The sequence below is a fragment of the Eurosta solidaginis genome, chromosome 3, assembly GCF_040869045.1.
Source record: "Eurosta solidaginis isolate ZX-2024a chromosome 3, ASM4086904v1, whole genome shotgun sequence".
Lineage (NCBI taxonomy): Eukaryota > Metazoa > Arthropoda > Insecta > Diptera > Tephritidae > Eurosta > Eurosta solidaginis.
In genome coordinates, this window is record NC_090321.1 from 238,248,275 (window position 1) to 238,320,363 (window position 72,089).

The 72,089-nt window shown below is 38.2% G+C and overlaps 1 protein-coding gene across 1 annotated transcript; it reads left to right on the forward strand.

The window, feature by feature from the left end:
• Positions 1 to 19,246: 19,246 nt before the first annotated feature.
• Positions 19,247 to 26,806, forward strand: LOC137246111 (odorant receptor 59a-like). Its single transcript, XM_067777205.1, has 2 exons — positions 19,247 to 20,007; positions 26,392 to 26,806. Exons 1-2 carry the CDS (start codon positions 19,247 to 19,249, stop codon positions 26,804 to 26,806), a joined length of 1,176 nt encoding a protein of 391 aa, XP_067633306.1.
• Positions 26,807 to 72,089: the final 45,283 nt, after the last annotated feature.

Below are 72,089 nucleotides of genomic sequence, written 5' to 3' on the forward strand. Positions count from 1 at the left end.
AAATGTGTTAGTGAGTATTTTAAAAGGGGGGGGGGGGGGGGGGGGGGGGGGGCATAGTTCTATAGGTGGACGCCATTTCGGGATATAGACATAAAGGTGGACCAGGGGTGACTCTAGAATGCGTTTGTACCATGTGGGTGTCAAATGAAAGGTGTTAATGAGTATTTTAAGAGAGAGTGGGCCTTAGTTCTATACGTGGACGCCTTTTCGAGATAACGCCATAAAGTTTGACCAGGGGTAACTATAGAATGCGTTTGTACGATATGGGTATCAGATTAAAGGTATTAATGCGGGCTTTAAAAGGGAGTAGTTGTATATGTGAAGGCGTTTTCGAGATATCGACCAAAATGTGGACCAGGGTGACCCAGAATATCATCTGTCGGGTACCGCTAATTTATTTAAATGTGTAATACCACGAACAGTATTCCTGCCCAGATTCCAAAGGCTTTTGATTTCGCCCTGCAAAACTTTTTCATTTTCTTCTACTTAATGTGGTGGGTGTCAAACCCATTTTACAAACTTTTTCTAAAGTTATATTTTTCGTCAATAAACCAATCCAATTACCGTGTTTCATCCCTTTTTTCGTATTTGGTATAGAATTATGGAATTTTTTTTCATTTTTCGTAATTTTCGATATCGAAAAAGTGGGCGTGGTCATAGTCGGATTTCGGCCATTTTTTACACCAATACAAAGTGAGTTCAGGTAAGTATGTGAACTAAGTTTAGTAAAGATATATCGATTTTAGCTCAAGTTATCATGTTGACGGCCGAACGGAAGGACAGAGGGTCGACTGTGTATAAAACCTGGGCGTGGCTTCAACCGGTTTCGCCCATTTTTACAGAAAACAGTTATCGTCATAGAATCTATGCCCCCACTAAATTTCACGAGGATTGGTAAATTTTTGTTCGACTTATGGCATTAAAAGTATTCTACACAAATTAAATGAAAAAAGGCTGAGCCACGCCCATTTTGAAATTTTCTTTTATTTTTGTATTTTGTGTCACCATATCATTACTGGAGTTGAATGTTGACATAATTTACTTATGTATTGTAAAGATATTAAATTTTTTGTTAAAATTTGACTTTAAACCAATTTTTTTTTAAGTGGGCGTGTCGCTATCCGATTTTGCTAATTTTTATTAACCATACATATAGTAATAGGAGTAACGTTCCTGCCAAATTTCATCATGATATCTTCAACGACTGTCAAATTGCAGCTTGCAAAACTTTATCCGTCTTTGGTAATGAATTACACACTTTTTCGATTTTTCGAAATTTTCGATATCGAAAAAGCGGGCGTGGTTGTAGTCCGATTTCGTTCATTTTAAATACCGATCTGAGTGCCCAGGAACCTACATACCAAATTTTAGCAAGACAGCTCAAAATTTACTCAAGTTATCGTGTTAACGGACAGACGGACGGACGGACGGACATGGCTCAATCAAATTTTTTTTCGATACTGATGATTTTGATATATGGAAGTCCATATCTATCTCGACTCCTTTATACCTGTACAACCAACCGCTATCCAATCAAGGTTAATATACTCTGTGAGCTCTGCTCAACTGAGTATAATAATTAATAAAATAATATAAAATGAAATGAAGTACAATGAAATAAAGTAAAATAAAAATAAAATAAAATAAATTAATTAAATAAAGTTAAGTAATAAAACGATATAACGCCCACCAGGAAAAGGAAATAAAGCTGTTATCCGCTTCAAGCATGCATTTTTGCCAAAACACACCGTGAGACGCCGGAATTTCCGTTTACTCTCTTTTTTTGTATGAGGTGTGCTATCTTATTCCCCGTGTAGTAGTGTTTCGCCCCATGTGTGATCACACTCTAATTGTCATCGATATCCTCCAATAGGAGACATTAAATGCAGGGCGTATACTACGTCTGTCGGTGTTGATTCTGAATAAGTAAGCGCCTTCCTGGGATGTTTGATTTCCTCTACTGCGAGTTTCGTGTATTGGACTTTGGGACCGTAATTTTCCATTTTTATACTCAGCTGAGAAGAGCTAACAGAGTATATTAATTTTGTTCGCATAACGGTAATCCGTAACGGGATAAACTAATCGAGATAGATATAGACTTCTATATATCAAAATGATCTGGGCGAAAAAAGAAATTCATTTAGCCATGTCCACCCGTCCGTCCGCCCGTCCATCCGTCAGCCCGTTAACATGTTACCTTGAGCAAATTTCGATGTATCTTGATCAAATTTGGTACGTAGGTTCCTGGGCACTCATCTCAGATCGCTGTTTAAAATGAAGGAAATCGGACAATAACCACGCCCACATTTTCGATATCGAAAATTTCGAAAAACCGAAAAAGTGCGATAATTCATTACCAAAGACGGATATAGCGATGAAGTTAACATGTTACCTTGAGCAAATTTCGATGTATCTTGATCAAATTTGGTACGTAGGTTCCTGGGCACTCATCTCAGATCGCTGTTTAAAATGAACGAAATCGCACAATAATCACGCCCACTTTTTCGATATCGAAAATTTCGAAAAACCGAAAAAGTGCGATAATTCATTACCAAAGACGGATATAGCGATGAAGTTTGGTAGGTAGGTTGACCTTATGACGCAGAATAGAAAACTAGTGCAATTTTGGACAAATGTAAAACGGAGTAGAAGAGTGGAGAAGGGTACGGAGCAGAGGAAGTAAAAGAGCTCTCTCGCAGTACCGTGCAGCACTAAGAATTGTGCAACGCTTGAGAGCAGTGGTCGACCCAACAGAAGTGGAGATCGAGGGCTTGGAATGGGCCCATGAAGCGGTAGAAATATGTCGAAGGCAGTTCAAAAGGTTTGCTGTGAGGAACCCTCGGTTCTGCAACCGGTACGAGGAGGAAGAAGCGTCAAATGGCAGAATGAAGAGGCAACGTTCGGCAGAGAGGACCCAGTCCTAGAGCCGCGAGGCAGGGCAGTCGCATAGACAAGACAAGTAGGCCAAAAGCTGTAAGACAGTTGGGCTCCAATAACGTGGTAGCAACTACCTCGAAGCTGCGAGTCAGAGGGAAGTTCTAATTAAGGAAGTAGGAGTTAAGCCAAAGGGAGATAACGTTAAGACCCCGGTTTTCTCGGAGGCGCTAAAGGGAGTTAACGCTAAGACTCCGGCTTTCTCGGAGGTGCCAAAGAGAGAAGATGAGTGATGTGGCAAAGCAGTCACTGACTGTGGCGCTGGTTGATCGTAGCAGTCCTTTCGGACAAATGACTACTGAAGGGTGGAGATCTGAGGAAAGGGATCTTATTAGCTTAATCCTTAAGATGATGCGGGAACAACCAAGTAAGCCCCTTCCAACCTTTGATTCGGGGGGATGGTATAATGGTGTGAAGATGATAGCGTACAACATCGCCAGCTTGCGGTGGCTGGGGGAGGTTGTTCCAAACCTCCAAAGGCAAGGCACGAACGCGCGGTTTGAGGTGGTGGATAAAGCGCAAATCACCACGGTACCAAAAGTTAAGGTATGGATACCATGCGTGATGAAGTCGGAGGATACACTGTGACTTCTGCAGAATCAGAATCCGAACATATCGACACAGGATTGGAAAGTACTTACTGTATCTCGGCCTACCGAGGATGGTCAGTTCTACATCTTCCAAATAAACAAGCAGGCGGGGGATATTTTGTACACGCAGCTTGGCAAAATGTCCTTTGGCACTGGCAGAATTTACATGCGACTCAGGAAAATAAGTCCCGAGGATAAAACCCCTAACACGCTAGAGGCGGGCGAAGTCGAAAAGGACCTAAAAAGCCTAAGCGATAAAAGACAGGTGGAGGTCCCCGACGTCACCACGAACGCGCTAGAAGAGGACCAACCGCTAAATGGTGCTGTGACTCGCACGGAGGAACACCCGGCATAACAGTTACGAGAGGCTGAAGGGGGCCTAGAATACTCTAACCAAAAGGGCAAGGGGAGGACGACGACGTCAAGGCGAAGGTGTTGGAGGGGGCGAAACAGCCCAATGGTGCTGCGAGTTCTACAGATAAACATCCAACACAGTAAAGTGGCGTCGAGCGAACTCCTCCTAACCCTTGAGGAGGGTTCGTTTGACATGGCGCTGATCCAGGAGCCGTGGCTCTCATCGGGAGGAAAGGTTTGTGGAATTAGCGCGCGGGTTTGGCGTTTACTATGCACAAACGGAAGGACGGATGCGAGCTGCAGTAATGGTAAGGAAATGCATTCATATATGCTGCCTAATTACACCACTAAGGATCTCGTAGCAGTGGCCGTTGAGCAAAAGAATAAGCAGGCATTTATCCTAGCATTCTGCTCCATGGCCCATGCTGCGGAAATTCCACCGATGGAGTGCAAAAGGTTAGTACAGGAGGAATGGCGCAAAGGGCGGTTGGTCATAGGCGCAGATGCAAATGCGCACCACAATGCGTGGGGAGGAGCAGATACGAACGAGAGAGGCGAATCTCTGTTTTGTTACATCCTGTAAACCAATTTGCCGATAGCCAACAGGGGAAATATCCCTACACACATTGGTCCAACATCCAGTAATGTTCTGGATATTACATTGAGCTCCGAGCGTGATATATCAAGGTATGATTGGATGGTTCTTGATAGACCATCCTTCTCCGACCATGCGTATATCAGCACAGCCTCGCCCTAAAGGGGGTAGAGAAGGGAGGAACCTATAGAAACCCTAGGTCAACGAACTGGACTAAATTCCAGAAACATGTAGAAACAAAACTGGGACAACCCGAAGAGGTTGCTAATGTAGAGGAACTGGAGGAGTCGAATGAATTCCTAACAAGGACGCTTATGACTGCGTATAACAAAGCTTGCCCTCTAAGAAGATTCAGAGGAATAGCAAAGCCGCCATGGTGGAGCAATGAGCTGAGTCTTCTAAGAAGACAGGTAAAAGAAATATATAAGCTCACAAAGAACGCGGAAAGCGAAGCGTGTCGGTGCGAGTACAGGGATCTACTGAGGTTCTACAAGCGTGAAATTACCAGGGCGAAGAGAAACTCATGGAAAAGTTTATGTACGGACATAGAGTGCTCCAGCGAAACAGCACATTTGAGAAAATGTCCTAGCAAAGGGAAACATATTCCAGGGACTAATAAAGAAGGAGCACGGGGAATGGTCACGTAATAGTGAGGAATCCCTTGAGGTGCTTCTCGATACCCAATTCCCATCGGGAGACGGTTTAGAAGATCCAGCTGACATCACTCACACTTCGACCATGGAGCTAGTAGGGCCGGGCTTGGTGACCGATACAAGGTCGAGTGGGCAGTGAAGACGTTTTCTAAGTTTAAATCGCCGGGCCCAGATTGTATATTCCCGGCCATGCTACAAGTCTCAAGCAGGGCGATCGTGGAATGGCTTAAAATAATATTCGATGGGTGCATAAAACTGAATCATATACCGCACTCTTGGAGAACTGCTCGTGTAGCTTTTCTACCAAAGGCGGGGTACATCGGTCACGTGTATCCCAAATACTATAGACCCATTAGCTTAACATCATTTCTGCTCAAAACCTTTGAGAGGCTGATAGATGTGTACATAAAGTCCAACGTGGATGAAAAGCTGCTCTCCAAAACACAACATGCGTATACCAAAGGCAAGTCGGTAGACACCGCGTTGCATAGGGTGGTAATAAGCATAGAGAAATCCCTAGAATATAGGAGTATGCTCTAGGAGTCTTCTTGGACATTGCCGGGGCTTTCAATAATGTTGCAAAATGGGCGATTATATATGGTCTTAATTACATTAAAGTACATCCTGCCTTAATCAAATGGATCGGCTGCATGTTAAATTGCAGAAAGATTACATCACAATGGGGATTGTACGAGGCCACGAAATCAGCGGACAAGGGCACGCCGCAGGGAGGGGTGCTATCACCTCTGCTGTGGACGCTGGTCATCAACCAACTGTTCAGGCAATTCGATGAGGGACCCGTAAAACTTACGGCTTACGCAGATGACGTTGCAATTTTCATAAGTGGAAAGTGCCTTCCAAAGATTAGTTCTTTGATGGATCGGGCGCTTCGGGATATTCATACCTGGGCATTTAATGTCAGGTTGAAAGTTAATGCGGAGAAAACGGATATGGTCTTGTTTATAAAGAGGTACAAGGTCCCAAATTGGACCAGGCCTAAGTTAGGGGGGATGACCTTACTAGAGAAACCTTGCACAAAATATCTAGGAATCATCCTAGACAGTAAGCTGTCATGGAAGCTCAACGTGGAGGAGAGGGTCAAGAAGGCCTCAACGGCACTCTGTGCATGTAAAAGAATGCTGGGGTGTACCTGGGCCTATCGTCCTCTCTTTCTCATTGGGTTTTTACAGCGATTGTAAGCCTTATTCTATACTATGGAGTTCTTGTTTGGTGGAAAGCCACACAAAAAACGGCTGCACTGTGTGACATTCTGCACATCCCATCTGTAGACCTGGTAGCAAAGAACAAAGCGTTAACGACCGCAACCAGGCACGGTCCTTCGGGGCAGCTTGAGCGCCGACCGTATGGCCATAGTAGTATAGCGTCATCAACCACAAGACGAACAGACTACATGATTCCCTATTTGCGCTTCGAGGGAGATTTTAAGGCCGGTTGGCGGAAGCGTGCGCAAATGGCGGACGAGGCGATACATGTGTACACCGATGGTTCCAAAGTAGTGGAAGGAGTAGGGTCTGCGGTATACTGCGCTGATCCAGAAATAAGCAGATCCTACAGGCTGCCGGATTACTGTAGCGTTTTCCAAGCGGAAATATTAGCCGTAATCAAAGCAGTGGAAACCCTGGAAGAGAATAGCTTAAGCTGCGACCGTGTTAACTTTTATATAGACAGTCAAGCAGCAATTAAGGCAATAATTTCGCATAGCACAGCATATAAATGCGTGTCAGAGTGTAAGCAGTCTCTGGAGAGAACAAGGAGAAGCATACATCTATATTGGATCCCAGGGCATATGGGAATAGATGGGAATGAAACAGCGGACGAACTAGCTAAAAAGGGCGCATCCCTTGAAGCTTGCTCCGTAGATGTCCCAATTAGATTGGGCGAGATTAAGCGAAGGCGAAAGGTACACATGATCGACCAAGCGGGAAAGGCGTGGGTTCAAGCGCGGGGCTGTAAAGTGTCGAAGATTATGTGTAGGTCTTACAACCTTAGACTAACACAGTTGCTCCTATCATTAAAAGGAGAGGACTGTAGACTCATGACGGGTATTCTGACTGGACACTGCCTTCTGGCGTCACATGCCTTTAAATTAGGCTTGGCCAGTGATAGCAGATGTAGGAAGTGCGGGTTGGAGAAGGAAACGATCGAGCACGTTCTGTGCTTGTGCCTTGCACTTGCCAGGCTAAGACTCCAGCTATTAGAAGTGATACAGCTGTCAGATCTAGAAGCAGCAATTAGCTTAAGTCCTAGGAAGCTTCTAGTATTTGCCAAGAGAATGGAGAAAATTTCAAAATGGGCGTGGCTCCGCCCTTTTTCATTTAATTTGTATAGAATCCTTGTGAAATTTGGTGGTAGCATAGGTTCTATGACGATAACTGTTTCCTGCGAAAATGTGCGAAATCGGTTAAAACCACGCCCAGTTTTTATACACGTTCGACCGTCTGTCCTTCCGCTCGGCCGTCAACACGATAACTTGAGCAAATATAGATATATCTTTACTAAACTTAGTTCGTGTACTTATCTGAATTCAATTTATCTTGGTTTAAAAAATGATCGAAATCCGACTATGACCACGCCCACCTTTTCGATATCGAAAATTACGAAAAATTAAAAACAATGCTATAATTCTATACCAAATATGAAAAAAGGGATGACACCTACCATATAAAGTAGAAGAAAATGAAAAAGTTCTGGAGGGCGAAATTAAAAGCCCTTTGGATTTTGACTGGAATACTGTTCGTGGTATTACATAATATATTATATAAATAAATTAGCGGTACCCGACAGATGATGTTCTGGGTCACCCTGGTCCACAGTTTGGTCGATATCATGAAAACGCCTTCAATAAATAACTAAAGGCCACTGCCTCTTAAAATACTCATTAGCACCTTTGATTTGCTATCCATATCGTACAAACACATTATAGAGTCACCCGTGGTCCACCTTTAGGTCAAATATCTCGAAAAGGTGTCCACCTATAGAACTGAGGTCCACTCCCTTTTAAAATACTCATTAGCACCTTTTAGTTGATACCCATATCGTACAAACAAATTCTTGAGTCACCCGTGGTCCACCTGGTCTCGAAAAGGCGTCAACCTATAGAACTAAGGCTCCACTCCCTTTAAAATACTCATTAGCAACATTCATTTGATTCCTACTTCGTACAAACACATTCTATAGTGATCCCTGAGCCACCTTTATGGCGATATCTCGAAAAGACGTCCACTTATAGAACTAATGCCCACTACCTTTTAAAATACTCATTAACACCTTTAATTTGATACCCATATCGTACAAACATATTATAGAGTCACCCCTGGTCCACCTTTAGGCCAAATATCTCGAAAAGGCGTCCACTTATAGAACTAAGGCCCACTCCCTTTTAAAATACTCATTAGCACCTTTTAGTTGATACCCATATCGTACAAACAAATTCTTGAGTCACCCGTGGTCCACCTGGTCTCGAAAAGGCGTCAACCTATAGAACTAAGGCTCCACTCCCTTTAAAATACTCATTAGCAACATTCATTTGATTCCCACTTCGTACAAACACATTCTATAGTGATCCCTGAGCCACCTTTATGGCGATATCTCGAAAAGACGTCCACTTATAGAACTAATGCCCACTACCTTTTAAAATACTCATTAACACCTTTAATTTGATACCCATATCGTACAAACACATTATAGAGTCACCCCTGGTCCACCTTTAGGTCAAATATCTCGAAAAGGTGTCCACCTATAGAACTGAGGTCCACTCCCTTTTAAAATACTCATTAGCACCTTTTAGTTGATACCCATATCGTACAAACAAATTCTTGAGTCACCCGTAGTCCACCTGGTCTCGAAAAGGCGTCAACCTATAGAACTAAGGCTCCACTCCCTTTAAAATACTCATTAGCAACATTCATTTGATTCCCACTTCGTACAATCACATTCTATAGTGATCCCTGAGCCACCTTTATGGCGATATCTCGAAAAGACGTCCACTTATAGAACTAATGCCCACTACCTTTTAAAATACTCATTAGCACCTTTTGTTTGCTATCCATATCTTACAAACACATTCTAGAGTCACCCCTGGTCCACCTTTTTGGCGATATCACTAAAACGCGTCCACCTATAGAACTAAGGCCCACGCGCTTTTAAAATTTTCACTAACACCTTTCGTTTGATACCCATATAGTACAAACAAATTCTAGAGTCAGCCCTGGCCCACCTTTTTGGCGATATCACTAAAACGCGTCCACCTATAGAACTAATGCCCACTACCTTTTAAAATACTCATTAACACCTTTAATTTGATACCCATATCGTACAAACACATTATAGAGGCACCCCTGGTCCATCTCTAGGCCAAATATCTCGAAAAGGGGGCCACCTATAGAACTAAGGTCCACTCCCTTTTAAAATACTCATTATCTCCTTTGATTTGCTATCCATATCTTACCAACACATTCTAGGGTCACCCTGGTCCACCTTTATGGCGACATCTCGAACTAAGGCCCACGCGTTTTTAAAATACTCATTAACACCTTTCATTTGATACCCATATCGTACAAACAAATTCTAGAGTCAGCCCTGGTCCACCTTTTTGGCGATATCCCTAAAAGGAGTTCACCTATAGAACTATGGCCCACTTCCTTTTAAAATACTCTTTAATATCTTCCATTTGAAACCCATGTCATACAAACACATCCCAGGTTTTCCCTAGGTTCATTTTCCTACATGGTGATTTTCCATTATTTAGTCTCCAAGCTCTCAGCTGCATAAGACTTTGCAAAAGCATTACGGATGAGGCTGAGGGCCTGTTTATCCTCATCGGGTTCAAACGGGTGAGTTCTTAAAGGCCCCTGAAAGCAGACCCTCTTCAATGAATTATCTGTTAGGATGCCAAGCTTTCTGAGAAATTTTTATTGAGCATTTCATTTCTCTCCATTATGGGAGTATTCCTGAACAAGTCTGTTCTGAATACGGTGAGCTATCGTTCACTTTGCCGTTAGTATCCTCGCTGGTATTTGCTGTACATGTATGGACTATTTTCAACCCTTTTGCATCCGGTGATATCTTATTAGATCCAATTGTCTTTACGAGATTCGTGCACATCGTGCTATCTCCATATGATCGATTGCGTCGTAGTAGACGGCATCCTATATTTCGAGACTTGTCCGGATCCGTTTTATAATTATGTCGTGCAAGCTTCCGATTTCTAGTTTAATTATTCACGTTCTCGTTTATTCTAAAGCACCATATCTTCACATGAGGGGGCTGCATATAAAAAGTACATTTGTTCTTTTCCTTTGCAAGTCCCACTGTATGGCATTGAAATATTTCAGGTTTGCCATAACCAATGCATGTTCTCTTCAATAGTAGCATCTATAGCCTTGGTGATGTCGGCTTTGAGTATAGATTCTAGATTGTTCTGAGGGTGATGTTGTTACGGCCACCACAACAATTGTGTCCGAGGTTATGTTGTGAACAATCTGTGTTGAGTCAGCATCAATATAACTATTTTCCTCTACTATTAGTTTGAGATATTCCCCAATCGATAGCTATGGCGTTGAAGTCTCCTTTCATCAGCTTAGGCTGATTAGCCTTACGTAGTTGCTTCCGACAGCACAGGTCTTCTTATGTGGGTGCCAGCGCCCACTATTCAGGTCCCGTTAGCATATATTTCCCTTGCGTGCGAGTAAGCTCTAACGTTTTGAAGTTAGCTGACGATTGCATAGTTGGCTTTGCGCATTAAAACCAATAGTTTCAGCAGACTTCCAGCACGCTGGTTGGCTGTCCAACACGTTGCTCCTCGCAGCGACAAAGTGAAATTTGTAAGTGTCTTAAACTTGTACTAATTTTTGAATGAAATTTTTCATTATATATATTTTTTCTATATTTGCTTTTATATAAAAGGCGCATAGTTTAAGTTTTTATATGGATAAAAGAGAATTTATCAAAAATCAATGCGAATGTTTGAAAAGCTATTACTTGTGTTTCGTAAAACGTAATTTGTTTGATCTGCAAAGCTGCATACTCAAAAACATTCAGAGAAACCCAAACAAAAAGTTTGAAATTTTGGTTTTTTTTTGGAATCCTCGAGAATGTTTGAAAACATTTAAGATTAATTTGTATAACTTCAGTTACAACATTCATGAAGGTTTTTTGTTTCAAATAAATATGGAAATTGAAAAAAGCAGGAACTTATTTGCCGATCTTTGATGAAAACTGCTATTGCTATTTTCGTATGCGGAAATCAACAAGTTTAAAGCTTCCCACACGGATCTTTGAATTTGTATAATAATAATACCAAACAGATTATATATATTTAACTCTTCTTCCAAAAGTTGTTATGTGATATTACTTGTTTCTTAGTAATTTTTTGTCCGTCGCCAACTTTTTTCGTACGTCTTTGGTTTTGTCTGAGAAGCATGTAAGGAGTGCTACATTGCGTATACGCAACCTCTGACTTTATCATAGCATGGTTACTCGCATATTCATTGTTCATTTCTATACATACATACGTACGTACATATATACCAGCGACTACATCCGCCATACTGCATACATACATCAATATGTGATATTAGTTATATGATGCTAGTTTATTCTTATTATTTGTTAGTGTCTGTTTTTTTTCAGGAAATGTTTATCAAATTTATCTTTTGTGTATTTGTATATGTGTATGCATATTGAACATATGTATATATGTGCCTTTTTTAAGTGGGTTGGGCTTAAAGTGACATCTGATTAAGTTTCTGTTTAGCACTTCTCAAGTGACAAATTAGGTGGGTGGGGTTTGTGGTTACTCAGTTTATTTAAGTATTTTTATTTCAGCTCTATCTTCGTTTTGTCTTTATGTTAACCATATTTTATGTGTATGTACGTGAGGCACTCATGAACCTAACATTTTTGAAACTATATTGCGTATTTTATTTTACCATAAGTAAACAAGCTTTTTACTTTTGTGGTTAAAATATTTTCACACATAAAGAAACATGCATGTTCGTCTTCGCTAGATGGTAGTTGCCAAATGTTTGGCCTTTAGCGTCAGTGCCCCTACTTAAAGCTACTTAAACCACATAATTGCCCATAGAAGCTTTTTCACTTCAGTCGTATTTAACTCATGACCTCAACATTTGTTATATATGAAAAACCATTTGATGTGTAAATATCTTATCTCACGGTATAAATACAAAACCAAACCAAAAGACGGAAACGTGCGAGGAAAGCGTGTTATCATTTGTCCTCGAATTCTTAAAGGCTGGTTATCGGTGGATGATGGGCGTTTTGACGAGTTATCGGTTTGTTATCGGGGTTTAATCTACAGGGAAAGTTTTCGATTGATTATGGTAGTGTATATAATTTTTATCGATAAGTAACGGTTTGTTATAGAAACAGTTATAGATTTGCTATAAAAATGTATCGAATTGTTAACAAAAAGTTATCCTTTTATTAAAATATATCTGTTTGATAACTGCAATTTATCGATACTTTATAAAAAAGTTATCGGGTTCTTAATCTTTATTATTGAAAAGCTACCGGTTCGTTATAGTAAACGTTTTAGATTTGTTTTCGAAAATTTTTGGTTCTGAGAAATTAAAAAAAAAAAAAACAAATGTAAGGCGCGATAACCTCCTAAGAGATTTTAGGCCGAACTTCTTTTCCAATTTGCTCCCTTTCAATTTTTCCTACAAATTGGCGGGACGGGACCTACTTGTTTTATGATGACTCCGAACGGCATCTGTAAGGTAGATGAGTTTTCACTGAGAGCTTTTCATGCCAGAACTACACTGGGAGTGCTTACCAAACTTGCACGGTGACCCCGCTTAGAAAAACCCGAGATTTTCGATGAGGTAGGCAGAGCACGCTTCCATCACACCATGGCGGCCGCCAAATATTATCGATTTGCTATCGAAAATTCAATGATTTGTTATCAGAGCATCGCCAATTTTTTATCGGCATGTTACAGATTTGTTATCGATGACTCATCGCTTTCTTATAAAAGAAGTATTGATACAATTTCAAAAAGAATCCAATGAAAAATCTGTAACCCGTCGATAACAACCCGGTAATAAGCCAGTAAGAAGCCGACGACTCGTCGTTGACAAACAGACAATTCGGCTATAACTTTGCGATCGATGGTAGGCCGATAATAAAACTCGTTGGTTTATGTTATTATATCTGCGAAATTGGCGAACTCTTGTCAAGTAGGTGGAACTTATTTGTATATGGTAAATTTACCTCTGCTGTGATAAATCTCCAACCACTGAGCGAACTCTAGTTACCTTAAAACCATAAGCTTTCTACTAGACGTACGCCTGTATATTTACACAAAAAATATTTGGTACTCATACCTTTTTTTTTTTTTTTTTTTTTTTTGATGATATAATACAAAGTAAGAAAAACTATTTTTTTTAGCTAAAACACTGCTGAGTATTTAAATCAGCATCTAAACAAACAAAAGTCAAAGCTCTTCATCGTTCGTGATTTGAATGTTATAAAAAATGCATGAAATCATAAAATCGGCTACTATAATGCCACAGCACGCACACACATTTACACGGAGAACGCAATGTGTGAGCTTTTATGAGCTTAGGTCATATTTTGTCTGCACTGCAGCAGAGATGCAACTACAATGTGACAATAATAGTAATAGTTGTATGCATATAAACATATTCTTACTATGTTGTTTGTGGGATTTTCATTTCACCACAATTGTATGCTATTTTCTATTTGTATTTCTACATTTGTGTAACTCAGAGAAACTTTTTCCTAACACGATTTTTACACGCACGTGCTGTTCATCTTGTAAAGTTTTATAAATCAAGATGTATGTAATATGCTTAAGTACATTAGTATATGAAGCTCGACTCCAAATGTTTTGAAATTTTATTTACACGTAGGGAGTATAAAAAAAACTGTTGCATTATGTATCTAGGTGACATATAATGAAGGAGTCATCTCCTTAAGGTTCAAGAGAGGCTAGTACCACTTTTGAATTATATATCAAGTTTCAAGGATTAGAACTTTGAAGAATCGTGAAAATATGTTTACCACATCATCGTTACTAAGACTCAATAGAGCACAAACGGGAAATCACTTCCTTGACATAGAGAGGGAGGATTTATTACTTGTTACAAGCTGGTATTGAACAATGTCTGATGCCATTTTATTACACACATTGGGTCTAGATAATAAGTTCCCTGATTTAAATCTGAACTGTGATGGCTCACTAATTAATATTTTATTTCCAATTTTGCAAATTACCAGCCAAGTAAATGAGCCAAGCTTTTGCGTACACTTATGACAGCAGCCTTTTATAAGTGTCCTAAGCTTCATAAATTCTTGGCGAACTTCTATTTCTAGTTATAGTAGTTAATCCGAGAATGGTTTTAGCTTTTTTGTTGTTTTTTTTAAGCATGTAATTCTCCTTTGGACTAGGAGATAGTGGCTGTGAGTATATCCCATTATTTTCATTATTTTAAGAGCATTAGTCAAAAGTTTCCAAAAAGTAAACGGTTATTAACAGTACCCGTATTCTAAAAAGTACAGAGTGGTTAAAAAGAACCCGGGCTAAAAAAGTATCCGGTTCTTAATGAGTACCCGGATCCAAGAGTAACGTGTTATAAATAATAATCAAGATCAGGTAAAAGATCAGATTCCGGAAAACTAACCGGAAATAAAAAAGTACAAATATCCAACGTGTACTTTTTCAGAACCGGGTACTTTTTTGAGCCGAGCACTTTTTTCATATCTAGGTGTTAATTAAGAACCGAGTACTTAAGAAGTAGCCTCTTCCTAAGAAATCCGCGAAAACAAAAAAAACCTTGGAATCTTGGCAGGAATACTGTTCGTGGTATGACATATATAAATAAATTAGCGGTACCCGACAGAAGATGTTCTGGGTCACCCTGGTCCACATTTTGGTCGATATCTCGAAAACGCCTTCACATATACAACTAAGGGCTACTCCCTTTTAAAACCCTCATTAATACTTTTAATTTGATACCCATATCGTACAAACACATTCTAGAGTCACCCTTGGTCCACCCTTATTGCGATATGTCGAAAAGGCGTTCACCTATAGAACTAAGGCCCACTACGTTTTAAATAATCATTAACACCTTTCATTTGATATACATGTCATACAAAAACATTCCATGGTTACCCTAGGTTCATTTTGCAAAATGGTGATTTTCCCTTATTTTGTCTCCAAAGCTCTCAGCTCTCGGTTACACCCGAACTTAGCCTTCATTGCTTGTTTTTCTCTATATTTTTTCATTTTTCTCTCTTTAACTACAGCCGTAGCTGCTACAGTAACTCTTTTTCCTTCTTCAAAAATTTTATATAAATTTTTTTATTAAGCCTTCATTTACCATTGATTTTCTTTGTGCTTCGCCTTTGCCTTTCTCTATCCGTTCCCTTTTCACTTAATTTTAAATTTTGTTTATCTTTTTTTTCATTTTCCTTTTTCATTTTCTTTTTTCTTTTATTTTTTTTAGTTCCTTTTTCTATTTTGTTATTTTTCTTTTTTATCTCTTTTTTTTATTTTTTTTTTTTTATTTCTTTTTTTTCGTAGCCTTCTTATATTAATTTGCTGCGTTTACTTATATCTACATAACCATGAAGTCAATTTACAAACAGCTGTATTCTCGCACATTTTGAAAAAATATTTAAACCTACAAATTTGATTGAGCATACCGAAAAAAAATAGTTGGCTTGGAAAAAGAATAGTTGATTGGGTCTACCATATTTTCCTGAGGAACACTCAGTTCGACCAATGTCACTTAGTGCTTCAACTTCATAGAATTTCCAAAAAAATTTTCCATTTTTGTAATTGCTTGTAAGATCAATTACTTGCAATAGTTTATAAAACATTATACTATTTATTCTTACCGGCATTTTCAAAAAAAATTTTATAAGAATCTTTTCCGCGTTTAACGGATTTAATTATTTAAATAACTCATTTTATTAATCATATAATTGTGAGCTTTTAAAATCAATTATGAAAATACGAAAAATATAGTGTGGGTATAAAAACACCTGGCTGAGTTAAGGAATCAATAAGTATCTCTTGGTCACACCATTCACTACACCCCACTTTCTTTTGAATAACCTTTCACACTTTACAGCATAACAGTGGCGGGTGTTAAACTTTTAAAAGGGGTTCGGGATTGAATACTTCGGTAAAATGTTTAAAATAGCAAATATTTTAAAATTCAATTCAATACTGAAATTGGACAACATAAATAAAAATAGGGTTTTCCTTACCATCGTTTGAGGCAACTCTAAATGGCCGCTTAACGCAAACATTTTTTCCTCAGATAAAAGCCATATCTCCCGCTTCAGCAACATATCGATCGAACCCGCTTCAAAAGTCAGGTATAGTGCGCTCTTCTTTGCTTTTCGGTAGTAGAGTTTGATCTGAAATCAGTATTCTTAACAATACCTTCGTCTATAAGTTTAATTTTTTCCAGTTTATTTCAGGTCTCAAGGATCACTTTTACTTTCCCTGCTTAAAGCATATTATGATTAATGTCCTTACTACTTCTCTTCCTAAGGCGCACGAAAAAACTGCTTTCTTTTTTCTGCTTTGTTTGTTGATAATTTAGTTTAATGTTCTGTAAATTAAATTGAATTTTGTACCCATATTTGGTGAAATTTTCTGTTAAAACATTTTATTCTTGTATCTTATTGTAATGCAAGTGGGTACACAATATTTTTGGTTTTTTTGTTCGGTGCAAAGATTAACAAACTTTTTGGTGTTCCAACTCTAAAGCAAGCAACATATAGCTGGCCATGGGAAAAGCATGGACTTTCTTAATTTAATCCTGCAACAGTAAGCGATTTTACTTTTGCTTTGTTGATTATAATTGCAAAACCAAAGCGTACAGAAAATTGTAAGAGCTCAAATCTGAATGGCAAATATGTAGGAATCATTGGGACCCGTGGTATGAGCACATCTTCACATTTGCTTTTACCGCTGATGATTGTTGCTTCGATTACATTCGGCATTAATTTCTTAACGCAAAGTCTGGTTCCATTACACAATTTTGAAGGGTCTGAATTCCGAAGAAGCATGATTGGTGAGCCAATTTTCAAAGTTAATATATACGCAGGCATTCCAGTGGTTCTAAATATAAGAAGAAATTCAATTGGATAACTCACAATTTGATCTTCATCTGTAACTATGTCGACCGATTTATATTTCGTCACTTCACCAGGAATTTGGTTTTGAATGCGATCATTTATTTCGTTAATATGATCATTTTTTGGAGCTAAGATTGCTCGTTCGCATAGCAAAAAAAACAAAAAAACAAAAATTTTAATTTTAAATTCTTAATTCTGAAATATGAAAAACCTTCGCCTTGATCGAATGATCCTATAGCCAAAATTTGGTGATGATTGTCGTGTGGGAAATACGTTTCCATAGGGAACACACACACAGAGTTTGGTTTGTATATAAGATGTAGATAGACTAAAGTAACAAATATTTTTAACGGCAGCAAATACTAAACGTCCAAAAGGAATAACAGCCACACTCAACAATGCAGTCAAACTTTAGGTATTAAAATAACCTAGGTTTGTACGGCAGCCATAGCTCTGAAAAATCCCATTTGTAGGGAAGGTGCCACGCCCCTTTTTTCCTAATTCTACATTTTCTTGGTGGTGTTAGGGATTGACCTCATATAACTCCTTACTAAATTTCAATGTTCTGGCATGTATACCTTCAGAGTTATGCAGTACCAAATATTCCATTTGTATGGAACGCCCCTTTTATATATCTAATTTATTTTTAGCCTAAAACCTTCGTGTTGATTGAAGGAACCTATAGCCAGAATTTGGTGATGATTGTGGTGTGCGAACACACACACAGAATTTGATTTATATATATAGTTTCATAAGGGGAAATAATTCCAAATGGATGCCTCTTCTCCAAAAATTCTGTTTACTGAGTGTCTTTCTTCGGGAAAATGAGGAAAACGCAATATAACATGTTCTGCGTTTTCCAACTCAATGGCACAATGTAGGCAGAGAAAATGCTCCTCTATTTTCCGCTTATGTAGATACTCCTTAAAACCACCTGCCCGCTCAAAATCTGCATGTGGTGGTAGTTTTGTTCGATGCGCTTCCACTCGAACCATTCTGCTATATTCCACTTAAATATTGTTCGGAAGCTTGCTGTTTTCTTGCCATCTTCAGATGGTCAGCCGATTCTACTGCCACACATATGGGTCATTTTATTTGACACGAGCTTTACTCTGATTTTCGATATGAACATGCTATTCGTATAGCAATAAAACGGTAGGCTGCTATTATAACTTTTTGGTGAATCATTTCAGATCCGTGCCATACTGTTGCTGCGTATATTATTATCGAGCTGGTTAGGTTGGATAATAGCCGAAGGGTAGCTTTTCCTGGGCCGTTTGTTTCGTCGACCACGGCTCCCCGGAGAGCTTTTGATGCTACCGAGCACTGTGGTACGGCTCTCTTTCTACCTTCGTCTTATGTCTTTTTCTAATACTGTTTCTTAAGCGGTCGCGTTAAAATCTGTCGCCTCTTTATCGTTCTCACTGATCCTTCATCTCATTTGCTTTTCCTTGTAGAACTATCTTCTTACCTGGTTTGTGATCTTATTTTCCCCGCATTATGAAATTTTAAATCATTATTCATAATTGAGTGATTAAACTCCATCGTGCGACCCCCTGCCGACAAGGCGCGCTCATCGGTATACTAATTAATATGGGAGACTAGAATCATCATCCACACCATCTTCGATTTTTGATGTGGCAAGAGTCTTCTTAGTATCTAGAGGGTTATTCTGGCTATAAGTCATCTAGATAAACAGCCCTATAATAGCTAAGATTTGGTGTTTGATTTTCCGCAGCTCTGCCTGGTAACATAACTTGGTCGTTATGGTGTTGGCTGAGCCCTCTCCTAGCGACATTATATTGTATATAATTGAACCCTAAGAACCCCTCCTCGTAAAACTGACATTACATTATATAAAAGTACACACATTTTCTTGGCAAGCCGCAAAGCAGCTTAAACATTTCGCGTCTTATCAACTTAAAACGTTAACGCGGTCATCATTGTCATTCACAGAGATGTTAATATTACCACGCACGTTGCCCTCACAAAAGATGCCATCATCAGCTGCACTTAATACCCGCTCATTTTTCGAACTTCATTGGACTTGCTGGAAATTTCTCGGTATTATCACACCCACCTCAAGTTATTATTATCTAGCATATTCGGTAATGCTGCAACTGCTTGTCACAGTTTGGTATCCATTGCATCTTTCCTTGGCACTTTTTACCAGCTCGACAACATCAGCGAATATGCAAAGCCTTGGAGTTTTTGTGATCGAGTTGGCTTGTAGTATGAAATTCATCATTTATGCTTACAAATTGTCGCGTATACGTGAGTTGGAGTCCATTTTAGCCGAATTGGATGCACGTTTACATAGTCCGCGTGAACATATTTACTTGGTACAGTTACGCAAGGATATGCACCAAATTACCATTATAATTTCGAGCACCTATGCGATTGTCGCTGTGACGGCAGAGTTGATGTTTATTTTTCGCAATGATCATAATTTATTATATCCGGCATGGTTTCCATTCGATTGGCGGGCTACGGAAGTGGCATATTATTTAGCGCATTTATATCAAATTATTGGCTTCGCTTATCAAGTACTGCAAAATTTCGTAAACGATTTCTTTCCGGCTACAGCATTGGCGCTTCTGTCGGCGCATATCAAATTGTTGGGTATTAGAGTTTCGGAAATTGGTTATGCAAAGAAGAGTTTGAATGAGAATGAGAAAGAGTTGGTGCTTTGCATTGAAGATCAGGAAAAACTTTATAAGTAAGTATTTGAAAAGCAAAATTTAAGAGGTGTGAATTGGTTTAGATAGAGAAAGATGCTTTAACCAAACTCAAAAAGAAAAAAATAATAATTACATCACTAATATGAAGCAAAAATTTTCCAAAAAATTTCCCTTAATTGAGAAAATTTTGTTTGGATTGGTGAAACACTTTTTTTGTATTAAACAATGCGATGGTTGTACATGGATATCATTGAATGCACGGCCGCTTTTAGAAGGCCACCTCTGCCTAGAAGACGCTGCAATGATTGGACAGCCCAATTTAAGATTAACGCCAAGCTCAGACTCGCGTCCTATATTAATTCTCCACTCTACTCATCCCTTGAGGGAATATAAGTGGTGAATGTGGCAAAAGGCGCATGACCTGGCGCACACAAGTTCATTTTACCAATGATGAAGTCGAAGCCGGTCAGAATGCCGGACTGTCCGTTATTTACAAGCTTATACCATGCGTCGAAAAGCCAAATTGTGGCTCGTGGTGATTTTTCTCTAGATGTTAACCGGGCACAGATTCATCAATGTTCTAAGTGTATTAATTTGACGAAGGAGCCTGTTTATTTCAACAATTGTCAAACGTTGCACAGCTTCCAACCTTTTGACCATAAGTCTTAACTACTCCCCATAAAGAGATTAGGCTTAACCACCATATCATGCAGCTATGTATTGTACTACCCCTGGTGAGAGATTCTAGCATTTCCCAATTGCCATAAGCTATCGGTGCAAGTTAAACGCAGCCTTGCTTGCTCTGTTCTCTACACAAAACTTCAATGAATGCTTGCTTTCGAGAATAACCACCACAGGACCATTGACGTAACCCTTTCAGAGAACGACAGCAGTACTGTCCAATAAATAGTGTTATAAACTCAGAAATCCTGATCCGTAGAGTAAGCCAAACGAGTTTCGATTTTTTAGGGTTGACAGCTAGCCTGTATGTCTCGTACCACGTAAAACGTTCCTCAGTGAATTCAAAGCTTATACTTGGCAGGAATTTCCAGGTCTTCGGCATAAGCCACTACTTTGCAGCCCTTGCTCTCATGGTTGTGAAGCATATAATTCAATACCACGACTTAAAGCAGGGGAGAAAGAAACGAATTCTGAAAACGAATTTTTTGAAAGTAACATTTAGGGAATATAAAAAGCTAATTGAAATCTTCCTGAAGAGTTCGGCTCTCGTTCTATAAAACTCTAAGGTAAAACTATTATTTTTATTTTCACCAAGAATTTTTACTTTATCTTCTTACATCCTCTCGTGTTCCCTCTCTTGTTTGATTTCTGTATTCAACGAGAGACGAACTCTTCTGGAAGATTTCAAGAGTTTAATTTTCACTATGACAGCGGAAATTTTCTGACTTGTTTAAAATATTTTTGGTCTTAATAAACTCTCTTTGATTTTTTTAATGAACGGTGTTGCCTCGCAGTGCAGATCTACCTGTGCTTCTGTTTAGAGCCAGCAAAATACATATACGGTCCCAAAAGTTTATAAGAAAATATTTAAAATAAGCACAACAAAATTTAAGATCAGAAGGTACGATCCCGAAATCATTGTTTCACTCAAGCAGACTCCGCGGCTCCATCAAAATACAACACTTCGTTGTACATCTTAGACTTCGTCATAGGAAACTCGTGAGGTAATCAGAAGCATAAATAAGGTCTATGTGAGGTACTTGTGATATACCGAAGCATGAATTCGTTCCACTTAATTTAGTTGGCCTATCATCCGAAGTGGTAATAAAGGTTTCATGAAATGCTATTGGCTGATTTAGATTTCATTAGAACAATTAGATTATTGGTCGGTCAACCATTATTTATTTGGCCTTTATTTTTTGTACTGCTTTACTGTAGTACGGTCTTCCGTGCAGGTGACGTTACACACTATTGTAATACAATGTTACACATTTCACCAGTTTTGAGTGGCATAAAGCCCAAAATGCATTAACACTTCCATCAATTATCTTATTTTGATATAGATTTTAACACTGAGTTATACTATCCGTTATCAAACACTCTGATCTGCAGTTTTTTAGTTGGCGTAGCATAGTATGTCCGTTATCTTCAAAGGTCAAAAGTCTACCATGCAACCAAAGATGCATTTGTTCAATAATTGTTGTCCGTGCTTAGCGATAGCAGGGCAGCCACGGAGAACGTCTACGACATTTTCTATTTGTTCACTTGTTGGAGACCTTCGCACAGCTACTTCATTCAGGATATGCTCAAAATAATTTACTATCCTAGAGTCAATATTCTTATCTTGTTGTCGTTGTGTTAACGGTGCTTCGCCCCATTCAATGCGCACGACTACTCACAAATCACAGTCCTCTTAGGAGAGTCCAAGTTAAATGGCTGTTTCAACAGGGGCGGAATAGGAAGATTGGGGTTAGAGGCGTAGGTTCCACATTACAATTAAAAAGATGGTAGAAGTAGGAGTAGGTTGTTATGGAAAATTCATTTTGAGAGTAACTATTTATTCGGCATTTATTTTTTTTTTTGTTTTTTTTTTTTTTTTTTTTTTTTTGAGAAAATGCAAATTATCAAGCGCTTGTTAAAAACCAAACGTCAGCTGTCGTAACACAATGCCGGAAAACTTTCAGCGATTCATTTAGCCCATATTAAACCGATCTGAGAGGGTGGCTAAAACTAGCAGTTACAAACATATGTACTCTCATCCCGATCGCTTTCGTCTCATGCCTGTTAATCCAACATTGGGATGAAGATTTCAGGGGTTTATGTAAATTATTGCACTAATCAATGGTAGAATGTGTAGTATACTGGGCCCATTTCTGCTGAGAATAATAGAGTGGAATCACCGTAATATTTTTAACTGACTTTGCATTTTTGCTTGAGCTAAATAGAAATTGGTCCTATAGAATACGTACTTTATTTATCTTCATGTTATCTCAGAGGCCTTCCTATCAGGGTGGCCCCCATTTTACCTAACCTAACCTAGCTCAAGCTTTGAGTTCCTTGTTAAATCCTTCCTCAAACTCTTGTTGAGTATATAAGATTACCATAAATATATATTGGAATGATTTTCCGTCATCTTGTCAAATTTGGTTTCGAGACAAACCGGTTTCGATGTTTTGCCATTAGCAGTGTCGATTTTCATTCTGATCTATTGTTTTCGGTTGTCCTGTATTTATAGTTCGTAGGTGCATGAGCAGGTATTGCCAAATTGGATGTTTGTGCATATGCATGTGTATGTGCTCTGTGCTCATTCAGTACCGAGAATGGTTTTTATACTCAGCGTGCTTTGCACACAAAGTATATTAACATTGATTGGATAACGGTTGGTTGTACAGGTATAAAGGAATCGAGATATGTATAGACTTCCATATATCAAAATCATGAGGTTAAAGACCACGCCCAATTTTATATAAAAGATTTTTAAAAGGGTCGTAGATGAAAATAATAAGCTATATCTTAGCGAAAAAGAGCTTTGTGTCAACAGAATTTTACTTTCTAAATTGAATTATAACGTTAAAATGGAAAACACTAAAAGTTTTGAAAATGGGTGTGGCACCACCCCTTTCATGACTAAGCAATTTTCTATGTTTCGAGAGCCATAAATCAAAGAAAAATTAACACATGGTAATGAAATTGTATACACACATTTTCCTTATAGTAGAAAATATTTCTAGTAAAAATGGACGGGATCGGTTAAAGACCACGCAAAATTAGATATAAAACAAGTTTAAAAGGGTCGTAGACTAGAATAATAAGTTATAACTTAGCTAGAAATAGTTTTGAATCAATGATATTTCACTTATCAAGTTTTATTGTAAGAGAAAATGGGGAGAAATTTTTTTTAAAAGAGCGGTGCCACGTGTTATGTAGATTTTAATTTTAATTTTTAATTTATCTGAAATGAAATGTACAATTGAAGCTCACGCTGAGTATATAATGTTCGGTTACACCCGAACTTAAACACCTTTACTTGTTACTGATCGATTTGTGTGGCTGACTGATGCAAGTAGTTATAGTAGCTTGATTAGCATATAGGGCAGGGGTCTGCATTCCAAAGCATAATTGAACTTTCAAAGTACGCGAAAATCACTTTCAATTTCATGATATAAACACACATTTCAATAATTATATTGAAAGATTTATTCGGTCCATTCAAAACTGAATTGGACTTCAGGCCTAAAGCCTGAGCAGTGAGGATAAAGTAACAGTGGATGACACAAGTACAACGGCTATAACACAAATTCATCTTATAAGTTTGAGTTATGATATTGACATTTATCCGTACCTCTAAATATTAAAATGACAGCAACTATTGAATTATAGTTCGTTATATCTCTGTTGAGCCGAATGAAGAGAATTTTTTTTAATTTTTTTCTAAACTATGGTGGCAGTTTATTAAAAAATGGTTTCCAAATTTTAGCCGGCAGTGCTAGTACACCTTTTTAAGTTTAAATTCTGAAATTTGTAATTCATAATCAGAAAATTACAATAAACATTCAGAAAGATCCAATTCATATTCAATACGGTGCAACTTATACATATTCAGAATACGATTTCATATTCAAAAGTTTACAATTCAGTAATTTTCAATCGTACTCAGAATTTCACTTCACATTCAGAAAATTATATTTAATATTCATAAAATTACAAAAACTGTTCAGAAATTTCGTATTAAGAAAATTTCAATATTCAAGTGGTCGAAGTGATGTGATAATAGTGTGCTTCGCCTACCACGCTGAAGGTTCTATAAACAAGTAAGGAAGGCTAAGTTCGGGTATAACAGAACACTACATACTCAGCTGCCAAATTACAGCTTGCACAACTTTTAAATTACCTTCTTTTAAAAGTGGGCGGTGCCACACCCATTGTCCAAAATTTTACTAATTTTTTATTTTGCGTCATAAGGTCAACCCACCTACCAAGTTTCATCGCTTTATCCGTCTTTGGTAATGAATTATCGCACTTTTACGGTTTTTCGAAATATTCGATATCGAAAAAGTGGGCTTGGTTATAGTCCGTTTTCATTTTAAATAGCGATCTGAGATGAGTACCCAGGAACTTACATGCAAAATTTCGTTAAGATACCTCCAAACTTACTCAAGTTATCGTATTTAAGGGTAGACGAACGGACGGACGGACATGGCTAAATAAATTTCTTTTTTCGCCCAGATCATTTTGATATATACGTAGAAGTCTATATCTATCTCGATTGTTTTATGCCATTACGGGGTACAGTTATGCGAACAAAATCAGCTAAGTATAACAAGAAATGCCTTATAAGAACATAAGAAATTTTGTTGCTAGTGTACTGCGCCTGCGACCATATTCTCTAATTTTGAGTCCATTGTCCATAACCTTCTCCGTCTCCATCTCTCTTTCCTCCTCCTTCTCCCTTAGCCTTCTATTCTCACACTCCATGCTTAATACGGCGAAATATTAGAGACTCCTTTACTTTAAATCCCACTGTTTGCCTCGGTGGTATGACATGCCCTTCAACATTACTTAGGACCTGCATCCATTTCTACGTACTCAATGTCTAATAGTCTATTGAATGTAAGCTATACTAATACTACTACTAACTAATATAAAAATACTTTTTAAATATGTTCTGAATATCCATTAAAATTTTCTGAACATTAATTGTAAGTTTCTGAATATGAAATGGAAACTAAGTATTACTTGTAACTTTCTGAATATCAATTGAAATTTTCGTGATAACAATTGTAACTTTCTGAATACAAATTGGAGTCCTGAATATGGCTAAAATTTAACACGATAACTTGAGTAATTGAAATTTAACGTGTGGACTGATATTGAGTTTCTTGATAAAAATTTGAAAAAATTGTTTAAAATGGGCGTGGCACTGCCCGCGTGTGATAAAATAAATTTTACAAATATTATTAATCATAAATCAAAAATCGTTAAACCTATCGTAACAAAATTCGGCGGAGAGGTTGCCTTTACTTTAAGGAATGCTTTGAAGAAAAACTAATGAAATCGATTAAGGATCACGCCCACGATTATATAAAAGATTTTTAAAAGGGTCGTGGACTAACAAAATAAGCTATATCTTTGCAAAAAAGAACTTTATATCAAGGGTTTTTGCATTTCCCAAGTGGGTTTGTAACAATAAATAGGAACAACTTTAAATTTTTGGAAAATGGGCGTGGCACCGCTGCTTTTATTAACAATCAATTTTCTATGTTTCGAGAGCCATAACTCGAAGAAGAATTAATTTAGAATAGAACCATATATATATGTATTATTGTGCAGCCTTTTAACACTATTAAGCACACAAAACAAACAACAACAGCATTTCAAGTGTACAGCTGGGTATGGAATGTTCGGTTTCACCCGAACTTAGATTTCTTTACTTGTTATTATTTAATATTTTCTACTTTCAGAATGCTCAACACCATTCAAGATATCATATCACTACCAATGTTTCTACAATTTACAGTTACAGCATTTAATATATGCATCTCAATGGCAGCCTTACTCTTCTTTGTCGACGCACTATTCGATCGTTTATATTATTTTGCATATTTCATTTCGATGCCATTGGAAATATTTCCCACCTGTTACTATGGTACCGCTTTTCAATCAAATTTGGATAACTTACACATCGCTATGTACTCATGCAATTGGGTTGATCAGACACAAAAATTTCGTAAACATATGATACTCTTTTGTGAACGTTCACTTAAGCAACATAGAGTGATTGCGGGTGGTATTGTACCCATACATTTGGATACGTTCGTGTCGACCTGTAAAGGAGCTTACTCATTGTTGGCCGTTATAACGAAGATGAATGAATGAATAAATGGACGTAAGAGAGATGAAAACATTTGCAAGAACCTATAAGTATATGAAGTTGAATGTTGGTGAAATATACGAATGTATGCGTATGCGTATATTTTTAATAGTGATTACTCTTTTTGACACCATTCAAACGTAGTGGTACTTTGGCATATATACTTCGAAAAAAATAAACTTGCTTTAGTAGTTTATATTATATATCTGTAAAAAAAAAATATATGCGATGCATTCACATCCCAAATAATTTGCAGTCATTGAATGCGAATGGAAAGGGAAAAAAGGAACTGAAAGCTAGATTTTGATAGCTGTTTTCTGAGGGTAATAAGGATGTAATTAAGATTGATACGGGTTAACATGCGTGGAAAAATATATATTGGTTGTTGGAACGTTTCATTTAAGGAGAGGTAAGAGCTTATCTTTGCATTTTATAGTAAAATAATTTCTGCACGTGGGCTTTACACCACATTTCAAAAAAATATACAAAATAAATGAAACAAAACTTAAACTTCTTTGAATGGTTGTGTGTTTTCGAATTAAGGTATTGCTGAAAACCCTAAAATATTCGAATTGTTTTGTCATATTATTTTTGGTATAAATAAAACGATTTTTCGATGAGGTAACTCTCGATAGGGCGCCTAAGTGTAGGGGTAGCGTACTCTACTTACCATAACGAAGATTCTGGGTTCAACTCCCGGGCAAAGCAACATAAAAAGTTTAGGAACAAGCCTTTTCAATTAGAAAAAAGTTTTTCTGGGTGGCGTTGCCCTTCGGCAGTGATTTGGCAATTACTCTGAGTGCATTTCTGCCACTAAATACTTCTCAGTGAAAACTCATCTGCGGATTTGGAAAAAATGTAGATTCCATCTCACCAGCTTGCAGGAAAAATTCAGAAAGAAGCACGACGCAAATTGGAAGCAAAGTTCAACTTTAATTCTGTTCGGAGGTATATCGCAACTAATAATTATTTATCTTATAAGACATGTGGTTATAAGATTAACTTTTCCTACAGCTAATGAATGTCCTTAAGCTTTGTTCATGGGAATAGGAAATCGGAGGCGTTTAAAATGGAAAGACACATTTATAGGTATCAATGGAATTCTTGGTTTTAAACTATGCTGTTTTCAAAATTTATCCGTAAAATTAATTAACTAGATGCAATTAGCAGGTTGCATTGCGATAAATTCCCCTATGGGGCTCCGGATGTGTATGGGATAGTCGTATGGTGACCAGCCTTGAGCATGGCGTCAAACCTAAACTTGTTGGGTAAAGTCCACAGATCCAGCATGATCAGCATAAGCGGTGTTCTAAGAACAACGCCTAGCGAAGCTCTTCAGGTCATTCTTGGCATCCTTCCATTGGATCTAGCTGCTTATCGAGCGGCGGCAACGTCAAGATTGTTGAAAACCACTGAGAGACAATGTCCGCAAAAACACCAATGCCATATTTCTGAAGTTTCAGAGCTTTCTCAATATTCATGACCGCTCTACACAATGTAGTATCATCTGACTTACCCTTGATGTTGGCGAATTGTGCTGGAGAAGAACAGACCAGTTAAAGTGCTTAATAGTACACAGAAGTTTTAGTAAGTAAAATTATATATTTTGTATCTTAAGGAGTAAATAAAAACAAAAAATTTTATAAACTGTATACCTGTAATATTTCCATAATAGCTGTAATTGCTTTTGTACTATTTAACTTGTATTTATTAATTCGTTCCTTGCTGTTTATCCGACTAATGTATGCATGATTTAAATTACTTATACACTAATTAGTAACGTAACCAATTACGGTATCTGCAAGTCAAATGACCTGAAATGTAAGAAAATACCATTAAACAGGAAGGTTTAACAACGATATAAAAACAAATAGATGAAACTGAAAGGGCCCAGGTACCTGTATATATTGTATGTGTGGTAATCCTAATTGATGTGTCGAATACACAAACTCGAATTTGATTCAAATTTTTCCTACTTTCTCTTTAATTAATCATTGAAGAAGTTTTGAAATTTTATCACTTAAAGGTACACATTTGTTTAATATGCATCCTGTTAAATATGAAATGTAGGTTGTGTTATATAATGTTTAATTAACATTTTTTTAAAGTTACGAGCAGGACTTAGCAATCAGCCGTTACCAATAACTTGTCGGTACCGGTCGGTACCGGATCAGATGTAATTAATTCTCCTTTATTTGGGCGGCTATAGCTAACTCTTAAACGATTTTCTTCCGAAGAATTTCTTAAAAGTTTAAATGGAAGACTCTGGACTTCCGATGCTTAGATTAGCGTGCTCTTACCTCACCGAACATCCTGGGTTCAAGACCTCAACAAAGCTACAGCAGAGATGTAGAACCAAGTTTTTTTTAAATATGAAAAATCTTTTATAAACGGGGTCGCCCTCGGCAGTGCTTTGGCAAGCACTCCGAGTGTATTTCTGCTTCTCAGTGAAAGCTAATCTGCCCTGCAAATGTCGTTCTGAGTCGGCAAAGAACATGTAGGTTCCTTCCCGCCAATTTGGAGGAAAAATTAAAAGGACCACGAAGCAAATTAGAAGAAAAACTCAGACTAAAATCTCTACGGAGGTCATCACGCCTTGAATTTTTTTTATACTTAGATACAAGTATTTTTTGACAAAAAAATTTTCTAATTTCCTATTCTATATTAAAAATTTAAAATATTGGATTAAATTTTAAAAAATTCTAAAATCCGTAAGAATTCCCATACGAGTAGAAAGAGGACTTGTCCAACAATACCCATAGTCTTGCAAAGAGAAATCTGTCCTACCGTATCCGCAGGGGTACATAGAGGGCGTGTCGAACAGTACCCAAACGGATACAAAGAGGAAGTGTCGAACAGTACAAAAAGGATCTGTCAGACAGTACCCGTAGAGGTATAAAGAGGACCAGTCCGACACTATACGTTCAGGAATAAACAGGTTCAATTGGTCATAGGACATGCTCAAACAAAAGGGATCGCTCCAACCCATATAGAGTGATCAGAACTTGCTATAGTCGCATATTCCTTTGCGACTTATCCCGGATTCATCCTAAACTAATCGCATTGTTTGCAGGGACGTATTAGAATGTGAAAATAGCTCTAACAACAATACAGCTAATTAAGAAGCAAACGTACCTGCAAATTAGATAATATTAGCAATAACAAAATCATCATCAAGGTAACAACAACATACAAATAAGTATGTAAAAAACTAGCCTTGCTTTAGAATGCGTCAATTATGTTACGTATACGCACTGTCGACCCACATTCATTCATATCAGAAGCACGTACAAACAGCAGCAAGTCAAGTCAAACAAATAAAGGCAACAAATTAATGGCGAGTGAAAAAGTGTAGGAAAGGGGAACATTGACAGCAAAGGTCAGATAAATGAAAGGTGAGATAAAGATGCTGAGCCAATTAAAGGTCAGTTGGAATAAGCCATTATGTTTATACATATAATACGTACGTATGTATGTACAGATAAAAATTGACTGCAAAGAAGAGTGGAACTGGGCCTGGGCCAGGAAGATTATTGCTGCCAAGAAGAGCAGCAACAACAACCCCACCCCTTCCTCTTCTGCCACCAAACAAACTTCTGACCCGAAGATGCCGGCCCTTAAGAGGCAAAGGTCTATGGAAAATGCCTCGAGCGATCCCAAAAGGCACCGGCCTTCGGCCTCTACTCCCCCTGCCCTGACCAAAACCTTCAGCGAGGCGGCTAAGGCCAACTTTACGCTGGCGGTTTTGAACCGCGGTCACCCGGACGGGAACATGACCCCGGATAACTGGAAGGATGTCCTTAACGGCCTTCTCAAGATCTTTAAGGACATCATGACCAAGCATCCGGGGCCGGCTCCCACTATCCGTGATGCCGGCTGGTACCAGGGTAGGGTCAAGCTTGTTTCCTGCGCCGATGAGCGCTCGTGCAAGCTCTACAAACTCGCCATAGCTTCGCTGGGACAGCTGTGGCCTGGGGCCAGGTTGGTTGCGGTCGGTTTGGAAGAAATTCCGAACAGACCGAGAGCCTGGGCCTGGGTCCCAGACGGCATAGCGGATCCTGGCGAGATCCTTGATACCATCGCGGAGTCGAATCCGGGGCTACCTTCGAGCGATTGGAGGATAGTCCGGGTCGGCGAGACAAGGGCGAAGCAGCGTTATGTTGGTTTCATCATAAACGAGGCTTCTCTCCCTTGGCTTGACGAATGTGGTGGAGTATTAAGCTACGGCTTCTACTCCATCACGTTGAAAATTCGACGGGATGGTGCGAAGGAGGAAACACCGGACGAGGGTGAGCCTGTACCGCAAGGCGAGGGGTCAGACAGAAACACCCCGAGTGCATCTGCTGCCCATGGCACTGCGGAAGGGACCGCCACCGCTCCGGAGGATCTGGTGATCGGGGATACCGCCTCGAGCGAACCCGCAATCGCCACATTGAATCTCATGGACCCATGCAACACCTTGAGTGGACATGGGGCCGATATCGAACTGGCACACAGCACTCCGGATGCCGAGAGCGATTCACTCTCGGTATCTGAGTTTGCGGGCCAGTTCTTTACGGGCATGGACGAGCAGCTTTTGCTGGAATCCGACCCGTCGGATGCCGAATTCGACGATACTATCGTAGAGGAGGCATCCGACGATGCGGATCAGCAGAGGATGGACGTCGATGCCACAAACGAATCGTAACAGGCGCGCAGGTACTACAGATAAACCTGCACCATTCTAAGGCAGCCTCGGCTGCCCTAATATTACGCCTCAGCACTACGTATGAGGACGTCGTTCTAGTCCAGGAACCTTGGGTCGTTGGCAGCAAGGTCTGTGGACTCTTTTCTAAGGACTACCGGCTGGTGACACCGCCCGTGACAGGTAGAATCAGATCTTGTATTCTAGTAAAGAAAAATCTAGTATTTATTTTACTATCTCTTTTTAGCGACGAGGACTTTACCTGTATTAGCCTCGAGCTACAGGGGCAAACAATCTGGCTGATGTCCGCATATCTATCGCACGATCGCCCAACTTCTGTGCAGGACCGGCTCTGCAAAGCGGTACGGGAGGCCCACAGTAAAGGGTTCCCGATAATAATTGGGGCCGATGCCAATGCACATCACACTGCTTGGGGCTCTACCGACATTAACAGTAGGGGTGAGTCTCTTTTTGATTCTATTATAAGTAACAATCTATGTATATGCAACTCTGGAGACAAACCAACTTTCATCACCTCAAATAGGAAAGAGGTTCTAGATGTTACTCTAGTTTCTGGGGCATTCTCTGACCTTGTCAAAAATTGGAGAGTTTCCAACGAAAACTCCTACTCTGATCATATGTATATCATTTTCACTCTGCTCTTGCGTACACCGCCTAGGGTGGCTTACAGGAATAGGAGACGTACGGACTGGAACCTTTATAAAAAAGTCCTATCCTCTACTCTCCTAAAGAACGCTTCTCACGGTAGGCCGAGCCTACCGCTAACAACTGATGAAGCGCCTCCTTTAGACACAACATTTGCTTCTCTCGGTGAGCTAGACTCATCGTCAAAAATAGAAGAAGCAGTAGATCTTATCACCAAATCTTGTAACGCTGCCTTCACAGTAGCCTGCCCGGAGATTAAGGTGAGGGGAAAGAAGAAACCCTATTGGTGGAACCAAGAAATCTCCGAGCAGAGGAAAAACAGCAGAAAACTCTTTAACGAGGCTAAGCGCACCGGAATCTGGTCCCATTATAGGGACGCCTTAAAATCTTTTAATAAGTTAATCCAGAAGGCCAAAAGGGACTCCTGGAAGAACTTCACTAATGACATCGAAGAAGTCTCAGAGGCCAATCGCCTACGAAAGGTCCTCTCCAAAAACCCCATACCTCCAAGCTGCATTCGCACAACGAGTGGAGAATGGGCCACTTCTAGTACGGAAATTCTCGAAACCCTGATCAGCACTCACTTTCCGGGCTGCAGATCTCAACCATACATCTTAAACACGCAATCTAACCCAGGGCTATTTCAACCCCTGGACCACATTGTAAGTGAAAAAGGAGTTATCTGGGCAATCAAGTCCTTTAAACCCTTCAAATCTCCGGGAACGGATGGAATATTTCCCGCTGAATTGCAAGCTGCAAGCGATGTTATAAGCACGCTGCTATCTAAAATCTACAAGGCTTACCTCTACCTGGTCTATATCCCCACGGAATGGACCAAGGCAAAGGTAGTCTTCATACCCAAAGGAGGCAGGATATTGGGCAACAGTCCAAAGGATTTCTGACCAATAAGTCTGACCTCCTTCCTCTCAAAAGTTCTAGAACGATTGCTGGACGCCTACATTAGACGATCGGCAAATAAGGCACTCATCTCCAACAATCAACACGCCTACTCTAAGGGCAAATCCGTAGAGACAGCTCTACATGCTATCACTACTAAGATAGAGAAGGGTCTTGCCTTTAAAGAATTTACGCTGGGTATCTTTCTCGACATAGAAGGAGCCTTCAACAACGTTCTCCCAGCAGCGGTCACAAAATCTCTACGTTCTTTAGGGGTGGAAGAGCCTCTTATGAAGTTCGTCGAGCTCCTTCTAAACAAGAGAATCATTATCTCTGAGCTGGGCATCTCATCGTTAATAAGGTATACCAACAGAGGAACCCCCCAGGGGGGCGTTCTTTCTCCTCTACTATGGAACCTGACGGTGAACGCTCTGTTATCTATAGTACGGCCCACCGGATGCCAAGTCATTGCATATGTCGACGACATAGCCTTGACAGTTACCGGCAAACACCTTCCGGTGCTTGGCGAACTCCTGCAAAATGCTCTTAATCTATCAAACACATGGTCTATGAAATGCGGACTCAGCATCAGCAGTGAAAAAACTGAGATGGTGCTTTTTACCCGCAAACGCAGTATACCGGAATTTACCCTCCCATCCCTAAACGGGAAGGAAATCAAACTCTCTACCGAGGTTAAATATCTCGGAGTTATTCTAGACAGGAAGCTTGACTGGAAGCGAAATGTGGAGGAACGATCCAGGAAAGCCACAATGGCTCTCTACGCTTGTAAGTCGGCAATCGGAAAAAGGTGGGGTCTCCAGCCACGCATAGTCCATTGGATCCATACGGCAGTGGTGAGACCCATACTCTTCTACGCCGTCACCGTATGGTGGACGGCACTCGATATCGAATCTAACAGGAGTAAAGTAACGAGAGTGCAGAGGATGGCGGCAATGCTCACCAGCGGTGCCCTTCCCTCCACTCCCACCAAAGCTCTTGAAACCATATTATTCCTTCTCCCAACTGATCTATATGGCAGATACTGTGCCTCCTGCAACGCGGAGAGGCTCAACGCTATCGAACCCTGGAGGGATTGCAGGTTTGGTCACACCCGGATCCTGAAGCAAGTCCCTGAAACCTTCTTGAAATTGGATCATACAATATCGCCCCCTTGCTGGGACAACAAATTTTCCACAAGAATCCCAGAGAGGAACGAGTAGGCAAACGGCGTAGAGCCGGGATCACACGAAATCTCCGTTTTTACAGATGGCTCTAAGCTAAACAACAGAGTCGGCAGCGGGATATTCTCGGAGAAGCTCAATCTAAGCGAGAGCTTTCGCCTACCTGATCACTGCAGTGTTTTTCAGGCTGAACTCATAGCTATCTGGGAAGCAGCCCGCTATCTGGCTAACCTGCAGGTAACCAATTCTATTTCAATTTTCTCTGACAGCCAAGCTGCAATAAAATCCCTGCAATGCAGTAACACCTCGTCACTAGTGGCATTGAAGTGCAGAGAAACCCTCAACAAACTAGCTGAAAATTGCAACCTAAGCATAATATGGGTTCCTGGCCACTGTGACATCTCAGGAAACTGCGCTGCGGATGAGCTAGCTAGGGAAGGCACCAACTTGCAAACAACAACCTCCGCGGATTGGGCCAGCCCTCCTCTAAACACTTGCAAATACCACCTGCGATCTCTTTTCACGGATCACGCAAACGCCAGATGGGCGAGGGAACCTACATGTAGTATATCCAAGCAAATCTGGCCTAAGCTGGATGAAAAGAGATCGCGATCGGTGATATTATTAAACCGTATCTCTATAAGCCCACTAGTGGTCACTGTCTCATGGGCACTCACGGTGCCTATATGGGCCTGCAGACAAATGACTTCTGCCGCAGCTGTAGGGACGAGGAGGAGATAGAAAGCGTTGAGCACTATCTGTGCCACTGTCCCGCACTGTCAAAAACCAGGTACCAATGCCTCCACAGACACTCTTTTGGGTGCCTTGCGGAGCTTGAATCTATAAACCCAAACGATATCTTGCGTTTCATTAGGCAAACGCGCTGGTTTAGCCTCACTGGGGTCTAAACTCTCCTCTTCTTCGAAAGTAGGGTAATAGGAAATAGGGGCCCCCCGCGTGGTAGCACAACGGGCCACAACGGCCTACGTGAGTCTCCGCTCGGACAGCGGAGGCAGCCACTCTAACCTAACCTAACCTATGTCAGTTTTTGAGCAAGTGCCTAGGCTGAGCTAAGACGAAGTGCGCCTAATTATTTTGTTGGTAATTAAAAGTCCGAATCTTCTTACTTTTGAACTCACGCAAACAAATTTGCACAAATCATTAAGCAGGGGAACGCTTTATTTCTTATGTGTGACCCGGCCTATGAAAAGGTGGCTTATGACTCAAAAAAGAAATTGCGAGAAACAGCTTTTAAAGATAAACAATGCATTTCTTCATTTTCTTAGTAGTAGTAGTTTTTTTGAGTCATAAGCCACCTTTTCATAGGGCGGGTCACATATAGTGCTGAACTCAACTAAATTTGTGCAGTTTTATTTAAAAATATTTTCTCTCTTCGACTGCCCTCTATCTCTCTCTTTCTCTCTCTCTCTCTCTCTCTCTCTCTCTCTTAATCTATCTCTGCCCCTATCTCCTTTACATTATGAAGCAGGGATGATAAATGGATTTTTTCATTTTGTACCAAACGAATGTACCAAATCATCCAAAAATGTACCAAAGATCTTTGGATGTGTATTTGAACCAAACTAGAGCTATATTCTGTTTCTTTATCCATAAACTGTTTTTAGTCAGGAAACTTTCTAACACAAATTAAAGGTAGTATAACAGGGAAATATGATTTATGAAGAAATACTTTTCCAGTAAAAATAATAAAAGAAGTTTATCGATTGAAGCATACAATTGTACATATATAAAAACATTTCTTTATTGAGTACCAGCAAGGAACCTAAAATTAATGTTTAAAAAAAATAACAGCTGCAAAAACATTTTAGGTACAAAAGATTTAGATTCAGGTATACAAGTTGACAAATTGTCGCCCACATACATTAACAGTTCTTCTTCTTTGTGTTCTTTAAATGCCTCAGTTGACAAAAAGCTTTTTTTCGTATCTTTATTATGACAACTATTGTTGGTTGATTTCATCAAGTCTTTAGTTTTTATTAAATTCGAAACTCTGTTTATTTGAAGTCTATTTCCACACTTAGTTTTAATTAAATTTTGTATAGAAAATATCTTTTCTACGTCTGTGGATGAATGTGGAATCGACAATATGCCTCCTACTATTCTATAAATATTGGAAAATATTTGCGCATTTAATTTATTTTTAACTGACCTTAATTCTTCCCAAAAGCTGCATATATTTAAATTCTTGAATTTTTTAAGGCTCTCATGCTCTGCTAAAGCTCTAAATTCGGTATTAATTTTCTCTATTTTATCAAATGCAGATTTCGGAAACAAGTCCATAACTAAAGGCATAATACTATTTGTTTCACCGCTTAAAATACTTTCTGGTGAAAGCTTTGGAGCCCATAACAAAGTTGTATCATTCAAATTTACTTTCTTTAATAAAGTACTACAAAATTGTATATAAAATTGTTTAACACAGCTCATAAATATGTTTAGGTCATCTTTTTCGAACAGGTTGTTGATATAATAATATCCACATTAACACCGCAGTAAACTTCTCAGGGGTTAAGTGATCTTCGCCTGAATCAATATTTAACATCCAAATAGGACTGGAGTCTAAATAAATTTTTTTTGTATTTTAATTTGGTCTACTTATTACCAGACTGTATTACTATATTCACATTATTTATTTCATTTAAAATATAAAAAAGAAATGTAAAATATACTTTATAAATAGGACGTTAAAAAATTTCAGATATAAGATTTATATTTTGATTACTGCTTTTAATTTCAAGTACGTAAAAATTAAAATAATACTTGAGGGCATCCCATTGCTCAAGAATTCTATCTATGACTGATTTTCTAGAAAGCCACCTTCTGGAGCGTACTTTAGTATAACATGCATTTCTGTACCGAAATGTTCTTGAAAACTCTGAAAGTCTGCCCTACTAAGAGGGCTGTTACAAAAATGATAATTTACGTCTTTTAAAAATGTATCAATTTTGTTGGGAAATACATCACAAGCGACCACTGAGGCTAAATTTAAAATGTGACAAACACATCCATTAACATGCAAATTTGGAACAACTTGCTTCAGCCTTGCTTGCACTCCGCTTTTTGCTCCCATCATAACCGCAATTGTTCAAGTGGTATTGAATGGCCTTTCAAAGATTTAATAATGGCATTAGAAATACCCTCGGTGGTCCTATCGGTCAAAGGCATCAAATCAAAAATCTATCAATGCACTTTTTATCAAAAATTGTAATCGAAACTGCCAAACTTTTTGATATATATATATCAGTCGTTTCATTTATTCTTAGAGAGTAATAATTCTTCTGACAAAATGCAATTATGGATTTATAATTTTCTGGCCCTGTTATTTGAGTTATTATTTACTGCGCTTCTATTGATGCAAAATTTGTTCACAATTTTAAAATCAGTTATGCTATTTTTCATAAGCATATTTAAATTATCCATAATTGCAAATAGCAAATCGTGATCGGCAAAAAAACAACTTAACTATATATTTTCTTCGAAAAATTTAGATCTTTTTTGTACATTCAGAGCTGCTTTGCAAATGACCTGAAGTTTAGTGCTGTATTTTACAAAAATTTATCAAATATGTCAATGTAGTAGCAACGTACTTTCGGGAAGCGAAATGTACAAAAAAAAGTACAAATGTACCATGATTGTCATCACTGTTACGAAGGGCTTCTTCTTATGTCTGTTAATTCTTTTATACTCTTTTCACGCATATTCTTTACTATTTTTGTACTTTTTCGTGATCATTGACCATTACTCTTTCCCCTCTTCTTTCTGTTGTTGTTGCTGTGTTGAAAAAGACACTCCCCGAAAGTTTTAGGGTGTGTTATCGATGTCGATGGTCCTCTGTCGAATATATATCCGGGACGTTCCGGTAATAAGTCCCAATAAAATACAAGCCCGACCCTTGCCCCATGGAGCTGGAGGTCCACCGAGAGATGAGGTTGACATGGTTGCGGTACAATTCCCCTTGAATCATTTGGGTGTTTGGGTCGCCTCTTACTATAAGCATGCTTGTCGGGCGTATATTATAAACCCCTTTACCCGCTCGTCTTCCCTCTCTCCCTCCTTTCTCTACATCCCTTCCTTTCACTCCCCCAATACCTCCTCCTCCAATATTTTTTTCCTGCATGTTGGGGCAGTGTACTGCACTCAAGTGTCACAATAAAACCAGGATAATCCTCTTAGGCATAACGTCATGGCGAGGAAAGACGATTCAGTCACAACTACTTCACATGCGCATTTCTCTGCGTTCCCTCTCAGCATCAATCTCAATCGCATCATAACTATAAACGCCATTTTTATCACAGCTGTCCAACACTCTACGTGTCTGCCGTCTATACATTTATTTAAGTTATTCAAATTCGTCATGAAACGTTCCTCCCCAAAAACTATATGTACAGAGAATCTTTGATCTAGGAAACTAGGGTACTTAAGCATAACGTGTTATTCGTCTCCCAGTTTTGTAAATACTCCTTAAAAGCGCAGTGCCTACTCAATATCTATGTGGGGTGAAATTTAATTTCGCCATGCTTGCGCCCGTTCCATTCCACCTTATTTCAAACTACTGAGAAGGTCCAATCCTTCCCACCGTTCTTGCTACTTAACTATTGTTTCCGAACTTGCCCTTTTCAAGGGCAATTTCAGATGGTTTTCCCATCTCAAAATCATACATATAAGTGATTTCACTTCTCAACAGATCTATGAGGGTTCTCCAGGCTGAAGCAGAGATTGTGTAGTCGAACTGAGATAAAACAAGGATCGTGTCATCGAACACCTTCCCAGAAGCACTTGCTATTCGTATGGCCGTAAGTCGGTAGGCTGCTAGTAAATATTTTATCTGGGTTAGTATAGATCCGTGCCTCATTGGTGCTGCCCCTAGTTTTATTGATGTGTTTAATTTGGAGAACAACTGAATAGAAGTTCCACCTGAGCTACAGGTTTTGGCCATTATTCGCACCAAAGGCTCACCAAACTTAATGAACTTTTGCTCCAACCTCACTGTAGTGCTCCTTTAAAGTTCATTTTGAGCAAAGTTTTACTCACAAATATTTAAAGTAAGATTCTCAATTTTTTTTTATAATCTCTGATCGTTAAGACTAACTCGTCCACAGTTTACTTTTCGATCACTAACACCACTTCTGGCATATTTCTACCCAACTCCAATCTCATATCCATCACGTTTTTTCTTTATTTCTTCCTACGGCGTCATTACATACTGTTTGGGGAAGGTTCGGGTTTTTGCTACGTCACGTTATAACACACCGTCAGCTTTGACCCTGGAATAGATCTCTGAAGGACGCTGCCGTTGATGTTGTGGTTTCTTGGTCCCTCATCCATATCAAAGGGGAGTACCCTGTCGCTTAAGTAGCTACCAATTATTCTGCAGGTAGGGAGCTGTGCCAAAGTTTCGATACGCTGTCATTATCTGCAACCAGTTTTCAGTGTTAAAAGCATTTCCTATATCCACAGTAACAGTGCACAGAGATTCTATTTTGACGACCACACGTATTGCATTTATAATGGATATTTATTTTCGTATTCCAAACTTATTATTTGACAATCCGCGTGGGCTTTCCAGAGTCTCCTATAAGTGCTCACTAATATATGGTCGATAATCTTTCCTAGCGAATCCAACATACCAAGTGGTCTGTATGACGGTGGCTTGTTGGCCATCTTACTAGGTTTCAGCAAAAGGAGCATTCTTTCAATTTTCCATGAGCGGGGGGCAAGGAGAGGGAGTTTATAAGCACCGATGTTCTACACCTGCTTTAAGGGTTATATTTGGCCCTACATGGGGACCTGGGGTCTTAATATCGGACACTCCAAGTGTTGCATCCAGTACCTTCTGCTCTCTAGTTTGAAGGATTTCCATACCTTATTAAGTAATCTTGCGTCGGGAAAAAAGTTTCGACGATTCTTCTCATTACTATTAAAATGCATCTTATGACAATTCGTTTTCAGCTTTAAGCTAAATTGAAAAACTTGGTACAATTGTTTATCAAATTCTAAAAGCGACAACATTAAGATGCCTTTCATGTGTTTCAAAAACAAAATTAAATTGTTGACTGTCTTATAAATTCATTTTACTTCTGCTATCGTAGTCTGGCCAAACTTTGTCTGTGCTGAATTTTTGATGTGCATTTACATTTATGTATATATTAAACAGTGTAGGTCAAAGTTAATAAGTATACGTACGTCTATACTGACATTCTAAATAAAATATTGCACATACACATATACACAAGTAGTCAAACGAATTTATAAAAACTTACACATAATTCTGCTTTGGGGTTCATAGTTACTTAAAGTCCGCTAAATACATCCTATTACATAATAAAAGCAGGGTTTGCATTTCACGGTCGACCAGAAAAACAGTTTGGCTCATTAAGGATAACATCCAATTTCCAAGCACGAAAAGGAGTCTCTCAATGAGATATGCTTATTATTATTTTTTTTTGTTTTTTTTATACAACTGTGATTGGTTTTAATTTTCAAATATTATTCGCTATCATTGGGGTTGTTTCATATAATCTATTTTGCAACTAATATAGGTTTTGTGACTGGCGACTCTCGACTAGTCTTTTCAACATAATGAAAACTAAACAGCATTGAATTAATAGCTGTGACTCGTCGCTCTGCCGCTAGTAATAAATGCTGGACAATAACAGCAGGAAGGCAAGCATAAGAAAAAGAAAACAAGAAGTCAGACACATACTTACATATACATAGAAAGCAACAGTGAACATGAGACTCAGAGGTATGAAAGAAATAATTAAGCAACAATTCGAGAAGGCTGTTTCTGATAGAAATACGGAAACGACGCAATTGAAAATACAAAAGCAGCGTAAGCTAAGAAATAATCAATCAGTTATTTTTGAACACGCTATAAGTGACATACGGGAATACACTAAATTTTGAATATCTACTACCATATTTGTGCTGTGAAATAAATAGCATTTTATATACAAAAATCTTGCGTTTTATTTCAATTACAAAAGACGCAGAGTTATCGAAGATTTTTTAAAATTCATAACACTAAGTTAATATCAGATTTGCTTATCATCATCATAAATTGGCGGTTAACCGCCTAGACGATTTTAGCAGTTTTGTATTTAGCCACGCCAGTTATCCCTGTTTCGCGATAACTGACGTGCATCGCGAGTACCAAAGGAGGTCAACTCTTCTTCCACCTGCATCTCCAAACTAAGTGGAGGTCTTCCCCTTCCTCTGCTGAAAACTGCGGTTTCGACTGAGATACTTTCTTCGGCCATTCGTATAACATGACTTGCCCAGGGAAGCTTTTGGGTTTTTATTCGCTGCAATATCGTCGTATCTGCGTAAAGCTCATACAGCTCATTATAATACATCATTCAATACTTGCCGTCGGCATCACAGACAGGACCATAAATCTTCTAGAGGAATTTTCTCTCGAACACTCCAGGGGCGATCTCATCTTCTCTCAACACCGTTCATGATTCCAATCCATACAAGAGGACAGGTATGATGAGCGATTGTAGAAAGTGATTTTTGTTCATTAAGAGTATACTTTAAATTTCAACTGCAAACTCAGTCCAAAGTAGCACTTGTTGGCAAGATTCTCCGTTTGATTTCTAAGCTGACATTATCTTATATGTTAATGCTGGTTCCCCAATAGACCAAATACTTCACAGTTTTGAATTTTTATCCGTCAACAATGTCGTGGCTGCCAATATGCCAATGACCCAATTCTTTCTTGGATGATAGCACGTACTTCATTTTGCCCTCGTTTACCTCAAAACCGACTTTTTTTTGCATATTTATCAAATCCCAAGAAGACGGAACTCACAGCGCGTTTGTTAAGGCCAATTATATCAATGTCGTCAGAATACACCAATAATTGTACTATCACAGTTTAGTTTTGCTGCTTGAATTATCTTCTTCAGCATTATTTTGAAGCAATCACACGAAAAAGAGTCGCCTTGTCTGAAGCCTCGTTTAATTACGAATAGCTCGGAGAGGTCCTTTCTAATCCTCACGGAGCTGGTAGTGTTGCTCAACATCATTTGACAGAGCCTTATTAACTTTGCAGAGATCTTGTATTCAGACATAGCAGCATTCAAAAAACTTAATTTTGCGCTGCTAAAGGTTGCTTTGAAATCGACGAAAATATGATGGGTGTTGATTCTCTTATAGTTAGTCTTCTCTATGATCTGCTCGATCTGACCATATTTTGCATTGGAACTGATGCATGCTATTAATCAACTCTTCGCCTCCCTGCTCGTAGATTATTTCGTCAATACCTTGCGCTTTGTGATTTTTTAGCTGGATTGTTGCCATTCACACTTCGTCATATTCGGGCGCCGGTACAGGCTTTTCATCATCGGCGATTGCAGTATCGGGTTTGTCTTCTCCCTTACTAGCTAACAATTATGAGAAATTTTCTCTCCACAACTTAGGCTCAGAAATTTTACTCCTCAAAATTTAAACCCAGAATAATCATTCTGCGTCTCAATCGTATCTTTTTGTGGTCATGCATGACTATATCCTGAATAATTTTGTGATAATTTTCAAACTTTTTGGTGATAATTTTGGAATCCATTCCAAATTTTTTCGAAGTAATGTTGGGATAAATCCGGCACTATTTTGAGATAGTCTCGCGTATGTTTTAAGGTTTTCCGGGACTGTTTTTGGTACTTTTTTGATATCATTTTAGGAATATATTAGAGTAAATTTTGGGACTATTTGTACGACAATTTCGGAATCATTTTTGGAATATGAGTTTTGGAATAATTTTGGCAGTATTGGGAAAAATTCATTTGTGAATACGAAGAGTCATCGTTCTGTTTTTGCTGTCGGATTTTTATGGGCGTTTATTGGTTTCTTTTTTTAATTTATTGATTTTTTATCTAAAAATAGGCATTTTCTATCGAAATTGATCGGTTTTCTATCAAAAAAATATCGAAAAGTAATCGATTTCTTGTCCAAAAGTTACCCACTTATGACCGAACAGTTGCCGATTCGTGGTCAAAAAATATCTGATGGTTATTAAAAAATATCAATTTGTTATCGAAAGTTTATCGATTCATTATCGGTTTGTTATCGATTTGTTCAAGATTTGTTAAAGGTTTGCATTCGCAGAATTTTACATAGGAAATCGATGATTCGTCGATAACGTTTTTTATCGATAACACGCTTATAACCATTAGATAACAAATTTCAAACTCTTCTTTACCGTATCTGTAACACGCCAATAACAGTAAGATGGATATCAAACCGATATCTTAAAGAAAATGGTTGTTATCGATAACAAACCGTTAAGACCTCGATAACAAACCCATAGCATGGGGTTTTCTTTGCGGTTTTGGGTTCTCTTCTCAACCCTTCTCTCTTCTATATTTTTTTCCGGCTTACTTTTCTTTTGCTTTCTGTTAATTTCCTGTTCTCGTCTTTGCTTTTTTCCATTCCTTTTGTTTTCTTTCTTTTAATTTTCTATTCTTTATGTATCAAAACTTTCATGCCGTATTTGCGCAAACACATAAATAATTCACAGTTATGTTAGTTGTTTACGGCAACTCTGTTAGCTTACATTCATACACATATGTTCGTTTTAGCAGAACGTGATTTATATTTTTTCATACCTTGCATTGGTTGCAACGGTGTACCCTGTGAAAACCATAACCAGAAGTACCGTTTTAAACAATTATTCAGAGGAATGGTCATTAAATAATTATTTTAATTGAAAATATCTGTTTTGGGAACTGTTATTTTCGAACTCTGATTAAAAGGAACCATCCTTCATTGCAAGTTGCTACCCTGCATTCAACTGATAAAAATAAATACATAAATGAAAGTCAGTATTTTTCGGCACAGCAACATAGTAAAGCTCCACTTAACAGCGCGAGCACTGGAGTGTTGCTGACTGCAGTTGACCCATAACATGAAGCATTTTTCAGCAACATTAAATTCTTCAAAAATATATCCAAAGTAAAATGCAGCAAAAACGAAAGCACAAATTGTTAAACTTGCATGCTGCTGCAAAATCAAATGTTGTACAGTACATTACAACCACATCAAGCAAATAGTTTAAGTTGTGACATTTTTCATTTTCGCACTACAATTCACTCTATGTGCCACTCAAGAGCTTAAGATCTCAGTTGCAGTCTCTGCTTCCTAAGTTTCGTCTTTTAGTTTGGTATTGTAGTACTGTGTCTCTATTCTTTGGAGCATTAAAATAAACGAACATTGAGTTATTGTGTAGCTGCACTTTATTGCCAGAGCGGTAATGTGGTCACTGAAGTGTTTTTGATTGTTGGTGTGATATAATAGAAAACTTTGTAAGTCGGATTTTATTTAATATTATTTTCACGATATTATTAATAAGGTAGTTAATTTGGCAAAATTTGGTTGAAAACTATGCAGGAATTGTAGAATCAAATCAACTTCTGTGAAAACTTTGTTAAGTTTTGGTATTTGAGTGCAAAGTGCTTGAAATGCTATTTTTGTTACCACAAACGATTAAGTTTTATCCTTTTATTGCAATAAATTTGGGTCCGTTCAAAAAAAATTAATGCTCTTTTTTTATTCAACTGTTCTAAGACTCAACGTTAAGCAGCCCGGGATTTCGAAACTTTTTTAAAGCACCAAATTTGGAAATATATTAAGTGTTTCGCAATTTGCGATATCATCGATAATATTTCAGATTTATAATGAAGATAAATCAAAACTTTTCGCGCAAATACCCAAGTTTCCATTCTAGTCCCTCTATCCATTTCATACAATGGTACAAGCTGGAAAAAATTACCTCCAAGTCACTTCATAGTCAACCTATTATGGCGATATTGTCAAAGAAGCGTCCGTACTTACATAATTTCTATATTAGCATTAGTGAGAAGCTAGTTGTTGTTGTTGTTGTAGCAATGCTCGCCCCACCTAATAGCCGCGACCGATCACAAATTATCATCAATATCCTCTAACGGGAGTCCAAGGAAACTTGCCGTTTCAACAGGGGTGGACCATAAGGAAAGGGGTGTTAGAGGCGTTGGTTCCACATTACAATTGAAGAGATGGTTGGTGTCATGTGGGGACACATTGCAGGCGGGGCATACATTTTGTATGTCGAGGTTGATTCTGGATAGGTAAGAGTTTAACCTGTTACAGTATCCAGAACGAAGTTGAGCAAGAATGACACGCGTTTCCCTGGGTAGTATGCGTTCCTCTTCCGCGAGTTTTGGATAATTTTCTTTAAGTACTGGATTCACCGGGCAATTCCCGGCATAAAGGTCCAACGCCTGTTTATGGAGTTCACCAAGGGCCTGCTTGTGTTTTTTCACTTCATACGGCTGGGTTCTCAGGTGCCGTATTTCCTCAAAATGCTTACGGAGATGACTCCTTAAGCCCCTAGGCGGTGCTGGTTCATCAATCAGATGTCTGTTGGGATGCCAAGGTTTCTGGGTATTCAACAGGAACTGTTTGGTCAGCATCTCATTTCTCTCCCTGATGGGGAGAATTCTCGCCTCATTATGCAGATGGTGTTCTGGGGACATAAGAAGACAGCCCGTGGCGATTCTGAGAGCAGTATTTTGGCAGGCCTGTAGTTTCTTCCAGTGGGTGATTTTTAGGCTTGGCGACCATATGGGTGACGCGTAGCACGTAATCGGCTGGCCAATTGCTTTGTATGTAGTCATGAGCGTTTCTTTATCTTTTCCCCAGGTACTGCCAGCGAGGGATTTGAGGATTTTGTTACGGCTCTGAATTCTCGGAACAATTGCGGCTGCGTGCTCACCAAAATGTAGATCCTGGTCAAACGTCACACCCAAGATTTTGGGGTGTAGGACAGTCGGTAGCGTAGTGCCATCGACGTGGATGTTCAAGCTAGTCTAAAGGCTCAATAAGTTGATACTAAGCTACTAAATAAAGTACTTTGTAAATAAATATCAAATATTTGGCTCCGTTTGTTCTGCAAAACTGTGATCATGAAGCGAATACTCTTCTTTTCAACTGCTCTTGACTAATTGGTGAAAACAACCCAAAGGAATCAATTAGTGCTGCCCTGCCGCATCATACATCCTCTCCAGGATAGTCAAAAGTCACAGTGTTAACACTACAGTGTTACGTCTCTCTCCATGGCCCTGTAAATGGGCATTTATGCCCCTTAAAAACAGGTTAATCGCTTCATGAGATACTGCCTTTTCATTCAAACAGAAATTTTTGTTCACGAACTGCCTTTATCTTTGTTTATTGTGATCGCTATTCCGATCGGTTTGTTTACAACGGCCAAGCGCGGAACAATTCCTAATTCTTCCCTGTACAGTGACAGAATTATCTTACTCTCTCTATTTAATATCCTCATACACTCGTCAACTCCCTGTATACTTGCCTGTCGCTTCTCCACCGAACGCATTGACTTTCGTTCCCACTACTCTATACGCTTGACTCATCGCTTTTAGCGAAGTCAACTTTCCTGGCTTGCAACCCCAGTCTCCCTATCTCCCAATCCTTATCTTAATTATATTGAGAATAAATCATCTTTTTCATAACATCACCTTCCAACAGTGTGTGCTAAGCGGTGAGGAAGAAGAAGCACCCGCCACTGTAGCGCTCTACCACATATAAATCAACCGTATATTTCTGAAGTGAAGCATCTCATCTAGCAGGTACGGTTTCGTTTGTATCATGGAACAGCCTGTCCTGAACTTCTTATGTCGAATGTGCAAGCAACTAAGCCACTACGTCTCATATTCGTGCCCTCACATCAACGACAAGATGCCACCCTCAGGTGAGGGCCGACTGAACCAATGTATTAAAATTTTATTAATAAAAGGTTTAAATTAAAAAACATATTTAAAAAAAATTTAACTTAGACTTGAACCGTCGACCGTATTTGAAATCGATTCGAGCTAATCGGAATTCAGAACATCATCAAGAAATCGACCCGGAATCAGCAATTGAGTCGTAACTCAAAACAGGCCGCAGCATATTCACCGATTCTTTCAACTTGACGGGAATACGAGGCTGAATATCCTTTCACGTGATCTATCACAAGAGCTTTCTAGCCTCCCTCTTCGGCTATTGCAATGTATTTGCAGCTAAAAGTTAAGTAATTTTTGGTGTAGTTCATCACATGGCATCTTTATTTAAGGGCCAGATCTTGTCATTCCAGATACCTGGAAACAGGAATATTGACACGAACGCCCATATGATTGAACTCTGTGCCTCTAACTATGCCATCATTTGAACTTCTCTAGAGCTTATCTGATTAAGGCTTAACTCTTAACGTGGTTCTGGGGCCTAAAATAGAATATTTTTCATTTAAATCGTTTTCTACTTGATTTTTTAAACGGAAAGGGGTCCATCATTCTTGTTTCCATTTCCGGATTCCGCAAAGTATACTTCTGCCAGGAAAGATCGTCCTTCATTTTCATAACAGGGCATATCTAGAGCAGTCACTGAAATTTAAGTTGTCGATGTCTGCATAAAGTACGTAGAGTTCAACACAAAAAAAAATTTTTTTTTTTTCAGTTAAATAAATAAAAACAATTTTGTCTTTAGCTTTAACATTAAAGTACGTGTATTTAGAATATGATATGAAAAAGGTTACATTAAAAACTTAAGCGCATACGTCGGCTTTTCTTTGCCATTTCATCTAAAGCTTCATCACCGGTAACAATTTGATCACGGTGGATTCTTAGTGATGCACAGCCATTCAATCGATTTTCACTCATCGTGTTTCTAAAATAGTTTTTAATCAGCCTAAGAGTTGAAAAAGATCTCTCGTTCGTTGCCGTTGTTACTGGAAGCGTACACAAGATTTTCAACAACATGTGAACATTAGGAAAAGCCACAGAATCGCATTCTTGTAATATTAATCTTAATATATAAAAAACACGTGTCACACAATTGAGGCCAATGGACTCCTAAATTACTGAACCGATTTTGAATTTGTTCTGCACCCCGTATGTAGTTTGATCTAACTTGAAATATAGGATAGGTCTCTAGGGTATCTAGGGTCTCGAAATATAGGCCAAAACGTGGACCCGGGTACCCCTAGAGTGTGTGTATAGAATATGGATATCAAATAAAACTGTTGATGAGTGCCTTAGTAGAGGGTAATTTTCATACCCCTGGGTGACTAGGGTCTCGAGACATAGGCCAAAACGTGGACCCGGGCACCCCTAGAATGTATTTATACAATATGGATATCAAATGAGAGCTGTTGATGAGTGCTTTAGTACAGGGTAGTTTTCATACCTATTAGTTACTCGGGTCTCGAGATATAGGCCAAAACGAGGACCCGGGTACCCCTAGAGTGTGTTGATAGAATATGGATATCAAATAAAAGCTGTTGATGAGTGCTTTAGTAGAGGGTAATTTTCATACCCCTGGGTGACTAGGGTTTCGAGATATAGGCCAAAACGTGAGCCCGGGCACCCCTAGAATGTGTGTATAGAATATGGATATCAAATGAAAGCTGTTGATGAGTGCTTTAGTTGGGGGTAATTTTCATACCACTGGGTGACTAGGGTCTCGAGATATAGGCCAAAACGTGGGCCAGTGAATGCCTAGATAGTGCTTATACACTATGGATATTAAATGAAAGCTGTTGATGAGTGCTTTAGTACAGAGTAATATATTATCCAGAGACGGGTGACTAGGGTATCGAGATATAGGCCAAAACGTGGACCCGGGTACCCCAGAATATGTTTATAGATTGTGGATATTAAATCAAAGCTGTTGATGAGTGCTTTATTAGAGGGTAATTTTCATACCCCTGGGTGACTAGGGTCTCGATATATAGGCCAAAACGTGGACCCGGGTACCCCTAGAATGTGTTTATAGAATATGGATATCAAATGAAAGCTGTTGATGAGTGCTTTATTAGAGGGAAATTTTCATACCCCTGGGTGACTAGGGTCTCGATATATAGGCCAAAACGTGGACCCGGGTACCCCTAGAATGTGTTTATATAATGTGGATATCAAATGAAAGCTGTGGATGAGTGCTTTAGCAGAGGGTAATTTTCATACCCCTGGGTGACTAGGGTATCGAGATATTGGCCAAAACGTGGACCCGAGTACTCCTGGAATTTGTTTATAGAATGTGGATATCAAATGAAAGCTGTTGATGAGTGTTTTATTAGAGGGTAATTTTCATACCCCTGGGTGACTAGGGTCTCGATATATAGGCCAAAGCGTGGACCCGAGCACCCCTAGAATGTGTTTATACAATATGGATAACAAATGAAAGCAGGGTACAAGGTAGTTTTCATACCTATCGGTGACTAGGGTCTCGAGATATAGGCCGAAACGTGGACCCGGGTACCCCTAGAGTGTGTTTATAGAATATGGATATCAAATGAAGGCTGCTGATGAGTGCATTAGTAGAGGGTAATTTTCATACCCCTAAGTGACTAGGGTCTCGAGATTTAGGCCAAAACGTGGACCCGGGCACCCCTCAAATGTGTTTATACGATATGGATATCAAATGAAAGCTGTTGATGAGTGCTTTAGTATAGAGTAATATATTATCCAGAGACGGACTGGGACTGGGATTATTATTAGGACTGGGACTGAGACTCGGAATGGGACTGGGACTGGGACTGGAATAAAATACATACCACCTTCTGGGACAGGCAATAAGGGATGCAGAAGAATGAGAAGAAACTGAGAGAAAAGAAAAGAGAAAAGAGAGAAGGAGATTGAGGAAGAGATAGAATGAGACGAAGATGGAGATAGATGAAGCGAAAAAGACGGAGGGAGGAGTGTATAAAGGGATTAGGAAAAAGTGAAGAGGGGGGAGGGCAAAGTCAGACGGAAAAAGCTTATTAAAATGTATGCAGATTGGCCAAATTTAAGGCAGGACAACGTTTGCCGGGTATTCTAGTCATAGCTAAATTGATAAAAAAAAAAACCGAAGTACCTCCTTCAGGAATTAGTAGAATTCATGCTTTTTGAGCCCATGTATGAGATCTAACGAATACATATATAAAATTCAAAAGAAAGAAACTGATCGAATAGAAAAAATTTTAATTAAAAAGTCATATCTACACGGAAAAAACTCTAATGTGTTTTTTATATTTTAAAATGTGAAAAACACATTATTTTTTCATTTATCAAATAATTTGAATTTAAAATTTTTGAAATGTGTTTTTGATATGAAAAAAATTTAGATATTACATTATAATAATGTGTTTTCAACATAGAAAATAATGTCAAATTTGCGTTATATTTCAAAATAGGAAATGTATTCTTCGAAACAATGCTGTAAATATAACATTATTTAAATGTGGAGAATAAAATCAAAGCACGAGAATTAGTGTCGTTTATTTCGGCAAACAAACAGAACGGTAAGCAATGTTTATATGTATTGTAACGAATTTACTGAAATTCCTCTTATTTGCAACCTTCTGCTAACGTTCGAATCACTAAACTGTTGAATAAATAACTCCAATATTCAATAATGCAAAATGGCCTTTATTAAAATACTACTATTGCTCGCCAGATAGCGTCTTAAATCAAACTGATTGTCGCGCCTCTACCGTTGCTGCCTTTTATACTGTCTGGTTTCCTCGTTGCATATTTCTAGACTTTTCTATTTCCAGAACTTACTGGTTAGTTATCAGCTATAAAATTACTGAGCTGTAACTACAGATGCATGATTTTTTAGCTTCTCTCAAACCCCATGCGCTTGTATGTGTGAGCGACACTTGCACAACCATTGCATAATTTCGGGAGTATCTCAGATATATGCATGTGGTTGTGCGATGCGTCTCCGCTGCGTGTACGTGCATATGTGTAGCATAATGATTGAATTATTGATGTGCATACAAGTCACTGCTTAGCATCGGCTTAGAGATGATAGTATCCCTTAGTGCTGCTAATATTCGTCACAGTATGTTTATATGTAGCTTGTCGCCGTGACGTAAGGGCAGAAGAATCATGCGCATAGAGTTTTCATATTTGCCTTTTCATTCCGATGAATGTAATCGCGGTTGAGGCAAACGAGCAAACGCCTGAATTGATTATATTCACGCATGCAATAAATTGGTTGATTTTAAATCAATGTCGATTATGTTCGTTTAAGCAAGTTGGATCATTGAACACGATGATGTTACCGAATGTAATCGAACGTTGTTTTGTTCGATTTCTGCTGTTCTCTGATATGTATGTACATGGTCGTTAGGCAAATTTAAAAGGAAACTTCTTTATGAAATTATAGTAAAAGTTAACATGTACATTTGTATATTTAATAAATTGCAAATTATTATGAAACAGAATATGATTAAAATATAATTGTTCACTTCGTACATACACATGCTTGCATATTAAAAATATAATATCACCAACAAAGTAAATACATAGCAGAATTATAAAGAAATTTATTAACATAGACATAAAAATATCAAATATTTGAATTGCAACGACCTAAAAAATCAAATGATCCTGAGGCAAGGGAATTTTAAACCCCCAAACCGCCCCCCTCCCCCAGTCGCTACGCCCCTGTTGTGCTGGGCTCAAGCCTCGGGGAAAGCAACATTAAAAATTTAAAACAAGTTTTTTCAATTCGCAAAACGTTTTTTCCATGCGGGGCTACACCTCGGCAGTGATTTGGCAAACACTCCGAGTGTATTTTGTAACATACATATATACATATACATGCATCTAAGACGGTTCACACGCTATAGTGCATTTGACACTTTGGTTACGTCGTTAGTATGAATGATTTATAATAATGGCAACGTTTCGGTCGCTCATGCAATGTGTATGTACGTATATTTAATATGTAGGAACTTTAGTGAATAAGAACTTGTTTAGAATAATTTAGTATAAATAAGCCGAAAATTATTTTAATAAACACACTTACACTTGGTGCTGCAATACGGCACCACACATACTTCTTTGAGTTTTACTTCCATTTTTTACAAACTTTACATGGTGACCCTGACACTAAAAATCCTGAGATGCTGAAATAAAAGGCAGACTCCCTTTAAAGTCCTCCCAGATCCTGCCATATCTGCGGAATATGGCAGAATCCCTGAGCTGCGGAAATAAAAGCATAAACAGGGTGAACAACAAATTTATGAGGACGAAATTTATTTGGAATCAGTAATACCACAGCATAAACAGGGTGGAATAACAAAAAGTCCCGCAGCAAGGGTGAACAGCAAAATTATATGAACGAAATATATGTGGATGAAAAAACCATTTAATTATAGTTAGCCGTATGAATTTATAATATTTCCCATTACTTTCTAGAACCTTTTGGCAACCTAACGGCTACTTTGCTATGGGCAAAAATTAGATTTCTGTCAATAGATTTAAATAAAATTAATCCTGTTCAAATGAATGAGTAAACAGGTATAATTAGTCAGGAAGAATTTTACGCAATATTTTTGCGTTGCAGTAATTTAGCTCTAGAAAAGTTAGATAGTTAGATAGGGCCCTAAAGCTATAACGATAGAAGAATATAGACGTAGGACAAAACAAGTAAAGGTAGAGGAACCAAAGATTCCAAAGCCAAGCAAAATTAAAAGAAAGATTGGAGGAAAAAGATTCAACTTGAGAAGGGCTGTAGCCATATTATATCAAAGAATTAATCTTTCAACAAGCACGGAGGAAAGAATTCGCTTAAAAAATAAGATTAGACAATTTAAATAACTATAAAAGAATTTTTTTTTTTTTGAAAAAAAGGAATTTTTTTAAAAAAATGAGAAAAAATGTAAAACGAACATTTTTATATTTAATTTACTTGGCTTGAGAATAAAATAGAAAAAAGAGACTTAAAAAAGGAATTACAGTGGTTGAAAAGATTTTGGAAGAATATTTGAACGACTAGTTAGCCAAATATTGAGGATGTTATTAAACCTACTACTAGAATCGAGGAAACCAGACGCATGATGATAATGTATAACCTTACATATCATAAATAATTAAAAAAAAAATAACAAAGAAAAGGAACAAAATCTTTGTATATATCTTTTTGACAATGGGAAGCCAAGAATCAAAAGTCATTAATCCAAATGCTAACGTGGTAACCACACTGAAGCATTGGAAATCATAAAAATTTACCTACTAGTTATTGTCGTTATTAGCGCTGTGAAATTATTTTTGAGATGCTATTCAACACATAACAAAATTTTGAAAAAGAAGCACCAGAACCGAGCAGACGGTCTGGACAAAGTCTAAAATCAAAAACAAAAAAATCTTTTTCACAATGTACCTAAATGGGTCAATGGGAAACTCTTCTCAACACACTTGTGGAAGAAAAGACTTTGGCAGAAAAGTCTTATAAATGCATTAATAAAAATATAACAATACCAACTGTAATTGTTTTGAAGCATGTCAAGGTAATATTAAAATCGTTGCATAACATAGGCAAAGCTATACACGAGATATATAGCCAATTAACAGCCAGTCATCAGTTGGAAGTACAACAAATTTTTTCCAGTGTTAGGGATAAATTGGTGTCCTCACTAACAAGATCTAACATTGAGGCGTCGGTCCCAACGGCATATGAAAAAGCGATAGAAATAAACTTTGATGCCTTTCTAATGGAAACTCAACCCGATTTAGAGCAAACTACAAAAACTGAAATTCTTCATAAAAATTCCCAAGCAGAAAACGACAAAATGTCACAAACCCTTGTCGAATTTTTAAAGACAGCTTCGTCATTTCTGCCAGAATTTGATGGTAAAGCAGAGAACTTGCATAGTTTCTTGGATGCTTTGGATATTCTAGAAGAAATTAAGGATACCCATGAAGCTACAACAGTTTCGATGATAAAAGCAAAGCTGAAAGGAACGGCTAGAAACTTGTTCATACACATTGCGTGAGCAACCAAAACGCATCTACATAGTAAATGATCGTGGCGTATTTACTAAGGGCAGCTCAATTAATGCACGTGTCTTGCTGTGGGAACGGAAATATGTTTGCGTTGCAATTATTATAAACTCATTCATACTAACGACGCAACCAAAGTGTCAAATGCACTTTGGCGTGCGAACCGTCTTAGATACATGCAATGTATATACATATATATATATATGTATGTTACACCATCAATTTTTAAAGAATAGTTCTGCCTGTAAGAGTATTCTATTACAATTAAATTTATATCAAATTTTCAAGTGCTCTTGTGTTTTAAATGTTTACATATGGATAAGTGGTTTTGGTTTAAAAAAGCTTCTACGTGGAAATTCATCTGCCTTGCAGATGCCGTTCAGAGTCGACGTAAAACATGTAAGTCCTGCCCCACCAATTTGTAGCAAAAATTAAAAGTACACGACGCAAATTGGAAGAGAAGCTTGCCCTAATTATTTTTCTATAAAGGTACCTTCATTATCTACTATACCGCAGAGGAGCGCAGTACTTAACACAGGCCATCGGCAATCAATTCGCAATAAAGTACAAATTCTACCTTGGGTTTGTAGCTTAAATTCCAAATAAAGCATTGGTAAAATGTTTGGAATTAATAGGCAAACTGTATTACAAAAATTAACATTTTAAATCCAGGCATATCCAGAAGAAACGGATACCACTGCGTATACGTAACTTTTGGTTTGATGATTTGGTGTAAAAGAAAATTGCATACATAAAACACACAAGAGACACTGTATCGGTAATATTATACGATCATGATAGGTATGTGCATCTACGTTGTTGTTTTACATCTACATGTTAACGCACCCAATATCTTCCACATTATGTAAGGCTCAGCTCATTTTATTTAAACTGCATTTGGTGTGGTGCAATTCTCCATTATCTTCCCCTTTGAGTTAGTCTTATTACAAAGCTGTCAGCGGACTGTCGCTTATGATACCTCCGTCGATTGACTTTTGACAAAATTATTTTTGAAGGCTTACCTATTTTTGCACAGCAATCAAGAATTTAAAAAAATGTTCATTAGGCCTACTTACTTTATTAAGCTACCAAAAACCTCCGAGGAGTGTATGCGCTTTATTATTATTTTTACAAGTCATCAGTTTAATACAAAATACAAATTTTACAAGTATTAAATAGCGTTAGCGCAACAAGCAGCGCTATTGACTTATTTCATAAAATAGCTCACAATATTTTTTTGTGACCATTTGTCATATTTTCAAACGTTTTGTTCATTTTTATCCAACATTTTTCTGTATTTTACGAACAAAGTGCGCTGACCCAATAACTTGTTTGTTATCTGCAACAGACGACGATGAGCAGGTGAACTATTTTACATGAGTTCACACCAAACTCTGTTTAATAGCACTTTGTCAGTTTTTAATATTAAAATGTAGAAGGTATTTTTTTGTAGGCTGTTTATATATAAGTGATATTTTTTAAAAGAGATGTTCGCAGTCATTTACAGGATTTTCGAAGAGGTATAAGTAAATACTAGTTGAAGTGAAATATAGAAAAATTAAGTGGTTAAAGAGGATATGAATAATATTAGTGCATAACAATTTAGTAATTTTTTTTAAACTACACGGTTTGTGGTAGTCACAGCAGCGACAGCGACGATGGATGGATGAGTGGTTATCGATTTACAGATCCCGCATTGTCCCCTCCGTGGATCTTGCTCGGATGAGGTTGGTTATATGTATAAGTACCTCTTCAATATATTTCGCCTCATCAAACGAAAGACCCTCAACGGTATATTCACGAGCCCAAAAATCAACTCTTCGAATGAAAACACACCTTGAAAATACAACTGACTCGGACAATAAGGACACAGCGATTGACGAGGAGATAACGGGCATGAAGACAATGCTGTTAGAAACTACAAAAAATGATACCACGCCAACTATTAAAAGCAAATATAGAAATCTGACTCTAAAAGTCAAGGAGTGTGAAAAAGACATACTTCACGCACCAAGCCATTAGACAATTTGAGATATTTTAGGGAGTACCATAATACCCTCGAAACTAAAACATTAACAACAGAAAACCAAGCCATGGACGGTACCAGCCATGATACTCAGAGGCAACTTCTTTCTGCCCTAGTTACAGACGGTAGTACCATCCGTCATCAGATACTTGAAATGAAATACCAAATAACGCAGTGTAGGATCGAAGAAATCAGAAATTAAAACATCGCTAGAGTCTACAATAATATCAGACAACGGTCGAAAAAGGACAAAACCTCCGAGACGAAACCAAAGAAGCCAATACATTGGATTCGGCAACCGATATTCAGTACATATTTCAATGAGCGATAGAGGTATGACTGCCAAAGCTCGCGATGTGACGTGTGTTTGAACACGGGATCAAATACCATGAACACATACGCTGATAAGATGTCTTGGGATTTCCCCCTGTGCTTAGTAAAAATTAGCGACAGGTTCCACAACCTACTGCTAAAGGTTATCTCCGCGGATGAGGTCCCAAAGAGATCACTTGGGCAAATTTGGTTGCCTTCTTTTTAGGACTCAGTGAAGATCCTGCTAGAGTGCATGAAGCTGTCCCAAAGCAGCATCTTGGTCCTAGAGATCTATCAGATTGATAAATTGAAAAACCATCCAATATACGAAGTTATCGCTCTGGCAAAAGTAGACCATAAATTTGCTTTGTGTTCCTCGCAACAAATACGAAGGTTTTTCCAGGAGACAGCACCCCAGATGAGTTGAACCTAACGAGGTGGAAGGCAAATACTGCAGTGCGCCAGCATTAGTAACGGCGACTGACATATTCAATAGCAAGTGCGCTGAGATCAATTTGCAGCACTCAAAAAGTGCCACAGACAATCTTAAGGAAAATCCTTTCACGGCCGTGGTGTGATGGTAGCGTGCTGCGCCTGCCACACCGAAGATCCTGAAAAAAATTTTTCTAAGAGGGGTCGCCCCTCGGCAGTGTTTGGCAAGCACTCCGAGATTATTTCTGCCACGAAAAGCTTCCCAGTGAAAAGTCATCGGAGCCGTTCGGAGTCGGCATAAAACTAGTAGGTCCCGCCAGGTCCAATTAGTAGGAAAAATTAAAATAAGCACGACGCAAATATGAAGAGAAGCTCGACCTAAAATCTATTCGGAGGTTAGCGCGCCTTACATTTTTTTATAAATTTTTTATCCACACTCGGTCAGTAAATCAACATTGACATTGTAACCATTCAAAATTTGACGTCATAGCTTCAACTGACTTTGGAGCTATTTAAAATTTTATTTTAAATTTTTATTTCACCCCTTCAAGTTACGCAACGAGTGTTTTATAACTAAGCTAAGGCAACCACACAATGAAGCGCTCAAGAAATACATGAACGCGATAAGTATAGCTTAAGCGCTTATGACAAGCAGCTGATATGAAAGCTTTGGCCACAGTATTCTTGAAGAAGTTGTATGAAGCTCACAAATACATATCTCATATATTTATACTCAGCTGAGCAGAGCTCACAGAGCAAATTAACTTTGTTCGCATAACGTTAATCCGTAACGGCATAAACTAATCGAGATAGATATAGACTTCTATATATCAAAATGATCTGGGTGAAAAAAGAAATTCATTTAGCCATATCCATCCGTCCGTAAACACGATAAATTTGCGTAAATTTAGAGGTATCTTGATAAAATTTGGTATGTAGTTTCCCGAGCACTCATCTCAGATCGCTATTGAAAATGAAAGAAATCGGACTATAACCGCGTCCACTTTTTCGATATCGAAAATTTCGAAAAACAGAAAAATTGAGATAATTCATTACCAAAGACGGCTAAAGCGATGAAACTTGGTAGGCGGGTTGACTTTATGACGCAGAATAGAAAATTAGTAAAATTTTGGACAATGGGCGTGGCACCGCCCACTTTTAAGAGAAGGTAATTTCAAAGTTTTGCAAGCTGTAATTTGGCAGCTGTTCAAGATATCATAATGAAATTTGGCAGGAACGTTACTCCTGTTCCTGTATATGTGCTAAGTAAAAATTAGCAAAATCGGAACGATTGAATATCTTTACTGTATATAACAAACTTATGTCAACATTCAACTCCAGTGATGATATGGTGCAACAAAATACAAAAATAAAAGAAAATTTCAAAATGGGCGTGGCTCTGCCCTTTTTCATTCAATTCGTCTAGAATGCTTTTAATGTCATAACTCGAACAAAAATTTACCAATCCTTGTGAAATTGGGTAGGGAAATAGATTTTACGACGTTAACTGTTTTCTGTGAAAATGGGCGAAATCGGTTGAAGCCACGCCCAGTTTTTATACATAGTCGACCGATTGTTCTTCCGCTCGGCCGTTAACACGATAACTTGAGCAAAAATTGATATATCTTTACTAAACTTAGTTCACGTACTTATCTGAACTCACTTTATATTGGTATAAAAAATGGCCGAAATCCGACTATGACCGCGGCCACATTTTCGATATCGAAAATTACGAAAATTGAAAAAAATGCCATAATTCTATACCAAATATGAAAAAAGAGATGAAACATGGTAAATGGATTGGTTTATTGACGCAAAATATAACTTAAGGAAAAACTATGTAATAGTTTGTACCATATTTAGTAGAAATCAAACGCCCTTGGAAGCTTGGCAGGAATATTGTTCGTGGTATTACATATATTAATAAATTAGCGGTACCCGACATATGATGTTCTGGGTCACCCTGGTCCACATTTTGGTCGATATCTCGAAAACGCCTTCACATATACAACTACCACCACTCCCTTTTAAAATACTCATTAACACCTTTCATTTGATACCCATATCGTACAAACACATTCTAGAGTCACCCCTGATCCACCTTAAGGCGATATCTCGAAAAGGTGTCCACCTATTGAACTGTGGCCCACTCCCTTTTAAAATACTCATTAACACCTTTCATTTGAAACCTATTTCATACAAACACATTCCAGGGTTACCCTAGGTTAATTTTGCTAAATGCTGATTTTCCCTTATTTTGTCTCCAAAGCTCTCAGCTGAGTATGTAATGTTCGGTTACATCCGAACTTAGCCGTCCTTACTGTTTTTGTTCACCTTGGACTCAGAAATATGGGCGCCAGGTTTGTACACCCAATTACTAATCACTCTGTATTAAAAAAAAATGCCAATTAAAGAAAAGACGGAACGACAAACTCCTTAATTTATAAAATAAGCTAGAAATTTATAACTCTAGTTAGCCAAGAGTTAACATGTTGCATGCAACTATCTGTGAAGAAAAATATGCAAGAATTTATTTAATATATATTTGCACATATAGTATTGACACTGTTTCTGACTTTCACCTAACTATTTAGTACAACTTTCACAAAACTTCCTTTCACTTTCAATACAATTTTACATTAGGGGTATTCTCTCTGTCTAGAAACCATAGAAAATGTATAAAGTTTTCCATTCTACAACAAAATAATTTGATGGCCCTCATAATCTGTTAAAGCATATTTAAGTATTAGGGTGGGGATTTTTAGTACCATTTAGTTACTTTTTTCTACCTAGTAATATCATGTGCGGAGAAAAGCCGAGTTTGATATGTCTCCACATTGGAAACGGTGACATGAAAGAAAAGAGAGGAGAAACCAGCGGAAATAGGAAGCAAAAGTAAAGGAAGTTGGAAGGAAGTCGGAAAGCAAAGAGATCAAATGGAAGATGGAGAGTGAGTGTAAAAGTAAGAATAAGGGTAATGGCTTGAGATAAAGTAGTAAAAAGAGGTTAACAGGAAAGTTCGCTATAAGGTTAAATTAACAGTGATAACGAGATTTAGAATTTTGTAAGAGTAAAATCGGGAAGAGTAAGAAGAAAATCTGGAAGATTTACGGAAGAATGAAAGGAATAGGGATATTGAATGAAATTAGAAAATTAAACTAGGAAATGCAGACGGTATATGAAATAAGAGAGGAAGGGGTTTAGACAGAAGAGAGGCAGGTGGATATATTGAGAAATTCAGAGCATTGTTGGGTTTGATCATAAGGCTGATAGTATTTCATAGTTGTCTGTTCCAGGGTTAGCCAAAGCTGTTTAAAATAAAGTTCTGATAAGACAACTTTTTTTGTTATCAAGTTAATTTATAAGCCCTGATTTCTTTAATCATCGTTCCTCTAAATCCTTTTCCGTTATTTATTAAATTCAGCTGAGCAGAGCTCACATAGTATATTAATTTTGTTTTTGAGCCGTGACCAAAGCAGTAGAAACCCTGGAAGAGAATAGCTTAAGCTGCAACCGTGTTAACTTTTATATTGACAGTCAAGCAGCAATTAAGGCAATAATCTCGCATAGCACAGCATCTAAATGCGTGTTATAGTGTAAGCAGTCTCTGGAGAGAATCGGGACAGGGAGAAGCATACATCTATATTGGGTCCCAGTGCATATGGGAACAGATGGGAATGAAAAAGCGGACGAATTAGCTAAAAAGGGCGCATCCCTTGAAGCTTGCCCCGTAGACGTCCCAATTAGATTGGGCGAGATTAAGCGAAGGCGAGAGGTGCACATGATCGACCAAGCAGAAAAGGCGTGGGTTCAAGCGCGGGCTGTAAAGTGTCGAAGATTATGTGTAGGTCTTACAACCTTAGACTAACACAGTTGCTTCTATCATTAAAAAGAGAGGACTGTAGACTCATGACGGGTATTCTGACTGGACACTGCCTTCTGGCGTCACATGCCTTTAAATTAGGCTTGGTCAGTGATAGCAGGTGTAGGAAGTGCGGGTTGGAGGAGGAAACGATCGAGCACGTTCTGTGCTCGTGCCCTGCACTTGCCAGGCTAAGACTCCAGCTATTAGGAGTGATACAGCTGTCAGATCTAGAAGCAGCAAGTGGCTTAAGTCCTAGGAAGCTTCTAGTATTTGCCAAGAGGACGGAGTTATTTTATAACATAGGTCCTGGTTTTTGATAGGGTTTTTCAGTTTGGTCGTTAAAACAAACTTCTGGTAACACTACGGACTCAATCAGTCTATGTGAGGTCCTCATGGACCGGCCAGTTCAACCTACCTACCTTTGTTCGGATAACGGTACCCCGTAACGCCGTAAACTAATCGAGATAGATATAGACTTATATATATCAAAATGATCTGGGCAAAAAAAGAAATTTTGAGGTATCTTAATGAAATTTGGCATGTACTTTCCTGGGCACTCATCTCAGATCGCTATATAAAATAAACGAAATCAGACTATAACCACGCCCGCTTTTTTGATATCGAAAATTTCGAAAAACCGAAAAAGTGCGATAATTCATTACCAAAGACGGATAAAGCGATGAAACTTGGTAGGTGGGTTGACCTTATAACGCGTAATAGAAAATTAGTAAAATTTTAGGCGATTGGCGTGGCACCGCCCATTTTTAAAAGAAGATAATTTAAAAGTTTTGCAAGCTGTAATTTGCACCCGAACTTAGGCTTCCTTACTACCTTACCTTTTTCTGCTAATTGAGCGTACCTCAACGCTTGGTTTACATAGATAAATGTTGTGGTTTGGAACCGCTTACCGACAAACCTGAGTTTTTGTATAAAAAGCCTCCCAGATACTCATCTGCAATTTCATGATATTGTTCCAGATCGTTAATCAGCTCATTGACGTCAGCAATATGCCACGATATTCCTTAATTGTGTACTATATATGTGACACTCTGAAGATCCAGCCATTAAGTTCCGTTGACTCAAACTTTGCCATTTCCTCTCAGGATTTTTTTTTATTTTCGTTCAGAAAGGCAGTAATGTAGTATCTTTTATGATACTTAAAATATCAATGCTGCGGCTAAGTCAATAAGCAACACTTAAATTTATGAAGGCCAAATGCGACCCTATTTTGTTATATAGATTTCACCTGCCCGGCTTATTGCATCATACCCATGCCTTTGTATTATTATTATTATTATTAGGAAGCACTTCGACCTTTGTGCAGGTTTATTGTGCATAACCATTCAGCTTAATTTTGTATGTGAATGCTTCTGATGTATCTAAGTACCTCTTCAGGCTTTTTACTCCATATCACACAGGGACTAATAGTCACACTACCTAGATGTGAGAGTCTCTGGCTTTCCAGAGCGATAATGTGAGCCGGTGTTTCATCCTCCAGCTCACAGAAATGACAAATTTAATATCGGATAGATTTAACTTACTTAGGTGATATCGTAGATCACAGCGTCCCTATAGTACTCAGTGGGAGTTCTTAGGTCCTCCCTGCTTAGATTAATGAGTTTGGTTGATATGTTCGTTTCGGGCACTGGACCCTAGAATACTGCTGTAGCAACCTGCTTTGCTAGGTAATCTTCATTTTCATTACATGCATGTCCCTAATGTCCGGGAACCCATCCTAACAAAACCTTGTTTTTGACTCTCAGGTCATTAAGGATTTCAATGCAGTCATCCACTAGCTTAGATGTAACTGTGTAGGAGTGCAAGGTACGCAGAGCCGCCTGGCTGTCCGACATAATGTAGATGCTTCTCGAGGATGAGCCGCTACGCAGATATTCTCTACCTAAGGCTATGTATATTTGAATTGAAAACTTTTAAGTATGACAAGAACATTGAAATTGAATTTTCTATTTAATTAAGCAACAATTTTTCGTGGGCACTTTGTGTTTTTAATATTTTTAATGCATAAAATACTCATTTTTTATTAAGCTTTAGACTCGAAATGGATGATCAAATCGAAGCGACTTTTCTTGTTTGATTGGTGCGTTCTTTACGTGTTGTATATTTGGCCTAGAAAACGTCGAATATATTTCATGTTTATAATGCTTCCTAAAAAGAGAGAATTGCCCTATTATTTCTTGTGCATTACTTTTTGTGAAAACTTTACAGCTGTTGAATAATTTGTCGTCGGAAGTCACTATTGGTCACACTGACAAACAAAAACTAATGACAGGAGTAAATTTCTTAATATTTTGTTTTTGTGTTGTAAATCAGCTTAAGTTAACGAAATTTCTTGCGCATGTTGTTGCAGCTGTTACAGCCAACCGACCCTATTATTTTGCTGCTGCAACCATTTAAGTTTACTGCATTGACCACAATTTGCAACAGCACATGCTTAACTTGAACCAAACCACAAACTTAACGCATCTCCTCTGCGCAACTTTCTCTGTCGATATCTTCAACTTAGTGTTACTTGATGTGCAGTTAAACACACATATACATATCTTACAAAAATACACACACACATATACACCACTAAATACCTTGCAATTACATTATTTTATCTTTTAATGGACAAGGCATTGTTGTTGTTGTAGAAACAGTAAACCCTTTTATTTTTTGTGTTGTTTTACTGCATTAAGAATGCAATGAACTACTAGCAAACCAACGATGATCTTTTAAATTCCATGAAGAAATTTTCATGTTCTACAAAACGTACAAACATACTCCCACAATACATTTAATGTCAAAGACTCGTTTTTACTTTAATCGTTGTCGACGTAGCTGCTATGTAACAAAAATGTTGCAGCACATAATTCAACTCGAACCAACTTTGTTTTTTACACCATCACCATCTCCACCAATTACCAAAATGTCATCTCATACCAACTCGCCTCCCTCTAACATCAATGACAGCAACGGCCATTTATTTAGCGATGGTCATCTACCGTGATTTTGAGGAACAGTATTACCAATACCGCCAATGAAAACTGTGAAAATAACAGCTTTTCGTCAACTGTAGACTAATAGTGAAAACTGTTGATATGACAGATATTTCTGCGGCACCATGGTCACAAAAATAAAGCAGTGAGCGCCGTGAACGTAACTTTTTCTCTTTAAAACTATATGATGTATTTACATAACATTTCCAGCTGTTTGCTGTTCAATTGACTAATGAAATTAGTTCTTTTAACAGAAAAATCATTGAGATCAATTGCAAATGGGTTATTGTTACAAAATATTGTTAATTTGAAACCAAAAGTTTCACTTCTTTAAAATGACCAAAAAATGTCTTCTCTTGACAAAGAACTCGGTTCAATTAACTATAATGTGATCAACTTTACCAAATGTCTGTTAACTCATGAACAAAAAAACTGCTATATTTCTTTTTCTAGCGTCATTTGCTGCAGTGTAAATTTTGCTTCCCAGTTTCAGTTCAAGTCTTCGTATGTTTGGAAATCGCTGTTAATAATCGAAATAATGTCAGTCCGAAATTTCAATTTGTAATCCCTCACGCTATCAAATTTTACTTTAATCTTAACCTGCAGAAGACTTTCGGGCCAATTCGGTTCAGTTGTTGGATGTAAAACGTTCTTTTGCTTGAAAGTTTAAAGTTTTTTGACGTATTTATTTTGGAAACTAAAAAGGTGGTAGTGGTTTTGTGCTTTTATACTTCTGACTTTTATTAGCTTTGGACTTTTATCAAAGCAGTCTCTTCGGGTCAAACTTGAACCATTTACAATAAATTTAAATTTGTTGACGTTCAGAGTAGAATTCTTTGATCAAAAATCTTATTGCTATTCTTATTTGTTGAATTAAGTTTAAAATTTACTATTTGAATTTGACACGAAAGCTCTAAGGGTATTCATTTTGAAGAACTTGTAAAGGTTAAAGGTCATATTAAGCAATGGAATCCGCTTTAAGGGCAACAAATGATCTGTAAGGTTATCGAATAAAAATTTGTCTGGAGAACTATGGTCTTTATCTTGTATCTTAATCCTTACATTAAACTCCAAAGGAAACATAATGATCAGCTGACGTCCAAGATAATCCAAATAATAAGGTATTGTATACAAACTACGGCTTCAGTAGCAGAGGAAGAGGAAGGCTAAAACAAAGTTGGGTTTAGGAAGGCTAAGAGGTACAAAACCTCCACTGGTGTTTCAGACTCGCGCCTGTTATATCTATGAAGGAACGACTATCGTGCTATTACCTGAGACAGGTGTTTTGAAATGAAGTGGGGATGTAGATCACCGGCAAAAAGAAAAACTGTAGGGAGGATATGAGGATAAAACATGTTATTTGGAGAGAAAATAAAAGGGGAGCATCATCAACTATGGAGTGGAAAGGGTTAAGAAAGGGTGACGGATAGGAGAGGCTGGGTGAGAGGAAGACAGAGGAGGAGAGGAAGTTGGAGACAAATGTGTAGCAGAGAACGGAACGGGATAAGTAGGGAAGAGTGCACAGATCCAAGCGAAGTATTAAAAAAAAAAGACAAATCCACTTCTATTCAAGAATATGCCCACAAATCACCTAGAAAAACTTAATAAGAACTAAAATGTATACTAGTTCAGCCATTCATTTAAGGATTTACGAACAACATGGGTTATTTTTAGATGTAATTCAGATTACACGGTATCACTCTTGTTCTCTTCACATACGCACCCACCTTAATTCAACTAATGATTTCAAACATTTCTTTGTGGCTTTTATCTCTACGATTTTGATAGCTAGAATACCAAATGGGGTTATTTCAGTGACTCTTAACTAAAAAAATAACCTCGGTTATATATGAGAAATGTATATCAAATTCGCATCGGTTATTGACAGATTAACCCACCACAGCGGATAAATTATATTACAAATTCCTTTTGCGTTATCCAACAAAGGCAAAACTTGTCAGATAACTGAGAAAAGGGAGAGAATGCAGGTGTCAGGTTTTGCCACAATCATATCCTCTGCCATTTCCGCTTAGGATCGACAGCAAGTAACATGTTTTAAGTTTTTATAAATTGTGAAGTGATTAATCCAAAGTTTTTTAGTCCATCGCGATCAATTTTCAATGAACAGTATATCAGTGAACTACTAAAAAAGCTTAGAATTGCGATAAAATTATTGTTTCGCCCAATACAATATTAAAAACAAAAAAATAATATTGGTTTGAAAAAAAGGTCATAGCTTTATCGTGTTAGAAGCACAATACAAAATATTCGCACAAGAAATAATGCCCTTTATAGGCCATCCTTAATATCTGATGCGATTGGGAGTTAAAAATATGATTTATTAAAGGTGCGTATACATATTTCCCCTTCCAAAAAGTTCAAAACGTGATATATTATCCATTCGGTTTGTATAATGCTCCCCAAACTATGTGCCGGCTAATGGATAAGGTTATCCTCTATTAACTTAAGGAACGCGTCCTTGTGTACCTTGACGACCTTCTTTTGATATCCGAAGATTTCGATTCACACATTCAACTATTGCAAGAAGTAGCTTTACATATCCAAAAGGCTGGATTAACCATTAACATCGGCAAAATAAATTTTTCCTCAAACACGTTGGGTTATTTAGTTGGGCAAGGTACCCTTCAGACCGACCCAGATAAAGTTTCAGCGATAACGGAGTACTCACCACCTAAATCTGTGAAACAGCTATGCCGCTTTTTAGGGATGGCAGGCTGGTACAGACGATTTATTGCGAACTTTGCTGTCATTACGCATCCCCTGACAGTACTACTTAAGAAAAGTCGCGAATTTCAGTGGTCTGCGGACGTGCAGGAGCTTTTGACCTTCTCTAAACCGTTCCTCATACAATGTGACGCAAGTCAATGTGGAGTAGGTGCAGTGCTTGCACAAACGAATGAGAATGGCGAGGAGACTCCTATAGGATATATGAGACACAACGGAATTATTCCGTAACAGGAATGCGTCGCTACGGTTTTGGCAGTGAAGAAATTTGGAGCTTACATCGAAGACCAAGCATTTCGCATTGTAACTGGTCATGCAATTCTTCGTTGGCTAATGAAGCAGAGTGATCTCAACAGACGTTTCGATCGTTGGGCACTCAAACTGTAGTCGAGGATTAGAGTTGGTTGGGTATGGGAGAATTGATGTAAACTCTCAATACATTGGTAGGGCAGGGAGCGAGAGTAAATAAAGAGGTAAAGCAACACCACAGACCTCCTCCATAGGTGTATTGTTTTTTTTTTCGCATTACTTGGTTTGTGGAAAGTAATTCTGTTTTTCGGTATTTTAGCCAATGTTAGATGACATATGTGTATGTGTAGGGTGTTGCTCTGAGTTCAGAGTATCGCTGTCCATCCGGTCTTCCTATTACTGTGCTGGTTAAGAGAGTCCGTCCGTAAATAAAGAATATGAGCTGAAAGCATTTTTTTTTTTTTAATGAATTTTCTGTTCGGGTTTATTCCACAATATATACTTACACTAAGGTGGTTCGATAGGAGCAAAAACCCCGACCTCCCGACTGTCTAATTAAGCATGCACGCCCGCTGCCTATTTCCTAGTGTCGGTCCATGACACGATCTTCAAAGTGTCTTTGTTTCTCTTGAGTAACAGTGACAAAGTCGCAGTTGAAAAAGTCAGTTTACATCACTAATTTTCTTGCAACACTCTAAGACTACATGTTGCTATATTTTATTGCTCTGTAAGCTAGAGTTTTAGTTTTTCTGTTATTTCGTTGTTACATTATTGTTGGCCATAAAACATTTTTGGCATGTTGCACGTTCTTCCAGCTTGTTATTGCATACCGCACACTGCAGGCAGTAAAACTCTAAGTCGTTCATAATTTGTTTAACATTGCAATTTAGTTGTCCTTGTTGCTCTTCCGGGAAATGTGACATTTGTTGTTCTTTTTTGTGGCTTGTTTTTGTTGTTTAGTTTTGTTATTTATGTCACTCTGTGGCTGCTGATTACAAATTATACAAATAAGTTTACTGCCGAGATCTATTTCTTTTAACATTATTAAGTAAATATGGTGTTTTATACTGAGCTGAGCAGAGCTCACAGAGTATATTAATTTTGTTCGCATAACGGTACGCCGTAACGGCACAAACTAATCGAGATAGATGTAGACTTTTATATATCAAAATGATCTGGGCGAAAAAAGAAATTCATTTAGCTATGTCCGTTCGTCCGTCCGTCCGTCCGTCTGTCCGTAAACACGATAACTTGAGTAAATTTTGAGGTATCTTAATGAAACTAACGGACTATAACTACAACCCACTCTTTCGTAATCAGAAATTGATTTCGAAAAAGTGCGTTAATTCATTACCAAAGACGGATAAAGCGATGAAACTTGGCAGGTTGGTTGACCTTATGCCGCAAAATATAAAATTAGTAAAATTTTGGACAATGGGCGTGACATCGCCCACTTTTAAAAGAAGGTAATTTAAATGTTTTGCAAGCTTTATAATGTTCGGTTACATCCGAACTTAGCCTTTCTTTCTTATTTTTTTAGTTTACTGTGGCTCTTTGATAAATGTTCGTATCTGGATAGTAATAAAATTGTTTAAGTTTGGTGCTATGTTGCAAGTAGAATTGGCACTAAATATTAATTTGGAATTATTACATAAAATTTACAAGATAGAAATTCTATAGGAATTATATCACTCTGTTATTAAGGTTACAACCATTTCTAATTATTGTTCAGGTGCTGAAGCGATATCTAGTACAACAATTTTGAAATCTTCCGCCGCAGACAATTGCATTTATGATAATAATCTGTAACCAGATGAGATATTGGACTAAGCAGGTCATTATAGGAGTATCATAGTATCTATCTTCATCCTTTCTGAACGGGTTGTGCGCTGGGATTGAGCGGCAGCCACTCCAATAAAAAACAACATCAAGTCTAAAATATTTAGAAGGCTATACAATTTAAGGGTATGCACTTGGAATCTCAACTGCTTTAATGGGTGTCGCGCTGATGCAAGGCTGGTAGCTGTCCTCGTGTAAGCAAAAGATGACATCATCGCCATGATGCGAGGGAAAAATATGGAAATACCAGTGATATTTAATGGAATGGCCACAGAAATTAGCGCAGTTTCGATTTTGAATTGGTCGCGCCTGCGGGCGAACGCCTCTCCATTATTTATTTATTTACCTATTTATTTTATCTACAGATTGAACAAATCTTAAATGCTCCTTAGATGTACATTTATATCAAGAGATACACAGTAAAAAGGCGAAATTTTTAAACATCTCATTTACTTACGACCATGCAACGATGAATGAAAGGACGATGTGACGGAATAAAAATTTGATAACGCCTAAAAGAACATATAAGAGTTTACGCCGCCATTATCTAAATATCACAATTAGCAACTTTAGCGTGAGGGACAAAGAAGGTGGTTTTGGTCCGAAAATCGAAAAAATTCTACCGCCACAACTAAACCTATTCTAATGTATAAAGTCTAATTGATTGGGTGCCTGAGACATGCTCATAACCAGCTCCAAGTTTAAGCATAATTATACATATAAAGCTTCATGATTGTAATTCTAAGAAAGGTCTTAGGACCGGAGCAATCATCTTATTTACTTACTTAATTAATGTTTCACCCTCTAAACGGTATGTCCATTCAGCAAGGCGCGCCAGTTATTTCTTCTGTTGATAAATTGCCGTCGATTTGTCACAGAGAACTTAAATCTTTTTCCACCTGTACCTTCCAGCGGAGTGGGGCTGCCTTCTTCCTTTGCTTCCATAAGCGGGCCCCGATAAAAATACTTTATTGGCCTGAGCATCATATATTACTCGCAAACCTAGCCAGCGGAGCCGCTGCGTTTTAATAGCTGGACTATGTTGATGTCTTCGTAAAGCTCGTACATCCCATTATTAAATATTCTGCGGTACTCGTCGTCACTAATGCGTAAATCTTTTGAAGAACTTTTCTCACCAGCAGTCCCATAGCCGCTTTATCTAATGTTGTCATGGTCTATGCTTCTGCACCATATAGCAGCATGGGTACAATAAGTGACTTGTAGAGCAAGATTTCCGTTTTCCAAGATATGACTTTACTTTCAATTGCCTACCCAGGAGCAAACACTTGTAAAAAATAAAACGTCGTCTGGTGGCCTTCTATTCCCTCTTAATTGCAGACAAAAATGAATCTCCAAGGAAGGATGATGATCCCGAGCCCCAAATTGGGGGATCCTGCAAATATCGCGGAATAAGTTTTCTTAATATCGCATACAAGTTCCGCTCAAGATTATTATGCGGAAAATTTAAGTCTACTGAATTGGTTAATTAGACCTTATTAGTGCGGCTTCAGACCTGGTACATCTTTAATAAAAAAGATTTGCACCAAGCGCAGAAGTTTGGGAAGAACCCACGAAAAAAATGGCAAACATAACCTTTTAGCAGATTACAAAACCGCCTTCGACAGTACAAAAAGGCAGCATATGTCGCAATGTCTGAATTTGTTTTCACAGCAAATCTTATGTGGCTATATGAAATGACGTTGATCAATATCAACAGCTAAGTCAGATTTGGAGAGGACTTCTATGAACCGTTCAAATCTAATTGACGTTTCGGACAGGGATACCTCCTACCACGCGATTTATTTTAAGACAGCGTGCGTACGCGAGCCACGTCGACCTGAATAGTGCAGCGATACAAAACACAACAGCTAAGCTAATCAGGCCTTCTTTTGAGAGAGAAACATGATGCTCCGACCAAGAAGGTATTGTTTTCGAAACCTCCGTACGGAAGCTCCTCTGTATGGACCAGGTTGAGAACAACTTAAACGATTTCCGAATAAACAAAAAATAATTAGTAACTGGTTCTGAAAAGGCCTATTTCGCAAAAGAAAATAGTTTCGAAAAATTTAGGTCAGGTTTATCTTGCCAGTCCATGATGATCTCATAGAAACTTAATGCATCCATAATGTTTTCGAAAACTTTAATCTTGCAAAAAATTTCCGAAAAGTAAACACAGCCGAAGAAGGCGCCGTTCCGAAAAGATAATATATTTTTAAAAAATAAAAGTTTTCGAAAATGTTCCCGATTACGAAAAAATGACCGATTCCCAAAAACTAACGGGATCCGAAAATGTAGTCGTGCCCAAAATAGTAACAGATACCGAAAAAAATAACCAGTCGCAGAAAAGTAATAGGTTTTGAGGAGGCTAGTACTTCCCGAAATATTATCGGTTCCCAAAATGTAAAGGGTTCCAAAAAGCTTCTCCCATACATTGAGATTTTTTTCAAAATGTGTTACCAGACCGCCCTTTTCATTTTTACACAAATTCAACGGGGACTTAACAAATTTTGGAATGTTGTAGCTACTGGACTTTCGCTCAAGCTTTTTTTTTTTTGGATAAAATATATTTGTCAACAATTTTTTTTATTATATCGGCCTATTGATTTGTAAGATCGCGGGTTCGGACAGAGCTCAAGGCCTAACAATAATGAATTTTTCATTATTATTGTTATTATGCATTTTTTCTTAGATTATTTTGGGAAAATTTTAAACAACACTTTCTCCCGGGAGTGGGGTTTGATCCCCACTCGTATGATGGTTGAAGTTTTACAAACGCATTCAGCTACGTCATGCTTAGTTGTTGTAAACTTTGTCCCAATTGCCTTTCTTGCATATTTTATTCTTTGCACAGGAAATGCTTAATAATAATTTTTATACTCAGTTGAGCAGAGCTCACAGAGTATATTAAATTTGATTGGATAACGGTTGGTTGTACAGGTATAAAGGAATCGAGATAGATATAGACTTCCATATATCAAAATCATCAGTATCGAAAAAAAATTCGATTGAGCCATGTCCGTCCGTCCGTCCGTCCGTCTGCCCGTTAACACGATAACTTGCGTAAATTTTGAGGTATCTTGATGAAATTTGGTATGTAGCTTCCTGGGCACTCATCTCAGATCGCTATTCAAAATCAACGATATCGGACTATAACCACGCCCACTTTTTCGATATCGAAAATTTCGAAAAATAGAAAAAGTGCGATAATTCATTACCAAATACGGATTAAGCGATGAAATTTGGTAGGTGAGTTGAACTTATGACGCAGAATAGAAAACTAGTAAAATTTTGGACAATGGGCGTGGCACCGCTCACTTTTAAAAGAAGGTAATTTAGAAGTTTTGCAAGCTGTAATTTGGCAGTCGTTGAAGATATCATGATGAAATTGGCAGGAACGTTACTCTTATTACTATATGTCCGCTTAATAAAAATTAGCAAAATCGGAGAACGACCACGCCCGCTTTTTAAAAAAAAAATTTTTTTAAGTCAAATTGTAAAAGAAAAGTTAATATCTTTACAGTAATATGTAATATTCTGCCCTTACAGAAGAAGAAAGCACACTACCAAGGG

Coding starts and splice junctions, on each gene's coding strand:
- LOC137246111 (XM_067777205.1), top strand. CDS start 19,247: ATGTTAATATTACCACGCACGTTGCCCTCACAAAAGATGCCATCATCA. Junction 20,008..26,391: donor GATCAGGAAAAACTTTATAA/GTAAGTATTTGA, acceptor TTCTACTTTCAG/AATGCTCAACACCATTCAAG.